The following is a 72089-nucleotide window of genomic DNA, read 5'->3' as shown; positions in this document are numbered from 1 at the left end:
AAGAAGATCTGAATCCCGTACAGATTGGTTTAAAATCAATATTAAGCGATTCTTAATTTAAAATTTTGAATATCTTAGTAAGAAATGTTTTTTTTTAAGTACGTAAAATTTCATGACCTAAATCTATTATAAAAAAGGTTTTACACTATCTTGTAATATAACACTCCAAAATAAGGCACAGATTAAACATTTCCCTTCCTTCATAGAAGTGTATATAATACAATATGTCAATGAAACTTTATATTTCGAAGTGTTGTGAAATAAAAACCAATGTGGTATATGTGGTATATCAACATTACCTTTCATGAGTTATCTCAAGAGTTAATGCCACGATAAAAGAGGCAGTATATAAAATGAGCGCTGCCAGATCTTACCGTGTCTTAACAAACATTCAAGTGACAGAAGAGTGTTACTCGCTGCCGAGATGTCTGCTAAGTTGACCAAGGACTCTGTATTTACCGCAACCTCTGGCATGAGGATGCCTGTCGTGGGCCTCGGTACATACGCCAGGAGCACGGAGGAGAGGGTGAGTACAACGAAATTATTGTCATCTTTACAACAGAGGCGCAGAAAATTGGTTTCTTTTTCGTAAATACATAGGATGTTTATGAAAATATCAAAAATTTTGAAAAAAAAATAGTTGTATAATCGTGTGTATGTGTGTGTGTGATTGTTTTATACCTACAAGATATTAATGATATTTATTGAACGTTTGTATTTAATAGTGTATAAAAATGAATGTGATTGATATTTATTCAGCTTTTACCCAACATTGCAAATCAAATATTTTTATAATATATAATATACTTATCTTATTAATATAATATTTCTTATAACAAATTAAATTTAAAATTTGTTTTAAAATGAAATAAAATTTTACTAAAAAACTGGCAAACGGATAGGTAGATTTGTTAAAGTTTTATATATTCAATTTGTGATTTTATTTGTTTATTACCTTTAAAGTTTACTAACAAAAAGTACTAACTATAATTAGAAAAAAAGTTTGTGAAAAGAAATAATAGATTTACATTTTTAATTAAATTATTAACCTCGTTGTTTTAGCCTAAAACCTATAAATTTGCAACAAATAGTTTAAAAATTATTCAACCGTAATAATAAGGAATCAGAAAAAAAAGATTTAAATGGATAGGCGTAGTTAACGGTATTTTCTCACAATATTTAGATACAAACGTCTAGTATATAAAATACAAAAAACATTTTTTTAAGCAATTGCTCAGTTTAAATTGTACAAAGATCGTAAATTTGTCTTATAAGTTTACGAATACAACTGAATCCTGTAGCAAGTTTTGGAGACAACATGTGAACAGTAACTTTTGAATGAAAAGTAATCAAATACAAACAAGTTGTAGTAGAGATATTGTTGCTCAAAAAAATCCATGATATTTAAAATTTTAGATTTTAACATCCTAGAAACTTTATTGGTAAATTTATCAAGAAAATATAACAGTAAAAGTAAATAAAAAACCATTAATTTAATTAATTATTATTATTAATTTTCTCTGAACGATAAAACGTAGTGATATAGTTAATGTTTTATAGTCGTCAGACGAGGACATTACAAAGGCTGTGGAGTATGCCCTAGAGGCTGGCTACAGACACTTCGACACCGCCTACATGTACAGGAACGAGAAAGCAGTGGGGAATGCGTTCAAGAAGTGGTTGGATAGCGGCAAAATCAAAAGGGAGGAGTTGTTCGTCGTTACTAAGGTGAGAAGATATGTTAGTAGATCTTTAAATAACCTAATATTTCTAACTCCTTTTGTAATAAACGTAATTAATTTAAAAGTCTTTACAAAATTATAATCTTTGACAGGAAAATAGAGTACACGTCATGAATGTGTTATTTCCTATCATTTCGTACGTAATATGCAGTTAGACTGCAAAAAATTCAAAATATTGTCTAACTCATGAAAATATTTACAGTATATTGGTTACAGTTGCCTATGGTGGGGAACAATGAAAAGTTGGTAGAGAGGTACCTGAAGGAATCCCTGGAAGACCTTCAACTAAGCTATGTAGACCTGTACCTGATCCACAAACCCGTGGGTTTCCAGCCTGGAAAGGAACTGTTTCCTACAGACGAAAACGGATACTTGAAACTCGACTATGACACAGATCATATCGCTTTGTGGAAGGTGATTACATGTTATTATTCGTATATTGTGACACCGAAATTAATTCATCAATAACAATAGTTATTGATGAATAATTGTTGTTTTTTACCACCATCGGCTTCGCACGCAATTTAAAAAATTGATGTCTAATATATACAACTTAATAAAAGCGCTTAAAATGTAATATGATGGATTCCTATGAGATTTTCAAACATAAGTAGACATATTTCAGGCACATATTATTGTAGTAATCGTTGTTAAGAGGATAAGAGTTTAATATCTAAGAGCATTTCTGGTTGGAATTAATGATATTACCGTCGCCATAGCGATGTCTGATTTGTTGCCTCAATAAAAAAAGTACAAATACGTAGATATCTTAACGCTAATTTTTTCAAAAATCGTTTACTTCTAACCATTATCATTTAATTTCGGTCTAAAATAATTCCTGTTCCATAGTTGAGTTTGCCTTGTTGTTTTGACAACGAAAAAAATGTACACACTTAAGGAGATATTAATCTTGTCTTTGCTATATGCCTGACACTACTTTTCAAGAACTGTACACTTTTAATTTTATAACGTTTGAGTTAACAAATGTTCTATCCACTTTGTTAAACTTCAGCTGGAAATTTCAACATACGTTTCATGTTATTTAACATTGGATTACGTAACATAATTTTTACAATTTTTTTCAGAATTTCAAATTATTCCAGGTAACTTTTTCAATATTTCTATTCATATACAAGTACCTCAGATTTTATAGTATATTCCACAATAAAATTAGCCCAATTCTCAAGATTAGCGCACAGTAGTAAGTTTAGTAAAGTAACATTATTTTTGAGGTGATTAAGTAAAACGTTTCGTTCAGTCCTAAAACTATTAGACGTTCATTTAGTCTACAAACCCTATTTTTAATTTGTGATCTCAATTATGACTAGGTCTACAATTATGAGAACGATATAGTGAAAGTTCCATGATTTCATATTCATCACCATCAATAATCATCTAGAGAAATATCTCCCCAGCTATTTATAATGTTGTTATTTCGTATTCTTCTTCTTATTTATACAAAGAGTCATGTTATGAAAGATTTAATTTGAGACACATGCATATTTTTATGGGGCTTTGAGTTACTATAAAGATATCATAATGATATACAAAAATTTCTTGTGAGCTGTATGTAATAAACATTATATTCACGTTGTAGCAATGCCATTTTCATTATTTGCCATTTTTAATAGTATTTAGTAAGAAGACATGACTTCGATTTCGAAAAGAAACTGCAAATACAAAAAGTAAAAGTACCGAATGTAAAATACTATAACTGTGAATTAACATTGCAGGCGATGGAGGCCCAAGTGGACGCAGGGAGGGCCAAGTTTATCGGCCTGTCCGACTTCACAATTGTCCAGATGGAGCGGATCCTGAAGATCGCGAGGATTCGCCCCTCTACGGACCAGGTCGAGTGCCATCTCTAATTCCAGCGGAAAGAGCTGCGCGAGTGGGGTAAGAAAAACGGGATCCCAGTCACATCTTTTGCTACACTGGGCTCTGGTGCTGCCGTGCCTCTCTTTGATAAAGGAGGACACATGACTGAGTGAGTATAACGTGAGTTTAAAAACTGATTAGTATATATCTTGTACTTCGCTAAACTGTTTCTAGAGTTATGAACTTGACAGTTGATCTTTTGTAAGATCAGCCGCAATCGAGCTTCATGCTTAAGGTTGTAAATGACATAGTCCTGATGTTGCAAAGAAAAATATTTTCAATGTTGTTGAAATCATGAATTGCTTTATTGTTTTTATACACGGATTTATAAATAATGCCTTGGTGCGAAGTTGTTATTTATTTGTAAATTCAACTTTGCTATTTTCATACATGGAGTCATAAGTTATGAAATCTTACTAAGACATGTATTAATAGTCCTCTTCACCAGAAACACCAACATTAAGTCTATTTCCTGATTCAGATTGGGTGTCACGTAGTGTATGGTCACAAATTAATGTATAATCAGTAAATATGTAGCGCTGAGTTTGGGTTTCAGGATAACGTCGAAGGAGCATTTAAATAACGTAATCACAAGGTGAGATGGGTTGTTATGGCGCCCAACCGTTGTGTAGGTGAGTTTTGGAAGATAACACCGCATAAGGACCTCTGACTATTATATGTCATGTGTTTTTCAATAACAGGGTACTTTTAGAGCTGCTATTTTGATTCTTTTAATACAAAATAATTATGGGTAATCTTGTTCCATGCGAGTAACTGAATATTTCTAAAGCTATATTTTTAACAGTACTTGGCATGAAATCAAACGTGGTTGCTAGAGAATTTGAGTTGAACAAGCTATTTCTTGAAACTTTCGGAAATCAGGAGGACTGGCGAAGAAAATATGATCAGAATAGTTAAAAATTTGTCTAGGTCATAGATGAATTTCTGACGGAACGCATAATTATACTTAATTAAGACTAATATGGTAAATCTCTAAAATTATTTTTCTGGAATCCGTAGCATTCAATGATTTATAGACTTAGTAACTAATACAATCAAAGTTAATACTATTACTAAATTTCCCATAGTGATACTTTAAATATAGAAACGTTTTTTAGTAAAATTCCTCCATATGGTCAAGGTAGATTGTGATAGCATTTTTCCAAAAGTTTGAAAATATCAATATCAAAATTACACTTGCACTGCTAATAACGTTATGAGATTTGTCATGTGTAGGCTCAAATAATTTTTTTGACTAGTGATTAAAAGTGATAATCTCATTTCTTAATAAGAAACTATGTGACAGACAGCAGAAGAAGAACCCCTTGACGGAGGAGGTTGTGATACGCATAGCCCAAGCTCACGGCAAGAGCCCGGGCCAGGTGTTGTTGAGACATATGGTGCAGCTCGGTGTCGCCGTCATACCCAAGAGCTCCCACCCCGACCGCATCAAGCAGAACATTGACGTGAGTCCACAATCTCCATTTAACAAAAAAATGTATAATAAATCAAATGTAATACTTGTACAATCCTTCATTGTATTTTATATCAAATTAATTTATTATACTACAAGATGTATAATGAAAACCCAAATACGCATACAAACAGTTGCCATGGTAATTTAAAAATAATTTTCGTTTTTCAGATTTTCGATTTTGAACTAACGGACAAAGATATGGCTGATTTGGGTGCTTTCGACTTGGGTGAAGGTGGAAGGAAATTTTTCATGTCCAATACGATGAAAGGATACGAGACACATCCTGAGTGCCCCTATGGAAAACCATAACCTGCTTCCAAACAGACAACAGTGAACAAGGATTACTGAGCTAATATTTATTTATTACTTGCAAGACTCAAGTGTGTGAATTTTTATATTTTCTGATATGACATGTCATATATTATTGTCATTTTGTATTAGTAGTGTTGCTGCTATATTACAAATACAATTTGTATATGTATCTATGTTAACATTTACTTTAGTAACCATTACCTAATAAATATTAGGATAAATAAATATTGTAGGTCATATCGTACCATTATCAGTAAACAAATTATCAGGTTTTTATAAGATAGCCCTCCAAGCTGAAATCTAGATCAACAACAATTTGATAGCTAGTTGCATTAAGCAAGGAGAAAAGACAATCAATTTATCACAACACCAATGGGCGCTGCAGTATACAAATTCTGTTTTGTTCGAATTATCTAATCAGACGCTATTTAAAGGTATTTGTTGCAATAGAAATGTACAACGTAAAATTTAGTGAAAACATTTCGTACCAATTGTCGCTTTGATTAACGAACAGTAAACAGTTTTGGACCAAATCCACACGATTTACTCGTATCCTATAGCCCCGGGATACTCGTCACTGACTCGTGTACGTTGTTCAGTCGTTCAGTAGATTTAACATGGCACACGACTTGCCATAGGATCATGAACGTGGTTCAATCAACAATTTATATAACTCGGCACATTATTAGAATTGAAACCTCGAAATACACCTCTTAAACTCATGAATGTGTTACAGTTGAATGTAATCTCGGAACACATGTCACCGATTCGTAGTCACATGCAACATGTTCAGTAGACATGACGTGGTTATAGGCTCAGCGTGGTTTACTTGTTGAATAGATCTTATATGGCCGTCTTCACTGATTCGTGATCGCAAGTATCTCGTCCAGTAGATATAATACTGAGACGCATATTATGACTGAACTATAATTGAAGCATAATTGGACGTAGTTATGCAAAAAGGATCCATCCCACAAATTTTAGCATTATGAGATAGGACTACGATGCTATTCAGCTCAGACGTCTATATTTTTTTGCAAAACAGAACCAAGCCTCATCCGAAGCTGTATTAATAGTAAAAATCATATGAAAATCAACCTTTTTATTTATCACCATTCTATATTTTACAAAAAGGTATCAAGTGTTTTGGTTCCTTCTATCTAATGAGTTTTTATAATTTCCCTATGCAACCAAGTGGCTTGGTTCTTTATTGAAAAATGCCAGTTACTATTTATATCCATGAAACCATATGGCTTGGTTTCTGTTTATGCAAATTAATAAAACGTCTTTTATAAGGATGACCAAGCATCTTGGTTCCTTATAATAGTTCCTCATAAATGCAAAGAGAATGTTTCTGTTGATATTCGTCACAAGGAGTTCGAAAAATTTAAAGACCTTGGCAACTACAATGACCAAAAACATGTACATTAATGCGAAAGTAAAAGAAGTTCCAAAGAAACGTTCCTACTCAATAGTAAAAGAAGAATAAAAAATCTAGGCCGAGAAATTTTCCCCGTATTTATTGTTTAAATAAAACTGTTGTCTGCAGGGAGATGTTTGTCAAGACATTACATATATCATCAAAAAGAGTCAACACAGCCTTATCTAAAATGAAATCTGAAACACTGCTTGATCAACGAGGGAAACAAGGCGGGTGGAACTCGATTCCAGAATGCAAAATAAAAAGATACTAAGGAATGTATAGAAAAAAATTCCCTAAATACACCTCACACTACCGAAGAGGCGAAACCAAATTTTTGTTCTTACCTCCAGAATTGACGATTAACAAAATGTACGATCTTTATGTTAACAATAGTTCAGAAGATCAAATTGTTAGTTTATCCTCATTTAAAAAGATATTCTACAAAAATTACAATTTTAAAATTTAAATCTTTATAAAAGGACACATGCAATAAGTGTGATCGCAGCCAAGATTATAAGTGCCGAAAATGATTGAAGAAGAGAAGAATGTTGCCAAAGGAGAACATGACAAGCACTTACTAATGGCAGAAAGTGCACAAACAAGACTAAAGACAGATATGAAATCTGCTTCTTCTAATGAAAATCTAGAATGCCTAACATTTTGACCTTCAAAAAACACTGCAATTCCTCGCATAGCTACCAACAATTGTGTTTTATAAAAGGCAGCTGTGTGTGTACAACTGCGGGATACATTCAGGGAAGACTGATAAAGAGGTATTGTTATACTTGGGTTGAAGGTGAGGCAGGTAGAGGTTCACAGGAGGTTGGCTCATGTATGTTAAAACATATTAGGGGAAAGGTACCTGTGGGTACAGAGCATTTGATTTTATGGAGTGACTCCTGTGGGGGACAAAACCGGAACATAAAGATAGTGTTGATGCTCAAAGCTGGCCTCCAGGATCATCCAACATTGAAAACAATAACACAGAGATATCTGATCCCTGGTCACAGTTTTCTTCCAAACGACGATGATTTTGGAAAAAATTGAAAGAAATTGAAACGTCTTAAAAAGACAGCAATATTTGTACTGTCCTGAAAATGACTTCCGTATCATGGAAAACTGCAAAAAGAAAAATCCTCTAACAGTTGTCCGAAATGAATAAGGAAGACTTTAAACTCATGCTCAGAAATTGAAAAAAGTATTACTAACAGAAAAAAGGATGTTGAGAAAGGAGACGTCAGTTGGTTAAACACAAGAGAAATAGTTATTAGGAAAGAAAACCCTCTGGCTATATTTATTAGCAATAAGTTTGATGGACCCCATCAGGAACTAAACATTTCGAAAAGAAAGGCGAGGGCGTCAGCTGTCGACGATAGATATGACACAACTTGTACCTTTGTGGCCTAATGGAAAACCCATCGCTGAGGCAAAGTTAAAAGACTTAAAATCTATGTTTCATCTCATCCCAAAGAACCATCATGGATTTTATCACTCACTCACTGCTGAACCTCAAGTCGAGGATGATATAGATGGTTTTTGGAGGTGAACCTGGTTTTGAAATTTTACCGGATGAGTGAGATTGTTTATGGGTGTTTATAATATTACCTGGAAGTTTTAAAGTAGTTATTTTTAATTTTTTGATACTTATATTACTATGCAAAAGTGATAAAATAATTTTAAAAATTCATATTTTTTATTATTGGATTAATATTTTATTTCCTTTCAAATAAAACTAATTTTGAAAAAAAGAACCAAGTTGTCTGGATTATTCCTAAAAATAACTAAAATTAAAATACAAAAAAGAACCAAACAACATGGGCATATTTTGTCTCTAATTAACAGAAAACCCAAAAGGAACCAATCCACATTTCAATCCATATTTTAAAAATTAATTGAAGTTTGTAAATTGTATTGTATCTAATATCTAAATAAAAATATAGTCCTTCATTTAAAATACAGATCATATTATTCACAAAATAAACAGAATAACAACTAGCTGTTAACTTTGACCTCATTTATCTCAGATTAGAGGTAGTGTGGGATGGTTCCATTTTGTATAAACTATGTCCAATTGAAGTGTTTCAAACAAAAATCCAACCCTTAAATTAATTATAACAAATAAATATTTCTTAGTATTGTATTAAGTAATGCTCAGCTATCCAATTGAGAAGTAACAAAACTTATGTTACTATTATCAGTTAGAATTTAATTCAAGAACAATGATACACTTTAGCTTGTGACAGTTGTAAGTGCTTAAGACAAAGTATTCAAGGTTATTTAGGACAACTACACTATTTCATACACAAGTGATTGTTTTATAATTATGTAATATGGACCAACACTTACTAAGTGACAAAATCTTATTACGTGTTCCATGAAAGAAACTAGTTACATCCCACTCAAATGCACTATCCTTGCTATGTTAAACATGTTCATATTATTTTTAAGAGTGTAGCAAATACGAGTGCAAGTAAGGTTCCCTTCGTTAAACAACAACAAATCGGAATTGTTTTATCATTTACAGATTACGATGCAGATATCTTTGATGTCCATTACACTTGACCTTCAACATCAATCACCTCCTTTATCTTCTAACTGTTCAGTTTTATATATATATATATATATATATATATATATATATATATATATATATATATATATATATATATACATATTCATGCGTTCTATATTGTAGTATTATTTATTGATTTTTCAATTGCTGTTTCAACTATTAAAACGTCAGTATCATCACGTAATTGTCTTGTAGAAATACCAACTTTTCAGAAATTCTGAATAAGCATTTCAATTAATTTTCTTTCATTAAATCGATTAGATACAAATTTGTCTTGACTGACAGGAACTTCAATCGATTCATTGGAGTGCACTTCACAATATTTAGAAACGATATGTCACAGTATTCAAATATTCAATGTTACCATCACTTCTAGCGACACTAGCAAGTTTTAATGTTTGTAGAAAACGTCTAAATTCTCAATTATGCTGCTTGAATTTCATTTTTGTATTTTTATGAACATACTGTGAACATCTAAAAGTGCAAAGAGAACTGTTACGAAAGAGCATCATACCTGTACGGCCAAATAACACATAAATAATTGGTTACTTATGGCCAATACAAGTCAGTGAAATGAAACAGTTAAAGACTTAATATTACACTTTGTATGTATCGTGTATCTACTACCGGAAGTGACTGTGAAAGGGTTAAATGTTACATAATTGTGGAATATACCATATGATACCCTTCTCCAAAGTTTAAGAGTAAGACTGGGGCTTTAACAGTGAGCTAGACGTTCGATTTCTCGAGATCGATAAACATTTTGAAATGAAATTTAACAGATATCACTTAAGATGTCGGCTGATCCCCAGAGGGTTTATATACTCGTTCACTTCTGGCTTGTTTAAACCTTCCACTTAAACCAAAACTGGGTACAGCATAAACCGATGAGTCATTTAAATATGGGAAACCTAATGAATGTTCAGGAGTGGCACAACACTAACCACAAATGTCGAGATTCTGGGGCGCAATACCCTTGCAATACCAATTCAAAATGTCTAGTCTATAGGTCTCGTCAATGGCTGTTGGAGTTGGTAGGTTCGTTCCCTAAGAGCGAAAGGTTCTTGATAGCCTAGACATAAGGGTAAGCCACCCCTTCCTACCTTGACTGCTGGTTCAGAGCTGGCTTACCATTCTTACGCGGGAACATGACGAGATTAGTGGCCTAACCGTTTCCTCATGAGTAAGGAGGTGGCTCCTATCCCTACCTTACTCACCTAGTATATCCTGTCACTATGATAGCAGCACAAAGGTCATTATAGAACTAGGCGAAATTTTCAAAGCTTCTTGTCTTAAGAGAGGACAGAAGAGCCGGCTGTACTTTCCGGCTGTAAAAGAGGCAAAACTTTTTTGGTGGAAAGACCGATCTCCTTTTAAGCCTTATTCTGCATGTGCTACTGGACCATGGGACTCTGCGAGGATCTTATCAAACACATTAAGGGGAAGAGTTACACAGTAAAAGATCGATGGTATTTATAAAAAGTGCTACGGTCACAGACTGGATTTGAACGTACGCTATCTCTAAGTATAATCCATAGTACGATGTCTTATACCGCTCGCCCATCGGCACTCCCAAAGTAAACAGTATCACCTTTACCACTACCTTATTTTTAGCTATATTTGCGTTATTTTGTTTTAACAAAGAATATAGAAGATTCTCTTAAACATAAACATACTAAACACCGGTTGGATGTCTATTAATTGTGGTATAAAATGAGAAACCTCCTATATCGTTACGATTAAAATAAGGGCTTAAATGTGCATGAGCGATAACATTGTTCTTGTGGGGGAAAGCTACAGCGACTCTTACAAACGTTTAGTGCTATCAGTTAAAACTGGTATAGGCGTTGGAAAACCTACACAACACACAGTACCGACCTTACAGTAGTAAAAGTCGCAGCTTTCACAGTAATCACAGGGAATCCACCTCAGGACAGTTCCCGCAGCAGCAAGAAGAGATCTAAGGAAGGATCTAAGCAATAAAAGTGGCCCCAGGACGAACATAAGCAATGGTTACCGTTCCGGCTAACATTCCCACCCTAGTCTCATGGTTGGTTATTTCCAAGCTCTTGTTCTTTATACACCATTACTGACTGACAGCATTAACTTAGCTCCACCAATAAATTGTTTAGACAGTCATATGAAATTAAAAACTATATAAGGATCATAAATATGAACTAAAATGGTACTAATAACTTTTACGAAATATATTATTGTTTTGTCTAATATTAATATGTATATAGTATATATAAATAGAACAATCATACAATCTGCTATTATGTTATTCAAGGAATAATTCTGTTTACACAAACGTCAATAATAGTATTTTGAATATTTTTTCCAGTTTTCCAATTGTTAATATCAAGTAATAAAGTTGTCTCATAAGAAAGTTTTTGACGGAAATTATACACATCGCTGTATGAAAACTTTCAGTACTTACGAACAGCACGTGAAATTATTTTTATAATTATTTAAATGTAACTTAAATATAAAAATACATACAAAGTTACCATTACTACGAAAATTATCGTACATAACTAATTATATTGTAATAAAAGTCATCTTTTCTCATTTTCAAATTCAAAATTTGGAATAAGAACAGTTATTTTGATATAAATTGATAATAATTACTAAAAGAGTCGAGTGCCTGCGTAAAAATCATAGAGCATTAATTAATAATATTGTAATCAACGCCTGCTACATTGAAATACTTACTGTATCGCACAATGAACCAGTAGAAGCTTATACTTATTTGAAGGCGCAAAGATTGTCCAGTTGTCTTGTTAAATCATGAACGCAGCCTTTATAAAGATAATTATAAATGTAAAAAATATTTGTAGAATATGTATGGTTATAATGTATAATATAATAAATTAAATCTTTTAGTGTTATTGACGGAAATGAATCACATACACGAAATTTATAAATAGTGATGAGAATGGGATGGGTCATAATCTATTCTGGATATCAGTTCAAATAAAATAAAATCAAAAGATAAGTATAAAAACAATAACTCGCCTACAAGATTTACAAAACGGCGAACTTCAATTATCTATCTTAAAAGTGTTGAGCAATGTGCTAACCTGTATAATATACACGTGGTTTGAGGCTACCACTTATAAATCTAGAATGTGAATCAATCTTCACAAATCTATATTATTAAAAGAATTTCTTGATTTTATGCCAAAATTTCGGTATTTGAATATAATATTCTATACTTGTGTTTTATATCAATTGTGTTTTTACTATGGTGGATCCTTTTGTATATCTGAAATAAATTCGACTATGGGGCTCGGTCCCAAAGTTCCATCGTTAATGTACGTATTCAAAGTGCTCTATTGTCTGCTAGTGACTCCTATACAAAATGACGACAGTTTGAAGGTTCAGTATCAAATGTTTTAAATGCTACCATTTTGTAATGAAGCTCATGAAGTGTGATTTGCGGTGTTAGGTTCTAATAATAAACACCTTCTGAATGTTATGTATATTGACATAGGCTTGCATTTGAAATTTTCTGAACATTCGACACGGACCTCTCTAAAGTAGATGTGTGATAATTTTACACGAAAAATAGTAACGACAGCCATATATAAATGTGCAAAGTTCTTAGATTGCATCTGCTATAGGTGTAAAAAATTGTTTCAGATGTTTTTACAAAGCCTGAATTTTACAATCACTTTACTTTACAATTACTTTAATTAAATAATTAAAGTTATACTTCAGACTGACGTCAAGAGTAACGGAATTGAATTTTCATTTCAAATTTGTATAATCGACAATAAATGACTTGTAGATAAAAAAATCATTTGATCTCATAGGTTAATATAATTGTTATTTGACTTCTTAGACAATATAAAAAAACCATTACAAAATAATAACGTTTTGCAGAGAATTCGTCTAAAAGGTCTTCCGATCATATGTTAGTTTGCTTATTTAAACGCATATGTGTCAGATACGGCCAAATACAAAATAATTTAATCGGAAAAAGTGAGGGCTCTGTGGTGTAATGGTAGCACATTCACCCGGCAAGTGAGAGATCCGGGTTCGAGTCCCGGCGGAGCAAGTACTTTTTGCGATTCAATGTTTATTGAAATTAAATAAAGCTATTGACATTTATACAATTTAAATAATTTAATCGGAAAAAGTGAGGGCTCTGTGGTGTAATGGTAGCACATTCACCCGGCAAGTGAGAGATCCGGGTTCGAGTCCCGGCGGAGCAAGTACTTTTTGCGATTCAATGTTTATTGAAATTATATATATTTATTTATATATACCTAACCCTCAAGTCCGGCAAAGGTGTTTCAAACAGCCACAATTCCTTGGTAGCTTAGATGCCATCCTTTGATTTTTACGACAATAATTAATCTAAAGAGAACTGCGAAGCTCCGAGTCTCCAGGGATCGGAGCCGACATCTTAAGTGCAAGCTCGAGGAGTCATATTGAGGCGATGCAGGTTGCTATTTCCCCGTTGGTAGCTATTAATAGGACAGAACCTTTAACGGGGCACCGATGGCAGAAACGCACCAAGCGAGCAAAAACTTGTCCGACCCGACATCCTTAATCTAGGCTCGCGATTGTTTGCTGCTGGACAAGCCTATGTAGCACTTAGTCGTATAAGATCTTTAGACGGTATTCGGATTGAAGAATTTGATTGCTCTAAGTTAACAGGAAATACCCCATGCAATAGTGAAGCTTTAAATGAAATGATGAGATTGCGGAATGATTCGTAAGAAATGCCACATTTCCACAAGAAACTAATTTTATTGATACTCGAACTAAAAAATGAAAAATAAATAGTAGTTTAAAAAACAAAAAAACACGCTTTTATAGCTAACCAAACTAAAAATAGTATATAATTTTTAATTACAAAGTGTTTATATTATGGAAGTAGAAGGCAAAACAATCATTCATAGTCAATCACTTTAAAATAAAATTATAATAAAATTTAAGTATTTAACAGAATAAATTAATTCATAGTAAAAAGCGTGGGGTGCTTTTTTACTACATTTCATAAGTCTCCTCTCAAAGATAATTACACATAGAATGATTGTAATATTTAATATATTAAGCACCCCACACTTTTTACTATGAATTAATTTATTCTGTTAATAACTTAAATTTTGTTATAATTTTATTTTGAGGTGATTGACTATGAATGATTGTTTTGCCTTCTACTACCATAATATAAACTCTTTGTAATTAAAAATTATTTTCTATTTATCAGTTTGGTTAGCTATAAAAGCGTTTATTTTAGTTTTTTAAACTATTATTTATGTTCTATTATCTGTCCTCAATTTTGTTTTGTACTTTTAATTGTTTTCAAGTAGTTATGGTCAGGTGATCTCAAAATATTTGTTACTCTCTCAGACATTGTTATCAGATCCTCTAAAATTTTGTTCAGTCATATAAGAAGTGTCCGCAGTTGTCACAACGTCTAGAGATAGGTATAAGAAAGAAAAATTCTCCGTAATCGTGTTTATACAGTCATAAAAACTGCTTAATTTTAAACCTTGTAGGACGACACGGGCTTTAACATAATGGTGTTATAAATAATGCAACTATCTGTAAATTAACACACATATTTCACATTGATTCACTAAAGAAAAATTATTATTTAGTAGTGGTTTCTAAATAAATATATTACGTATAAGTTGACATGAAAATATGATAATATTATTTTCTTCACATCTTTTTGAAGAATACGATTAAAATCTTCCTTATTGCATTCTATACCATTGTGTTTCTTTATTCTATGTAAAGACAAATTTAAGCATCATCATAGTTAACTTTTATCTAAAAATGTCCATACAAAATATAAATAACAAGTTTTGATCAAAAAATATTATCGTCGTGAGAAATTAATACAAATGGAGGAATACATTAAGAGGAATCAAGTAGTTAGTATGCAAGGGCCTGCGTGGTGCTTGACTTCCTCCTTTTTGTAGCTAATATATGCAACACATTAACATTAACACTTTCCTACCCATCGCCAGGCTGTTAGTTACGCGAGACTCCTGTGTTCCAAGTGTAGTGGTGTAAGATATGCTATCTGATGATCAAGTTGTTAATATGTACAAGAGGTTGCGTGACTCCCGATTCTTGTAATCACGCCCATACCAACACTTAGCACACCATTTGATCGTTTATTAGTCAATATCAACACAGCAATACATGTGAAATGCGTGGTTGTATTGCAATAAATGGTGTTTTGGGTGTAATTTTAGTAGCGTAAGCAACAAAACAGAAGCCTAACTGGAACAACCGTTTCTAGCGTTGTATAATGGTCAGGCCTAGTATTACAATTCGCGTGATCTAACACATCTGTATTGAATTCTATAGATTACTTGTATTTACTACCATCTGTGAGCTTTAAAATTAAAATAACTCTAGTACTTGATTTGTCCTAAAAGTAACTGTTGAGTAACAGTAATAAAGTTTATATTACCTATGCTATTTCTTTAATTTACTATACAGTATTAAATAGTAACGATAAAAAGCACAGAATGACATCATTTTCTTTATCATACTATACAAAAGGGCGAATTTAGGGCCATTTGTTACATCTTACCCTAATGATAACTATGTGATCACCATATTGAAAACTCACAACAATTAATATTTTAAACATTATTATCGTGTGAAGCCTTCCGATAGCAAAACTATCTTCGTATGAAACTTCACGAAATATTTTAAATATAGTGATTACTAGTAAGTAATATGATAAGATCCATCTTCAACATGATTATTGTGAATATGGTCTAAATTGTAGATAGCCCAACATTTAACTGTAAGATATACAAAAATACTTGAATTTATGTATGTAATATTTATTTATATATGAGATTTTTATTATTATAAAAATCAAAAATAGCTTCATACATTATAACATATGCAACATCAATAGCAGCTATTTTTACTTATATATAACAAACGCATTAGCTTCTGCTATTAGTCACTTATTGAAATGTACTTCCCACATAAGCATACCTTGTGCGTGGGAAGGGTCGCTATTCATTAATTACATTATAATGTTTACATGAATTTATAAGGCTGCTGCAAGATTTAGGAATGAATGATTTTGAAAATGAATGAGCGTAGAACACAATATTTATGACAACTCTAACCAGTACTACCAGCTGTAGACTAAGGTGCCAAGAAGGTCCGGAAATCGGTTGATAAAAGATGAGGTAATTTTTAATATATTAATTAATACTTATTCTATTACGTTTACTGGGATAGTAAAATTAAGTTGTTATTTATAAGTAATTACAACGTAAGATATTTTTTATATTGTTGATCTAGTTCGCTTCTGTGTTTGGATTTTTATTTTTTAATGTATTGTTCTTTTATTTTTTATATAAGATGTGGTTTAAATGCCCTGTCTAGTTTTAGATGAATAGATAAAAAACCTCTCTTTCCCAAAACCCCAAACATGATAATGTCGCGTGTAGAACCATTATTACTTACCTCTAATTTATTTCTAAATTAAGTAGACATCAAGTTTAAACCTGAACAATAAAAATTAATACTTACTGTTGATCTTGTTTTAAAATAGAAGTAAAACCAACTTATCTCGCAAATATTAATAAAATATGGAGTAACCGTCTGTACGATTGAAGTATTAATAAAATATGGAATAACCATCTGTACGATTCAAATATTAATAAAATATGGAGTAACCGTCTGTACGATTGAAGTATTAATAAAATATGGAATAACCATCTGTACGATTCAAATATTAATAAAAAATGGAGTAACCGTCTGCGTCTGTACGATTGAAACATTGGTGAAAATTTTAGTTTGTAATCATAAGATTGATTTTAATATAACGTTGAAGTAAATAATATGGCTTTACTCTTTTCACTCTAAATCAATTTCAACATAATCAAGTTTATGGAAGACGTGGGGCGAAGATTGAATCTTAAATTGTTTAACGAGATGAGCTAAAGAACGTTCATTTCACTGTTATTGAAGTAAGAAAAAAAATTATATTTCCTTATACATACACACATATATATATATATATATATTATAATTTATAATTTGAGGATTACTTATCTTAGATATCATAGTCATTTTGAATTTTTTTAAATGAATGTAATTTTGATCATCATTATTCTTATCATATCATAGTCTTATAATTGGAGATACTTAGTAACAATATAAACCAATAGTAAATACAGCATGCATTGAAATGTTTAAAAATATCGCTATTTATCTGTAATTTCAGAACTTGAATTTAGGAAGAAAATAATGTAACTACCATTGTGCTGTCACTGACTGTGTGAAAAATGTTTTAAAATGAGAAAAGAAACCATGATAAATTAACCATGTGCATGAAAAAATTCTGCTAAATATAAGCAATTGCTTAAATAACCTTAACGGATTTTACAGCATTGTGACATATATTTCAGTATAACTTGTATTGTAATAATTTATACAAGCGGGAAGTGCCGATGCCGAGCGGTCTAAGACGTCGGACTATAAATCTGAGATAGACATAGCACAGATTAAAATATTACGTAGTACTTTTTATCATTACCATTGACCTTCTATTGTATATCGGCTCTGCTCCTTATTCTGTTTAGAAATACTCTCGCACATATTAGAGGTCCATGGATGAGGACGGGCAGAATAAGACTTAAAAAAAACTTAAAATTGGGTCGACCACATCCATAGATGAATATAAATCTGTATTTGCTGTTATTGTCGACATATTTAAAGTAGTGGCTTCCAAATTATTAATTAGTGGTATCTGCAAGAAAAACTTTTAGTGAAATTGAGTAGATTATAAATATCTATATATATGGTATACGTAATATTAAATTAATAATTTGTAAAATATGAATTAATAAATTTAATTGATTGATTCACGAATTACAAAAATGAAAGCGTCGTTCTATAAGAGCATATTATTATAAAACTGTAAAACTTATTACGAATTTCGCTGTATTCCTTATAAGCTTTATGTAATGTAGGCTCCAAGTCGATGTTTCCCAGACACAAAGACGTGGAAGCAAAAGAAACCCTAAAATAAATAATGTTGATAACGCTTCACATTGAAATACATTGTATCACACTTGCTTCACTTGTGTGAACCATTTAAATAACAGAGGCAGAGACTATTAAATAGTATTAAAGTGGTAGAAACATGCAATTTACTATTCAGTGAAAACATTCCGTACCGGTTGTCGCTTTGATTAACGAACGGTAAACAGAGGCGGACTACATCCACACGATGCTCTCGTATCCTATAGCTCCGGGATACTCATCACTGACTCGTGTACGTGGTTCATTCGTTCCATAGATCTGTACAAGTACTGATAAGTCACTTATTACAATTTTATATTATTGTAATGAGTTTATTTAAAAGTTTTTTGGCTCTGCGATTTTATCACTGCCATCATGTTCAAATAAAAATTCCGCTAAGCTATGTAATTAATTACAACTTAAAAGTGTGGTAAATGAAATATTGTGCCAAAATTTTAATCATTATATATCCACTCCAGCATATTATATTTGTATTTTACCTGTTTAAATATAAGTATCACTAGTTTAAATTCCATATGATTGTAAATAGCTTGTTTATAAATGTATTTATTCTGCTTTCTTCTCGTTTCCATTAATGATAGCACTGAGAACAATTTAAAAATGTTTTCCAATGTCCTATCGATGTTACATGTACCATCATAAATTAAGATGTTAGCTTTATAGAAATGAAGCTTTATAAAAAAATTACAAGTGTATATGTTAGTTCGTTTTCGAGATATAGTGCGGACAGAGTGACAGACAGACAGACAGAAATTATTTTTTTTAGGCCATCCAATGATAGGCTTCTCATTTGTTTAGCCGATAAGGTAATAATGATATACCAGTTAATGCATACAAATGTATAATAGACAATATCTAATCAAAATATATAAACCGATCTAAATGGTTTAATTATAACTTTAATTACTAGCCCTTGAGAAGATCTAAATACAGATTGGTTTAAAGTCCCTATTAAGCGATTCTTAATTTAACATTTTGTATATCTTAGTAAGAAATGTTTTTTGTTTAAAAGTAAGTAAAATTGCATTACCTAAATCTGTTATAAAAGGTTTTACACTATCTTATAATATAAAACTCCAAAACAAGGCACAGCTTCCACATTTCCCTTCCTTCCTAGAAGTGTATATAATATAATATGTCGATGAAACTTTATATTTCGAAGTGTTGTGAAATAAAAACCAATGTATTAAATTAGCAATGTTATCTTTCAAGAGTTATCTCAAGATTTAATGCCACGATAAAAGCGGCAGTATATATAGTGAGCGCTGCCAGAGCTTACCGTGTCGTAACAAACGTTCAAGTGACAGAAGAGTGTTACTCGCTGCCGAGATGTCTGCTAAGTTGACCAAGGACTCTGTATTTACCGCAACCTCTGGCATGAGGATGCCAGTCGTGGGCCTCGGGACACTGGCCAGGAGCACGGAGGAGAGGGTGAGTACAACGAAATTATTGTCATCTTTGAACAGAAGTGCAGAAAATTGTTTTCCTAAATATTCATAACTTTCGTAAATAGATAGGATATTTATGAAAATATCAAAAATGTAGAAAAAACATTTCTTGTATAATCGTGCGTGTATATGACTGATTTAGAGCTACAAGATATTAATGAAATTTGTTAAATGTTTGTATGTAATACTCTATAAAATATTAATGTGATTGATAACTATTCACCTTTTACCAAATATTGAAAATCATATATTTTTTAATATAGCACATATCTAATTAATCTTTTAACATAATCTTTCTTATAACAAATTAAATTTAAAATTTGTTTAAAAATGAAATAAAGTTTTACTAAAGAAGTGACGAACGGATAGTTAGACTTGTTAAAGTTTTATATATTCAATTTGTGATTTTATTTTTTTATTACTTTTAAAATTTACTAACGAAAATTACTAACTATAATTAGAAAAAAATGTTTTTGACAAAGAATAGTAGATGTACATTTTTATTTAAACTATTACCCTCGTTGTTTTGGCGTAAACCTTTAAATTTGCAACAAAGAGTTTCAAAAGCATAGAACCGCAATAATGAGGAACCAGAAGAATAAGTTTTAAATGGATATGCATAGTTAACGGTATTCTCTCATATTTATAACATTTAGATACAAACGCCTAGTATAAAAAATACAAAAACATTTGTTTAAGCAATTGCTCAGTTTATATTATACAAAGATCATAAATTCCTCTTATAAATTTACAAATACAACTGAATCCTGAAGCCTACAAGGAGACTACTTGGGACCAGTAACTTTTGAATTAAAAATAATCAAATAAAAACAAGTTTTAGTAGAGATATGGTTGCTCAAAAAAATCTATGATATTTACAATTTTACGTTTTGACATCTTGGAAACTTTAGTGGTAAATTTATCAAGAAAATATTAAAGTAACAAAAAATAAAAAACCAGTTATTAATTTGCTCTGAACGGTAAAAAGTATTGTTATGGTTAATTTTTTACAGTCGTCAGACGAGGACATTACAAAGGCAGTGGAGTATGCCCTAGAGGCTGGCTACAGACACTTCGACACCGCCTACATGTACAGGAACGAGAAAGCAGTGGGGAATGCGTTCAAGAAGTGGTTGGATAGCGGCAAAATCAAAAGGGAGGACTTGTTCGTCGTTACTAAGGTAAGGAAACTAATTAGATCTTCAAATAGTCTAATATGTCTAATTCCTCTGGTAATAACCGTAATTAGTTGTATAGTCTTTACGAAATTGTAATCTTTAACAGGAAAGTAGAGTACATGTCATGGAGGTGTTATTTCATACCATTCCATACGGAATGTGCAGTTAGATTGCAAGAAAATACAAAATATGGTTTAATTAATTCATGAAATTATTTATGATGGTTACAGCTGCCTATGGTGGGGAACAATGAAAAGTTGGTAGAGAGGTACCTGAAGGAGTCCCTGGAAGACCTGCAACTAAGCTATGTAGACCTGTACCTGATCCACAAACCCGTGGGTTTCCAGCCTGGAAAGGAACTGTTTCCTACAGACGAAAACGGATACTTGAAACTCGACTACGACACAGATCATATCGCTTTGTGGAAGGTGATTACATTTCATTATTTGTATATTCTAACGTCGAAATTAATCCTCAATAACAATAAATAAATACCTTTGGCTTCGCACGCAACTTAAAAAATTAAAGTCTATATACAATTTAATAAAAGCGCTTAAAATGTAATATGATGGATTCCTACAAGATTTTCAAACATGAGTAGGCATAACTCAGGTACATATTATTATAGTAATTATTGTTAAAGAGGCTTAGTTTAATATCTACGAGCATTTCTAGTTAGAATTAATTATATTACCGTCGCCATAGCTATGTCTGATTTGTTGCCTCAATCAAAAAAGTACAAATAGGTAGATATCTTAACACTAATTCGTTCAAAAATCGTTTACTTCTAGCCATTGTCATTTAATTTCGATCTAATATAATTCCTGTTCCATAGTTGAGTTTGCCTTGTTGTTTTGATAACGAAAAATATATACACACTTATGCAGATATTAATCTTGACTTCGCTGTATGCATTACACTACTGATCAGGAACTGTATACTTTTTATTTTATAACGTTTGAGTAAACAAATGTTTTATCTACTTTGTTAAACTTCAGCTGAAAATTTCAACAACTGTTTCATGTTAGTTAACATTGGATTACAAAACATAATTTTTACCATTTTTTCCGAATTCCAAATTATTCGAGGTAACTTTTTCAATCTTTCTATTCATATACAAGTACCTCAGATTTGAAAGTATATATCACAAAAGAATTTACCCAATTCTTAAGATTAGCGCATAGTACTAAGTTTAGCAAGTATTTTTGTGTGGTCGTTAAGATTATAAATCATTTTACTTAACATACTCAAAATGCAAATCTTTAAGTGTTCTGGAGGATTAAACGAATGACATATCTCCTAATTTATGAAATTTTATTAATGGTAATATCCTTTAAATGTAATTAACATTAAAAATAGTTATTTAAACTTAAGATGAATTTTTGATCAAATTTTCAGGATCGAATAATATTTTTGTTTCACATATTTTATATTTTAATATAAAATATACAACACATAAAACATATTAATTTAAACCTAAACAAATAAGGGGTTTCGTGAGGTCGGTGAGGGTGGTTTGTCTCATGTTTACATTAGGGATAACCTACTACAAAACATTCGAATTACATTCTTGTTTTTTTTGTTTAATTCCCTGATACTATCTACTGTCAAATTATTTTTGTGTTAATAAAGTAAAACGTTTGGTTCAGTCCTAAAATGATTTAGTCTAAAATACCTATTTTTTATTTGCGTTATAAATTATGACTCGAGCTAAAATTATTATCATCCATGAATCATCGATAGTAGGATAGCAGGACGGTGGCCAATCTCCCCTGCTTTTTATAATGTTGTTATGTCATATTCTTCTTATTTAAAATAAAGAACACGTTATGAAAGATTTAACTTGAGACACAGGCATAGTTTTATGGGGGCTTTGAGTTACTATAGAGATATTATAATGATAAACTGAGACATTTTTTTGGGCTTTATGCAATAAGTATTATATTCAAGCAGTAGCGTTATTATAATGGTATTAAGGAAGCAGAATTGATTTCGATTAAAAAAATGCAGTTTCAAAAACTAAAAATAACAAATATGCAAGACAATAACTGTGAATTAACATTGCAGGCGATGGAGGCCCAAGTTGACGCAGGGAGGGCCAAGTTTATCGGCCTGTCCGACTTCACAATTGCCCAGATGGAGCGGATCCTGAAGATCGCGAGGATTCGCCCCTCTACGGACCAGGTCGAATGCCATCTGTACTTCCAGCGGAAAGAGCTGCGCGAGTGGGGTAAGAAAAACGGGATCCCAGTCACATCTTTTGCAACCCTGGGCTCTGGTGCTGCCGTGTCTATCTTTGACAAAGGAGGAAACATGACTGAGTGAGTATCGTGCGTTTTAAAACTGATTAGTAGAGATTTTGTACTTAGAAAATATGTTTCTAAAGTTATGAAATTGTCAGTTGAGGATCTTTTGAAAGATCAGCCGCAATCGAGCTTCATGCTCAAGGTTAATGTAGACGACATAGTCCTGATGTTGCAAGGAAAAGTTTGCAATGGAAACAGTTGTTTAAATCATGAATTGTTCAAGTATTTTATTTTCATTCACAGAGTCATGAGGCATGAAATCTTACTAAGACACTCATTACTAGTTCCCATTACCAAGAATAACAACAGTGTATTTTCCGATTGAGATTAGGTGCCACCTACCATACTGTTACAAATTAATGTATAATCGGGATGTCTATGAGTCCGTCAAGTATAAAATAGACTTCAGCTATTCTCTTACCCTTGGACCTTACAGGAAATTTCTTTCTACTAATTTATTATGAAATACTGAACTCTTCTAATGTATAAACGTGCCATCTGAGTCCGTCATGTAAAAATAAAATACGTCAGCTGTTGTGTTCGGATTGCACTTATGACTTCTTAAATATATATTTTTCAATATTTTGTGTTGTTGGTTCTTTTAATTTTTAGTTATATTTTAGTATTTTACTGCCCGATAATCGCTTAAAATTTCTACTGAACTCTAAATTGTTATTGTGATGGACATAAAGTACAGAATATATTTATGAATATATTTTTTATTATTTCTAATACTGAAATGGAAAAAAAACTTTACGAAATTTATATCTTTTCAGCAGTCGAATCCGTTTTCCAAAAATTACATTTTCTTCCAACGTATATAGAAACCTTACTTAGTGAACTGTACTTCGCGAAATAGTATTATTGGTCACAGCTATCATCACTAAGTCTTATTTATCTAAGTTCGAGTCCCGGCGGAGCAAGCACTTTTTGCGATTCAATGTTTATTGAAATAAATTAAGTCTTATTTATGTAACATTTCATGAATTCAATTTCGAAAACAGGATTAGTAAATTTACTGAAGCACAGTGAATTTTATGTAATATTTTGCTTTTTTCGTCGGTATAGTGGCTGTAACATAAATTCCTTATAAATTACTGACACATATATCAAGTAACATAATGTATTCCACTCACTTTCTAAATGAAGCGAGTTGCTGTAGTAAATCCTGATTAATATCAGATGGCATTACCACGCAGCTGTAGTAGTACCTTTGGTTGTATTAACTGCACAGGATATTGTGCCTATTCACATGGCATGGTATGCCGAGGCTTGATGGATCATTTCAGTTAGTTCTGAGGTCCGCCGCTAGGGCTGCGCTACGTAACTTGACTGTTTCAATATATGCTACCTGACATTTCACTCCTTCACTCCACCATACATTAGCAATCCGATCGCTCAATTCGTAGCATTGGACGATTTATCTCTTGTGTGACTAATACAATCAAAGGTATTACTGTTGCTAGATTTTCCAGGTGGTGCGATTGGTAACACATTAAGTATAGAATACAAAATAAATATATTTTAACTTGATACCTTTTAGTGTATGTAATAAGTTACTGAAGTATTTTGGAAAAAGACCGCCTTGCGATCAAGGTAAATTGTGATAGGATTCTACCAAAACTTTTGAAAACAACAATAATAAAATTATAATGAAACTACTAATAACGTCATGAGATTTGTCTTGCATAAGCTTAAATAAATTTCTTTACTAGTGGATTAAAAGTTATAATCTCATTTCTTAATAAGAAACTATGTGACAGACAGCAGAAGAAGAACCCCTTGACGGAGGAGGTTGTGATACGCATAGCCCAAGCTCACGGCAAGAGCCCGGGCCAGGTGTTGTTGAGACATATGGTGCAGCTCGGTGTCGCCGTCATACCCAAGAGCTCTCACCCCGACCGCATCAAGCAGAACATTGATGTGAGTATACAATCTAATTAAATCAAATGTAATACTTGTACAATCCTTCATTGTGTTTTAGATCAAATTAATTTATTATACAACAATACGTATAATGAAAACCCAAATACGCATACAAACAGTTGCCATGGTAATTTAAAAATAATTTTCATTTTTCAGATTTTCGATTTTGAACTAACGGACAAAGATATGGCTGATTTGGGTGCTTTCGATTTGGGTGAAGGTGGAAGGAAGTTTTTCGTCTCCAATCTGGTGAAAGGATACGATAAACACCCTGAGTGCCCCTATGGAAAACCATAACCTGCTTCCAAACAGAGTATAACTAACAAGGATTACTGAGTCAATGTTTATTTATAACATGCAACACACGAGTGTGTTAATTTTTATATTTTCTGATATAACATGTCATGTATTATTGTCATTTTGTATTAGTAGTGTTGTTGTTATTACAAATACAATTTGTAAATGTATCTATGTTAACAATTATTTTAGTATCCACCACCACATAAATAACCTTAATATTGTTGGTCATATCGTATCATTACTATCAGTATAGAAAATATCAGTTTTGATAAGATAACGTCCCTCCAAGCTTAATTTATAACAACTAACAATTTAATAGCTAGTTGCACTAAGTGAGGAGATAAGACAAGAAATTTATCATTACACTAATGGGCCCCGCATTTCAATAACAACAATGCATTTCATTTCAATAATGCAAATTCTGTATTTGTGCAAATGTTTTAATCAGAGACAGAGATTATAAAAAAGTATTTAAATTATTATAAATGTACAATTTGGAATTCAGTGAAAACATTCCTTGCCGATTGTCGCTTTGGTTAACGAACGGTAAAGAGAGGCGGACCAAATCCACATGATGTACTCGTACCCTACAGCTCCGGGATACTCGTCACTGACTCGTGTACGTGGTTCAGTCGTTCAGTAGATTTAACATAGCACAGGATTTTTCACAGGCTCGTGAAAGTTGTTTAATCAACTATTATATGTAACTCGGCACATTATTCGAATTGAAACCTAAAAATACACTTCTAAAACCCATGAATGTGTGATAGTTGTTAAGAAGAATGGACACAACACACGAGTTACAGCTTACTATAACTTCGGAACACACTTAACTGATTCGTGTTTAAATGCAACATGTTCAGTTACCTAACGCGGCACGTCATAGGCTTAGCGTTGTTTACTTGATCAGTAGATCAAATATAGCACACGAATTGAAGCTGAACTATAGCCTCGAGAAACCCGTCGTCAATAATCCTGAAACACGACTAAAATTGAAATTATGACTAAACTGTAAATCTATCAGTGGATGCTTCTGATTACAGTCATCTGTAGGTCTCGTCTCTCAACTCAACAGCAAGTCGTTTTTTGTTGGTACCTTCCGGCTTTTGGGATTACAGTTTTATATCCAGAGTTTTTGGCTAGATCTTTTAGTCTCCTTTAATGTCTTGGCTTCAAAAGGGTTGAATCTTCTGGAAGATTTTGATTTTTAAAGCCATCAAAAATTTGAAATCTTCTCTATTATCACTTACACCTCTGTAGCGTTCACAACCAGAACTTCCAACAGGTAAAAATATATACAAAGGCTTAGAAGCTCCAAAGCACCAAAGGAAACCAGTGACTTCAAGGTGCCTACGTTTTGAGGTTCCCCTAGGAATGTTTTAATTTGGCTGCTTTATACCTTCCAATTGAATCTACAAGGGGTGCAGCAAAATTGTGTCACTTAAATGTGGACTAAATGCAACTTTTCAGCTTAGACAACAAAGCTCTCAGAGCGTAGATGATACCATAAACTAGAGCTCTCTGAGAATGGAGTCAATTAAAGACCCGGTTTATAAGAAATTAAGTAATACTAGATGGATGAGAGTTCTAGGGTATGTTTTAGAGAAGTGTGATTACAGATATTAGGTATTATTTAACATGCCTGTGACCCTGGGTGCGCACACAATCAATTAAGACTTCTCTAGGGCAATCACCTCTATGACAGATGAATAACGTAACCAGTGTGAAGGGTCCTGGCAGGAGACCATCATCCATGTACCGTCTTCTTTTTGCTCCCATATGTATCTCTACCTGATTCCGAAGGAATGTCCTCATAGCACTTATCGGATATGAGTGTCTGAACAGTGTAAGACTAAATAATGATGCATATCGGTGGAACCAAGTAAAGACGTAAATTATTTATTATATGGACTTTTCTTTTATTCCAGAACAATGTCATGATCAATATGGGTAAAAATTTTTGGTTCCACCTTTATGCTGTTAAAATAGTATTTATAGCACCATCTCTTTGATTAACAAGCGCGGATCAGAACAACGGGGTCCAATGAATGTTAGGGTTGCAGGAAGTGTGATGACTATTATGTAATTATGAGAATTATGAATGTTAATTTGAGTAAGCTTCTTCAACCAATCAACGTCATTACATGATCTTTCCTGAAATAAAATAGTTTCAACATAGATAATTAAGAAATAAATAAGTTTGCAAAGCTTCAAGGTTTATAAATAAATCACGCCAAAAAACAATTTAATATCTTCAATGGATTTATGTAAAAATATATTGTATAAATTCGATTAGATTTAGATATTTACTGATTTAGTCTAGGCGACAGAATTTATCTGGCTGTTTATCAAGTGGAAAAATAAAAATGGTGATGTACTAGCGATTATGAATATCTAATTAAAACAGTTCCTCCCCCGTCTTGGAGCTGCCAAAATTTGCAAAACATCAAGTATGTGTATGAGTACCACAACTAAAGAGCTAAACATATAGATTCTTGTACTGTGGTAAAAACCCCTTTATAAACTTAGTACCTTGCTATTATCTTGTCTGTGACCCTTGCACTTTTTATCAGTAACATTGACCTTGTACTGTATCGACTCTCCCCCTTATTCTGTTTGATAAGATCCTCGCACAGGCCAGTGGCCCATGAGGACGGGCAGAATAAGGCTTAAAAGGGGAAAAAAAAATCGTTTATCATATTACGATTTCAATAGTAATCTTTTACTAGCCATGTCCACAGCGGGACATAGAAAGAAACATTACAAAATGAGAGAGAGGTTTACTCTGCGTGTGCTGATATTATATTAACAACCAAAGCTGAACGGTTAGAAGATAAAGGAGGTGAGTGGTGTTAAAGGTTAAGTGATTGCTATAACTTTATTGTAAGCGGTAAGTGATAAAACTATTCCAGTTTGTCGTTGTTTAAATAAGGGAACTTTAATGTAGTATTCTAGATACTTAATATTTTTAGACTTATAAAGGGTAGTGTATATGAGTGAGATTGATCTAGCTTTTCATTGAGGGCCTAATAAGTTTTAGTAATAATAACACAGAATTATATTGCTTGACCAAAGGCCTAAATTAATTTCTCTCTTACCTAATCCTTCTCTACTGTCTCTAGTTTCCTCTACCAAAATATATTTTCCGTAAGATGACCTTCTTAAATGACTAATGACGACGTCAACCCTTGTAAAACTTATGCATTGGACAAACCCCACAATCACAGTGATCTTTTTAATAAACATTACATTTTAGTAGTTTTTATTAAATATCTACCATCTTCAAATCTACCATATCAATTGACGTTCAAATGCTATTTCCTTTTTGTCGCACATGTCATCATTTTAATTTGGAAGAAAGGCAGACTTTCCATTATCAGTGTTATGCCTTTCTATGATTTATGACGAAGAAACGTAAAGCTAACAATCGTTTGTGTATTAAATAATGTAAATATCCTAAGTACCCTTGAATACTTAGTCTTAAGCACTTAAAGCTGTCACAAGCTGAAGTGTATCATTGTTCCTGAATTGAATTATAATTATTTGATAGTTGAGAATTATTCAATACAATACTAAGAAATACGTATTTGTTTTAATCCACTTTAGGGTTGTATTTTGTTGTCAAAAACCTCAGTTACGCTACTTGATTTTTGTGTGTGTTTTTATGAACATCGAAAATGCATAGAAAATTATTGTTAGAAAGAGACAAACATCTGATAAACGAATTTTGTGTGTTCAAAATAATTTGTAAACGCATATATGAAACACTTTATTTTTTTATCATTAGTTATAATTTAGAATAACTTGTATAGAAAAAACAAGCAGTTACCCGCGGCTTCGCACGCAATTTCGTATGTATATTCACTTTGGTTCACATGTGAATTATATTTCCGATGCTAATTTTCTGTTTACCTTCTCCCTAAGAGCAAGAAAATGTGTTAAAAAGTGCATATTTATGGTCATTTTAATTTGCTTCGATGTTAGTATTTTTTTTTAAACAATAGTTGGTTTTGCATCTTCCCTGATCAAGAAAATATGTACACATACATAGCTCAGAGAAGCCTAATTTTGTGAAAACACAACTGATTTAGGTTTCTAATAGTCCTTTAACACTGTAAATGTCAGCTAAGACGTCTAACACTGTTTAAAATATTTATGACATTACATTTGTTATGTTTGATTAATGAACAATATTATCAATGAAACAAATAGATTCTGTATTATTTAACATATCTATCAACGCAATGAAAGTAATATAGTTGGGTAGAAAATAAAACAAAACAATTTATAAAATTAAAGAATTATTTTAGAATACACAATATAAACCTGAAAAGTTAACTTGGACATATTTGTTGATTATTTAACCGGTAAAAATAAAACCTTATGCGTAAGGCGTTACCGTTTACTGGTTGAAAGACCAATCGCAGCTTCACCATACATTACGGTAAACGCTAACTCTACACGACTGTAACGTAGTTGCCTTATATATGGTCAGACGAGAAGGGGCATGTTGACATCGGTTCATGGTCGGCGCTTTGATTAATTTTGAAAAAGATGCTACCCGAATGATACCCGAGAACAAGCTATTTAACAACATTATTTAACAATCGCTTTACTAACATTTGACAAATAGATTTCGATCCGCCACTGTAAATGTCACTTAAATGTAAATCATACTTACAGTTTTTCAAACAATTAAACGAAGAATCACAACTACTCACAGTCTTTCTATATTAAATTTAGTCTTAGACAAAATGAAGGATAATTAAAACTAATTACGTTTATGTATGATATATATGTTACATGATATAAGGAGACAGAATCCCTTATGTTTTAGGAATACAAATTGATCGTGAGCTATCTTGGAACAATTATATTATGATATTCGTAATTTGGAAAAGTATTTCGTATTTGATATATTATAAAAGGCCTTAAAAGGCCATCGCAAGGCAGCTCATGGATCACTGGCCTTTGTGGGAATTTGATCAAAAATATTAAGGGATGAGTTCGTCATCGGCACTCCCAAACTTGATGGTAGAACTTTTACAACTACCTTATTTTTAGCCATAGCTGACGTCTTAGACCGCTCGTCCATCGACACTCCCCACTTTCATAACATATTATAATACAAATTATACAGAAATATGTGTCACAATGCTGTAAATGCATTTAAGGTTATTTCAACATTTATTTTGTCGACGGATTTTTTTTATGCACATGGCTTAGTTCATTATGGTTCTTTTCTTATCTTAAAACATTTTAACATAGGTAGTAACAGCGCAATGATAGTTATATTGTTTTCTTTTTAAATTCAAGTTCTGAAATAACAGAGCAATAGCGATATTTTTAAACATTTCAATGCATGCTGTAATTAATATTGGTTAGTACTGTTACCAGGTATGTTCTATTATAAAACTTTTAATGATGATGATCAAAATTAAATATAATTTCAAAAACTCAATACAACTGTGATGACTAAGATTATTAATCCTCGAAATATTAATTCTAATATTTATAAGGAAATATTATTTTCATTTTTTTCTTACTTCAATCTGTGAAATGAACGTTCTTGAGCTCATCTCGTTAAACAAGTTAAGATTCAATCTTCGCCCCACGTCTTCCATAAACTTGATTATGTCGACATTGATTTAGAGTGAAAAGAGTGAACCCTTATTATTTACTTCAACGTTATATTAAAACCATTCTTATGATTACAAACTACAATTACCACCAATATTTCACTCGTACAGACGGTTACTCCATATTTAATTAATGACTTTAATTCTGTTTAAAAAATATTAATTAATTATTTTAATTGTTAAGTTTTAAACTTGATGTTTACTTAATTTAAAACTAAATTATAGATGTGTGCTACTGTTTTATATACGCGACATTAAATATGTGAGGGGTTTGGGGAAAGAGAGGTTTTGTATCTATTTATCCAAACCTATATAGTCAGGGCATTTAAACCATATCTCATATAAAAGATTAATAAATTACAAAATTAAAATCGAAACACATAAATATACTATATCAAGAACATAGATTATGTTTTGATACTTATAAATAACAACTTGATTGTACTTTCCTGATAAGCAAACATAATAGAATAAGTATTAATTAATAGATGAGAAATTACCTCATATATTATCAACCGATTTCCGGAACTTCTTGGCACCTTAGTCTACAGCTGGTAGTACGGGTTAGAGTTGCCATAAATATTATGTTCTACACTCATTAGTTTTAAAAATCATTCATTCCTAATACTTTTTAAATGCTTGCAGCAGCCTTATGAATTCATGTAAACATTATAATGTAATTAATGAATAGCGACCCTTCCCACGCACAAGGTATGCTTATGTGGGAAGTACATTTCAGTAAATAACTAATAGCGGAAGCTAATACATTTGTTACATATAAGTACAAAATATGTGCTATCAATGTTAAATATGTTATAATGTATGAAACTGTTTTTTATTTGATTAATAATAAAAATCTCATATACAAATAAAATATTACATACATACATTCAAGTATTTTTCTATATCTTACAGTTAAATGTTGGGCTATCTACAATTTAGACCATATTCACAATAATCATGTTGAAGATGGATCTTATCATATTACTTACTTGTAATCACTATATTTAAAATAATTCGTGAAGTGTCATACGAAGATAGTCTTGCTATCGGAAGGCTTCACACAATAACAAAGTTTAAAATATTGGTTGTGAATTTTCAATATGGTGATCACGTTGTTATCATTAGGGTAAGATGTAACAAATGGCCCTAAATTCGCCTTTTTGTAAAGTATGATAAAGAAAATGATGTCATTCTGTGCTTTTTGTCATTACTATTTAACACTGTATAATAAATGAAAGAAATAGCATATGTAATATAAACTTTATTCCTATTACTCAAAAGTTATTTTTAGGACAAATCAATTACTAGAAGCTCACAGAGGGTAGTAAATACAAGTAATCTATAGATTTCAATAAAGTTGTGTGTTAGATCACGCGAATAGTAGTACTAGGCTTGGCCCTAATACCACGTTGCAAACGGTTGTTCCAGTTAGGCTTCTGTTTTGTGGCTTACGCTGCTAAAATCACACATATAATTCCATTAATTTCAATACAATCCCGCATTTCACATTTATTGCTGTGTTGATATTGACTAATAAATGAACAAATGGTGTGCTAAGTGTTGGTATGAACGTGATTACAAGGAGCGGGAGTCACGCAACCTCTTGTACATATTAACAACTTGATCATCAGATAGCATATCTTACACCACAACACTTGGAACACAGGAGTCTCGCGTAACTAACAGCCTGGCGATGGGTAGGAAACTGTTAATGTTAATGTTGTACCGTTGGACGATAACACATGGGAGTGGTGACTTCTGAGGTCGTAGTACTAAATACTCGAATTGCAAAGTTTACTCATAAGTTCAATTTAATTTATTAAAACTTACAAGCACCACTTTTAGATGGTAAATGAAAATGTATGTAATGCCACGTTGCTGCCATTTAGAATATAAGAACTAAAAATGTATATCTTCTAGGTGGGCCTAAAATATCCAATGTTCTTTGAAATTATGCCTACGATGTTTTACTTTATAAGACATTAAGATTTTACTTCCCTTCGCAATGTGTAGACTCACAACCCGGGTGTCGGCGTCTTGGCACGAGACAATGGCACTGTAGTCTAAGAAGGGTTATGTCTAGTCGGTGGTTACTAGACGATGAGTAGAAGTTAATAAACTGGTAGCCCAAATACAAATAATACTCAAATAATATGTGCCCTGTGAGCCGTGAGACACGTGGGGACACGTAAACTCGCCTAAAACAAATTCGCGACGGTATTAGCCATTTAATGATACAAATTACTATTTATAACAACGTGCTAGGACGACGCCACCACTTTTATCTATTTCGATCAATCAAATAAAAGATCTTCAAGGGTACGTTACTTTACTATTTACAACTTTACTTTACGTTACATTCGTTTTTATATGTTAGGCATCAAAGGGCTAATTTAATAATACGAAAAGATAAATTTTACTTACGGACAAAGCGCGCGAGGTCTGCTCGGTCACATAGTTGGGCTGCTACAAAGGGTTAGAAGAAGATATTCATACGCGTGCCAATTAGGTAGTTACTACGCCCAATAATTTAGTTCCGGAACATTGGATAAAAATAATATTAAATTATACTGGCTGACTAGGTTGCGAAATTTACATTATATAAAATTTAATTAACCAATTAACGGTACAATGTGTTGCATATATTAACTACAAAAAGGAGGACGCACGCACCACTCAAGCCCTTGCATATTAACTACTTGATTCTACTTAATGTATTCCCCCAACTGTATTTCTCATGACGATAATATTTTTGATCAAAACTTGTTATTTATATTTTGTATGGAAATTTTTAGATAAAAGTTAACTATGATGATGCTTCAATTTGTCTTTACATAGAATAAAGAAACACTGTGGTATATGCTATAAGTAAGATTTTAATCGTATTCTTCAAAAAGATGTGAAGAAAATAATATTATCATATTTTCATATCAACTGATACGTTATATATTTATTTATAAACCACTACTACAGTAATAAATAATTTTTCTTTAGTGAATCAATGAGAAATATGTGTGTTAATTTAAAGATAGTTGCATTATTTATAACACCATTATGTTAAAGCCCGTATCGTCCTACAAGGTTTAAAATTAAGCAGTCTTTAAGACTTTATAAACACGATTACGGAGTATTTTTCTTTCTTATACCTACCTCTAGACGTTTTGACACCTGCGGACACTTTTTATATGACTGACCAAAATTCTAGAGGATCTTATAACAATGTCTGAGAGAGTAACAAATATTTTAAGATCACCTGACCATAAATACTTGAAAACAAAGTACAAAAAATGATAGGGACAGATAACAGAACATAAACAAGTAATCATATTACAAAGAGATAAGCGAGCTAGGAGTAAGCCACACCAGGTGTCACGTAACAGGCTTCGCTGAGGTCGCATGTGAAATATCAAGTCTATAGCACATTTTATTTTCGAGATGTACTGCAATTGTATACAAATTAAAAATCGAACGTCTAATTTGGTACAATATTCCCGCACGTGCAAGATAAAACTGTGTATTTGGCCTAAGATAACACAAAACTCAAGAACACCTTCAAGAGATTGTATCTGTCTTCATCGGCTTATCTTGGTCCTGTTAATCCTCGATAACAGCGGATAGAAATGCTTACCGGCCTCGATGTCATTTCCTATATTTTTAACCTTGCTATTATTGTACAAGGAACCTTATTTATCAGCTTTCTTACCAGACAAACACACTGCATTAATGATATAATGATACTTTGTTCATTTTCAATTTTAACCAACGTAATACATTTGTTATTTGTAATTCTTTGGTACTTTTGTGAATATGATTCGGTTGTGTAATTTTAGACGAATTTTCTGCAAAACATTATTATTTTGTAATGATTCTTGTTTATACTGTCTAAGAAGTAAAATAACAATTATACTAACCTCTGAGATCAAATGATTTTTTTATCTACAAGGCATTTATTGTTGATTATACAAAATTTAAATGGAAATTCAATTCCGTTACCCTCGATGTCAGTCAGGAATATATCTTTAATTACTTAATTATTTAATTGTAAAATTCAGGGTTTGTAAAAACAGCTGAAAACATTTTTTTACACCAATAGCAGATGAAATATGAGAACTTTGCACAGTAATATATGGCTGTCTTAACTATTTTTCGTGTAAAATTATCACATACCTACTTTAGACATGTGCCTACCTACTTTAAACATTCCAGATGCCTGTGTGGAATGTTTTGAAAATTTAAAATGCAAGCCTATGTCAATATACATAACATTCAGAAGGTGTTTATTATTAGAACCTAACACCGCAAATCACACTTCATGAGCTTCGTTACAAAATGGTAGCATTTAAAACATTTGATACTGAACCTTCAAAACGGTCGTCATTTTGTATAAGAGTCACTAGCAGACAATAGAGCACTTTGAATACGTACATTAGCGATGGAACTTTGGGACCGAGCCCCATAGTCGAATTTATTTCAGATATACAAAATCATCTACCATAGTAAGAATTATAATTGATATAAAACACAAGTATAACATATTAGATTCAAATACCGAAATTTTGGCATAAATTCAAGAAATTCTTTTAATAATATAGATTCGTAAAGATTGATTCACATTCTAGATTTATAAGCGGTAGCCTTAAACCACGTGTATATTATTATACAGGTTAGCACATTGATCAACACTTTTAAGATAGATAATTGATGTTCGCCGTTTTCTCAATCTTGTTAAATAGATGTATCAAGCAGGTGAGTTATTGTCTGTATACTTATCTTTTGATTTTATTTTATTTGAACTGATATCCAGAAGAGATTAAGCCCCATCCCATTCTCATCACTATTTATAAATCTAGTGTATGTGATTAATTTCCGTTAATAACACTAAAAGATTTAATTTATTATATTATACATTATAACCATACATATTCATACAAACATTATTTACATTTATAATTATCTTTATAAAGGCGTTCAAGTTTTAACAAGACAACTAGACAATCTTTGCGCCTTCAAATAAGTATAAGCTTCTACTGGTTCATTGTGAGATACAGTAAGTATTTCAATGTAGCAGGCGTTGATTACAATTCTTAATGTTCTATGATTTTTACGCAGGCACTCGACTATTTTAGTAATTATCATCAATTTAAATAAAAATAATTATTCTTATTCCCAATTTTGAGTTTTAACATTAGGAAAGATGAATTTTATTACAATATAATTATTTATGTACGATAATTTTCATAGTAATGGTAACTTTGTATGTATTTTTATATTTAAGTTACATTTAAATAATTGTAAAAATAATTTCACGTGCTGTACGAAAGTGCTGAAAGTTTTCATACAGCGATGTGTATAATTTCCCTCAAAAATTTACTTAAGAGACAACTTTATTACTTGATATTAAAAATTGTAATTGGAAGAATTGGAAAAATATTCAAAATACTATTATTGACGTTTGTGTAAACAGAATTATTCCTTGAATAACATAATAGCAAATTGTATGATTGTTCTATTTATATACTATACACATATTAATATTAGACAAAACAATAATATATTTCGTAAACATTATTAGTAGAATTTAATTATTATTTATGATTTATATATTGTTTTAAGTTTCAAATTACTGTGTAAACGATTTATATGTAGAACTCATAAGTTAATGCTGCCAGTCAGTAATGGTGTATAAAGAACAAGAGCTTGGAAATAACCAACCATTAGACCAGGGTGGGAATGTTAGCCGGAACGGTAACCATTGCTTATGTTCGTCCTGGGGCCACTTTTATTGCTTAGATCCTTCCTTAGATCTCTTCTTGCTGCTGCGGGAACTGTCCTGAGGTGAATTCTCTGTGATTACTGTGAAAGCTGCGACATTTACTACTGTAAGGTTGGTACTGTGGGTTGTGTGGGTTTTCCAACGCCTATACCATCTTTAACTGATAGCACTAAACGTTTGTAAGAGTCGCTGTAGCTTTCCCCCACAAGAACAATGCTAATTCTCATGCACTTTTAAGCCCATTAATCGTAGTGATATGGGAGGTTTCTCATTTTATCATATGGTATATTCCATAATTATGTAATATTTGACCCTTTCATAGTCACTTCCGGTAGTAGATAAACGATACATACAAATTGTCATATTAAGTTTTTTAACTTTTTAAATCATTTCACTGACTTGTATTGGCCCTAAATATTTCACTGACTTGTATTGGCCCTAAGTAACCAAATATTTATGTGTTATTTGTCCGTATGATGTTTATCTCTTTCGTAACAATTCTCTTTGCACTTTTAGATGTTCATAGTATGTTCATAAAAATACAAAAATTATAGTCAAGTAGCAAAATTAAAGTGTTTCAAACAAAAATCCAACCCTCAAAATAATTATAACAAATACATATTTCTTAGTATTGTATTAAGTCATTCTCAGCTATCAAATTGAGAAGAAAAACAACTTATGTAACTATTATCAGTTAGAATTCAATTCAAGAACAATGATACACTTCAGCTTGTGACAGTTGTAAGTGCTTAAGATAAAGTATTCAAAGGTACTTAGGACAATTACACTATTTCATACAAAAGTGATTGTTAGTTTTACGTTTGTTCGTCATAAATCATTTCAAAGTAGAACTGAACAGTCTGCCTTTATTCCAATTTAAAATTACTGCACTTGTGACAAGAAGGAAATAGCATTTGGACGACAATTGATATGGTATATTTGAAAACTATTATATGTAATCAAAAGTAATGTAAAGTATTACAAACTCAAATTTAACTACAAACAATAATTAAATACGAAATCAAAATTAATCAAAATTCACCTTATTACATATAAAACTCAAAAATTATAAAGTGAACTAAAGTCAGTCAGTGATACAGTGTTGCAGGGATGATTGTTGAAGAGGAGGAGAGCAGAGATATTATTGAAAGGTGAAGAGGAGAGAGGGATCTGGAAGAAGTGAAGCAAGATTATTATTATAAAGAAACTGGTTACATTTATTCAGCAGTATTTGAAAGGTTACTTTATTAAATTCTTATCACTGAAGTACAAAGAAGCAGAAGACAGACATTGGGTGAGAAAATTCCTTTTAAGTTTACTAGTGATTCATTGGAAGAACATAAAACCCAGGAACATTCGATTTGCTAATAATTCAAAATTAATATAATTAAAAAATTTAACAACAATTATTTTTCAAAATTACAACATCTTTTATAAAATAAAATACCCAATATTTTCTATTTCATTAAGCCAGCACGACCACCCTGCCCTAAAAAATTAAGAATTGTATTTAAAAATTTACCATTATTGTATCCTCCATCTTGTTTCAAAATTCAAACTTGTATGTCAATTAATTTATCATCATTAAATTTCACATTTATATCATACTGAGTTATTTGTTATTTCTAACTATAATCAGAATACAAATAAGTTTAACCATTTATTTTAAAGTGTATAATAGTAATAGTATATTACAAAGTATTCAAGGGTACTTAGGACAATTACCCTATTTCATACACAAGTGATTGTTAGTTTTACGTTTGTTCTTCATAAATCATTTCAAAGTAGAACTGAACAGTCTCTGCCTTATTCCAATTTAAAAATTACTGCACTTGTGACAAGAAGGAAATAGCATTTGGACGACAATTGATATGGTATATTTGAAGACTATTATATGTAATCAAAAGTAATGTAAAGTACTACAAAATGTAATGTTTATCAACAAGATCAATGTAATTGTGGGCTTTTCCAATGCATAGGTTTGATAAGTATTGACGTCGTTATTGGCCAGTAAAGAAGGATATGTTACGGAAAACATATTTTGGTAGAGGAAACCACAGACAGTAGAGAAGGATCAGATAAGTGCAAAACTTGTAGGCTCTTGGTTAAGCCATACAATTCTGTAATGTGGATCAAAACTTAGTAACTAACAAAATCTTATTACACGTTCTATAAAAAGAACTAGTTATATCCCACTCAAATGCACTATCCTTGCTATGTTAAAAATGTTCATATTAGTTTTAAGAACGTAACAAACACAAGCAAGGTTCCCTTCGTTAAACAAAAGAAATGGAATAGGTTTATCATTAACCGATTACGATGCAGTTATAACTGTCTATTACACCTGAACTTCAACATCAATCACCTCCTTTATCTTCTAACTGTTCAGCTTAGGTGTTAGTATAATATATGTGTGAACAGAGGAAACAGATTGCTTCATTTTGTAGTGTTTTCTCTAAATTTCACGCTGTGGAAATGACCAGACACTAATTACTAAAGAAATCGCCATATGATAGAAGAAAATATTAAGCTACTAAGTTAATAATGGATTTTCACCACAGTATATAAATCTATATGTCGAGCTCTTAAGTTGTGGTACACATACTCATGCTTGACGTTTTGTCAAATTTGGCGGCTCCTAGAGGGTCGAGAAACTGTCTTAAACTAGATATTTTTAGTCGCTAATAGATCACCATTTTTATTCTTCCATCTTTCCAACAACTAAATGATATCTGATGCCCAAAATAATCAATATTTATCCAAATCTTAACGTAATAAAACAATATGTTTTACACGATTCCATTGAGGATAATAAATCGTTTATTACTGTGATTTGTTCATAAACCTTAAAACTTTGCAGAATTACTTATTCGTTTCTTAATTAGCTATTTTGAAACAATTGTATTCCAGATCAAAATCAATTAATGCCATTGACTGGTTGAGGAAGGTTTCTCAAATTAATACTCACATAATAGTCATCACACTTACTGCAACCCTAACATCGTCATTGGACACCCTTCTATTCACCGCTTGTTAATAAAAAAGTTGGTACTAAAATATTTTGATAGCATACTGGGGGAACGAAAAATGATTATTCGTATGTATCATGAGGTTCTTCCGGAATAAATAATGTCCATATAGTAAATAAATTACATCTTCAATTGCTTCCACCTCCATACATCATTATTTAGAAAAGTCTTACACAGTTCAGACACTCAAATCCGATAAATGCTGTGAAGAAATTCCTTTGGAATCAGGTAAAGGTACGTTTGGGGTGGAGAGGGTGGCAAAGATCAGTAATTAGAAATAAAACTGTAATCCCTAAAGCCAGAAGATACCAGCAGAAAAGAAGTTCCTGTTGAGTTGAGAATATAAGGGTCCTATAGCTCACAGCAGTCAAAAGCGTACACTGACAGGTTTATAGTTCAGTCATAATATGCGTCTCAGTATTATATCTATTGGATGAGAAGCTTGCGATCACGAATCAGTGAAGACGGCCATATAAGATCTACTGAACAAGTAAACCACGCTGAGCCTATAACCGCATCATGTCTACTGAACATGTTGCATGTGAGTACGAATCGGTGACATGTGTTCCGAGATTACATTCAACAGTAACACATTCATGAGTTTTAGTGTTGTATTTCGTGGTTTCAATTCTAATAATGTGCCGAGTTATATAAATTGTTGATTGAACCACGTTCATGATCCTATGTGACAAGTCGTGTGCTATGTTAAATCTACTGAACGACTGAACCACGTTCACGAGTCAGTGACGAGTATCCCGGAGCTATAGGATACGAGTGCGTCGTGTGGATTTGGTCCGAAACTGTTTACTGTTAATCAAATCCACAATCGGTACGGAATGTTTTCACTGAATTCCAAATTGTACATTTCTATCGCAACAAATACTTTTAAATAGCCTCTGTCTTTGAGTAAATAATTCGCAAAAAAAGAATTTATATTACAATTCATTGAAATGTTATATTGCAGCGCCCATTGGTGTTGTAATAAATTGATTGTCTTATCTCCTCGCTTAATGCAACTAGCTATCAAATCGTTAGTTGATCTAGATTTCAGCTTGGAGGGACGCTATCTTATAAAAACCTGATAATTTTTATACTGATAATAATAACACGATATGACCAACAATTATTAGGTTATTTATTAGGTAGTGGTTATTAAAATAAATGTTAACATAGTAATACATATACAAATTGTATTTGTAATATAGCAGCAACACTACTAATACAAAATGACAATAATACATGACATGTTATATCGGAAAATATAAAAATTCACACACTTGTATCTTGCATGTTACAAATAAATATTGACTCAGTAATCCTTGTTAGTTATTCTCTGTTTGGAAGCAGGTTATGGTTTTCCATAGGGGCACTCAGGGTGTTTATCGTATCCTTTCACCATATTGGAGACGAAAAATTTCCTTCCACCTTCACCCAAGTCGAAAGCACCCAAATCAGCCATATCTTTGTCCGTTAGTTCAAAATCGAAAATCTGAAAAATGAAAATTATTTTTTAATTACCATGGCAACTGTTTGTATGAATATTTGGGTTTTCATCATGCATATTGTAGTATAATAAAGTACAGTAATTTGATTTAAATTTAATGAAATATAATGATACAATTATTAAACTTGATTTATTATACATTTATTTTTTTGTTAAATTGAGATTGTGGACTCACGTCAATGTTCTGCTTGATGCGGTCGGGGTGGGAGCTCTTGGGTATGACGGCGACACCGAGCTGCACCATATGTCTCAACAACACCTGGCCCGGGCTCTTGCCGTGAGCTTGGGCTATGCGTATCACAACCTCCTCCGTCATGGGGTTCTTCTTCTGCTGTCTGTCACATAGTTTCTTATTAAGAAATGAGATTATCACTTTTAATCTACTAGTAAAGAAATTATGCAAGACAAATCTCATGACGTTATTAGTAGTTTCATTGTAATTTTATTATTGTTATTTTCAAAATTTTGGTAGAATGCTATCACAATCTACCTTGATCACAAGGCGGTCTTTTTCCAAAACACTTCAGTTACTTATTACAAGCACTAAAAGGAATCAAGTTAAAATATTATATTTATTTTGTTTTCTATACCTAAGGTATTAGTAATACTTTACTTCTCGTACCACCTGAGAAATTTAGCAGCAGTACTACCTTTGATTTTATTAGTTACATAAGAAATAAATCATCCAATGCTATGATTTGAGTGAGCAGACTGCTACCTGTATCTACCGTATGGGAGTGAAATGTCAGATAGCAAATATTGCAACAATCAAAGCTACGTAGCGCAGCCCTAGCGTCGAACCTCAAAACTAACTGAAGTAATCTATCATGCCTCATCATACCATGTCCATGTAAATGGATAATACAATCTCATGTACAGTTAATACAGTCAAAGGTACTACTACAATTGCGTGGTAATTCCAACTGATATTCATTATTAACTACAGAAACTGATTCATTTAGAAAGTGTGTGGATTGCATAATATTATTTGACATGATATGAATATTTTAAAACGAAATTATATTACAGCCTCTACACTGAGAGAACAAGCAAAATATTACATAAAATCAGTAAATTCACTAATCATGTTTTAAAAACTGAAGTTATGAAATGTGTCATATAAAAATTGGTGATAACTGTGACTAATAATTATTTTGCGCGAAGCTGTAGTTGACTAAGTAAGGTTTGTAAATACGGTGGAAGGAAATGTAGTTTTAATACAAAACTTGTTCGAAAAACTTATTCGATTGCTAAATTTGTTAAAACATTGCTTTCCATTTTAGTTTTAGAAATAATAATGATTATATTTACATATATCTGATAATTCTGTACTTTATGTCAATAAAAATAACAAATTATGACTTGAGTAAACATTTTCAGAGATTATCGGACAGTAAAATACTAAAACAGTATTAAATATTGAAACTACCCAGAACACAAACTGTGGAGGAAAATTCATTTAAGAAGGCTCACAATACCTGAAGTAAATATTACACTTTACAGATGATAGGATTATGCATTTAATGAGTTGTGTATTTCATATCAAATAGAAGAAACATACTAAATTTTCTGTAAGGTCCAAGGATAATGATAATTCGGAACAATCCTTCACGCACTGAAAATTCTGAATACGAATTTGTGACAAAATGTATTGTAACTAGCGAGTTATTTCATTTAACGATGAAGATAAAGAATGAGTCCATCAAATCAAATCCTCCAACGCGATCGCAATTTTGTAATCTATTGAAACTACTCAAATTGTTGATAATGATTGTAAACCAGCATGATCAGGAACTCAACTCTAGTAAGTACGCAGTTAAGACTATGTAGAATGTCTTCCATACTAGCCTTAAAGTAATTATATTGAGTCAAGCATTAAAGTATGCTGGCTATCAGATGAAATCACTATTCTTTGGTTGATCGATGTAACGCCTAGTCAATCCGCAGGTAAGATAGCACAGATTTCAGAGTGGACCCTGTGCAGTGATCTCTCTGAGTTACGCTGAAAGCCGTTCTAGAAAATTAACTGTAGGGACTTACTATAATGGTATTTTTTAACAACTATGCCTTACATCAGAAATGTACATGTAACCTAGCCAAATTTTTATATATTCTGACCTTTTTCCTTTCCCACGCTGGACATCCTGACTTGGGAAAGTTTCATTAATTTATGACCAAATGCTATCTGAAACCGAACCTCAATCGGAAAATAAATTCAATGTTCTTATTCTTGGTGACGGGAACTACTAAAGAATGTCTTAGTAAGATTTCATACCTACCTTATGACTCCGTGTATGAAAATAACAAAATTGAAGAATTCATGATTTCAATAACTTTTTCTATTGCACATTCTTTCTTGCAACATCAGGACTATGTCGTCTACATTAACCTTGACCATAAAGCTCGATTGCGGCTGATCTTACAAAAGATCATCAACTGTCAAGTTCATAACTCTAGAAACAGTTTGCGAAGTACAAGATCTCTACTAATCAGTTTTAAAACGCACGATACTCACTCAGTCATGTTTCCTCCTTTGTCAAAAATAGACACGGCAGCACCAGAGCCCAGGGTTGCAAAAGATGTGACTGGGATCCCGTTTTTCTTACCCCACTCGCGCAGCTCTTTCCGCTGGAAGTAGAGATGGCACTCGACCTGGTCCGTAGAGGGGCGAATCCTCGCGACCTTCAGGATCCGCTCCATCTGGGCAATTGTGAAGTCGGACAGGCCGATAAACTTGGCCCTCCCTGCGTCCACTTGGGCCTCCATCGCCTGCAATATTAATTAACAGTTATTGTCTTGTATATCCATTATTTTTAAATGGTCAAATCGAAATCATTACTGCTACTAAATACCATTAAAATTGTTGATAATGAAAATAGCTTTACAACTACATGAATGTGATACTTATACATACAGCCCAAAAGCCATACAGCCTCAGTATGTCATTATAATGTCTTTATAGTAACTCAAAGCCACCATAAAACTATGCCTGCCTCTCAAGTTAAATCTTGCATAGTGTAATTGTTTATTTTAAATAACAAATAAAATATGGCATAAGGACTTTATAAATAGCAGGAGAGATATTGCTGTCAATGATTCATTAATGGTGGTGAATATGGAATCGTGAAACTAGCATTATTTCGTTCTAATAATTGTAGGCTTAGTCATAATTTAGAACGCAAATTAAAAAAGGGGTTTTTGAATAAATGAACATCTAATCATTTTAGGACTGAACCAAACGTTTTATTTAATTACCACAAAAATGTTACAGTAATTAGTATAAGGGAATGAAACAAAAAACAAGAATATAAGTTGCATGTTTTTATAGCAGGCTATCTCTAATGTAAATGTGAGACAAACTACCCCCTCACCCCCTTGCAAGACCCCTTATATCGATAGGTTTTACATTATTATGTTTTATATATTTTACATTAAAGTATGAATGTGTGGAACAAAAATATTATGGGATCCTGGTAATTTGATGAGAAGTTCATTAACGTCAAATATTAAGCTTAAATAACTGTTCTTAATTCCGTTCATGGTTTTTATAGTATATTACCATTACTAAAATTCCATAAACAATGGACATACAACACATTCGTTTAATCCTTCAGAAAACTTAAAGATGTGCATTTCAAGTACATTAAGTAATATGATTGATAATCGTATCTACTACATAACAACAATCACTAAACGTGTTACTATGCGCTAATCTCGAGAATTGGGCTAATTTCTTTTAGTAAAATTATAATTAAAATCCGAGGTGATTGCATATGAAGAAAAAGGATTTGAAAACTTTCCTTGAATAATTTCTAATCCTGAAAAATGGTAATACTTGTGTTTCAAAATCCAATGTTATCTCACATTAAACAGCTGTTGAAATTTTCAGCTGAAGTTTAGCAAAGTGATTGAAACATTTGTTTACTCAAAGGCCATAATAAGCTTCTCAGTCTTATGTATGTATATTTTCTTCGTCGGGATAACAAAGCAAACTAGACTTTTTCACTGGGAATATGTTAGACCGAAAGTAGATTAAAGGACCTGGAAATAGAGGCTTTTTGACCGAAGTATGTGTCCGAGAGCTACATCGAATATTGTTTTTTCATCGGGGTAATAAGCACCAACGAATACAGCTATGACCGCAAGTAAATTTAAATGACCAGAAGTAGACACCTTTCAACCGAAGTAGGGTTCTCAGTCCTAAGTGTGTATATATTTTTTGTTTTCAAAACAACAAGGCAAGCTCAAACTGAACTATGGGGCTGAAAATATCTTAGACCGGAAGTGCATGACAATGGCAAGTAAACTATGTTTGCCGAATTAGGTTTAAGAGTTCTATGTATTTGTACTTGTTTATCAAAGCAAAAAGGCAGTCTCAGCAATGGCGGCAGAAATACAATTAACTGCAACCCGATATGTACATACACGTTCAAAATATAATATAAGAGTATCTCTGATCCTATTTAACCATAATTACTAAAATTATATGTACTTGATGTTTACCTTCATTTGTTTGAAAAATACCATAAGGCCCCATCATATTACATCATAAGCGTTTTTATTATTAATTAATAAGGACTTCAATTTCGAAAATTTCTTGCAAAGCCGTGGGTAACGGATAGTGTTTATTTATTATTATATTATTGTTTAGTTAATATCAGGGTTACATAATACAAATAATGGCATATGATTACCTTCCACAAAGCAATGTGATCTGTGTCTAAGTCAAGCTTCAGGTATCCGTTTTCGTCCGTAGGAAACAGTTCCTTTCCAGGCTGGAAACCCACTGGTTTGTGGATCAGGTACAGGTCTACATAGCTTAGTTGCAGGTCTTGCAGAGACTCCTTCAGGTACCTCTCTACCAACTTTTCATTGTTTCCCACCATAGGCAGCTGTAATAAAACATAAATAATTTCTTGAATAAAACCATATGTTTTTATTTTCTTGCAATCTAACTACATATTTAGCAAGAAATGATATGAAATAGAACTCTTATGACGACATGTACTCTAATTTTATGTGAAAGTTGTTAATTTCGTAAAGGCTGATAAAAGTAATTACGGTTATCAAAAGACGAATTAGAAATATTAGTTTATTTGAAGATCTCAACCTCCTAATTTATTTCCTCACCTTAGTAACGACGAACAACTCCTCCCTTTTGATTCTGCCGCTATCCAACCACTTCTTTAGTGCATTCCCCACTGCTTTCTCGTTCCTGTACATGTAGGCGGTGTCGAAGTGTCTGTAGCCAGCCTCTAGGGCATACTCCACTGCCTTTGTAATGTCCTCGTCTGACGACTGTAAAACATTAACCATAACAATACCTTTTTATTATTAAAAGCAAATTAAACACTGGTTTTTATTCACTGTTACTATAATATTTTCTTGATAGTTTTTTTCTAAATTTTATAGGATGTCTAAATATAAAGTTTTTAATACAATAGACTTATTTCTGAGCAACCATATCTTTACTAAAACTCTCTTTTATTTGAATATTTTTCATTCAAAACTTACTAGCCATAAGTAGTTTTCTAAACGTGCTATAGAATTTAGTTGTATTTGTAAATTTAAAACAATTTTTGGAAATTTATGAACTTTTTATTATGTAAACTGAGTAATTGCTAAAAAAAAGATATTTTTTTTATTTTGTATATATTTTGTATATTTTGTATCTTAATGTTATAAATACAAGATAATAACGTTAACTTTACCTATTCATTCAAACTTTAGTCTTCTGGTTCCTTATTATTATAATTCTTTAACTTTTATTGTCTTTGTTGCCAATTTAAGAGTCTAGGCTAAAAAACAAGGGTACTGATTTAATTAAAAATGTACATCTACCATTTCTTGTCTAAATCGTGTTTTTCTAATCATAATTTAGTACTTTTAAAAGTAATAGACAAATAAAATTACGAATTGAATCAATCAAACTTCAATAAGTTCAACTTTCCTTTTGTCAGCACTGTAGTATAACTTAATTTTTATTTTTAACTCATTTCAGATTTAATTTGTTATAAACAAGATTATGTTAATATATTGATGTGATATATGTCATAAAACCAATTTTCTGCACTTCTGTTCAAAGATGACAGTAAAGTTGTTGTACTCACCCTCTCCTCCGTGCTCCTGGCCAGTGTCCCGAGGCCCACGACAGGCATCCTCATGCCAGAGGTTGCGGTAAATACAGAGTCCTTGGTCAACTTAGCAGACATCTCGGCAGCGAGTAACACTCTTCTGTCACTTGAACGTTTGTTACGACAAGGCAAGCTCTGGCAGCGCTCACGATATATACTGCCACTCTTATCGCGGCCTTTACTCTTATAGATAACTCATGTAAGATAACGTTGCTAATTTACCTCAATGATTTTTCTTTCACAACACTTCGAAATTAAAGGTATCATTAAACATAGGTTTCATAGACACATCAAAGACGTAAGGGAAATATGTGAGTTTGTCCATATTTTTAGAAGTATTAATATTATAAGATAGTATAAAACCTGAATTAGGTAATATAATTTTTACAACCAGTTTTAGGTAATACAATTTTACTTACTTTTTCAACCGAAAACATTTTTCCTTAGAGATACAACATTTTAAAATAAGACACGCTTAAATAGGGATTTCAAACCAATCTGAACTAGTTTCAGATCTTTTCTTAGTTACTAATTAAAGTTATAATTTTACCGTCAGGTTCGTTTTCTATATTCTGACCGGATACTGCCTATTGAATATCCCTTATACATTTTTATACATTAACTGGTAAATCATTATTACGTTGTTGGCTAAGTAAATGAGAAGCCTATCACTCGATGAGCTCAAAAATTAATTTCTGTCTAACTGTCTGTCTCTCTGTCGAAAGTGAACTGAGACATAGACTTGTAATTATTCATGAATCTTTATTCCTACATAGGTAACATCATAATTAATTATTGGTATACGTAACAATATAGAATTTAGCTGATTATTGGCAAATATGCTCACTGTTATCATTGCTATCCGTGATGGAAACAAGAAGATAGCAGAATAAATATTATAAATAAATAAACAAACATTTATAAAAAAGATCAGTACAATAATATGAATTTTAACTAGTGATACTCATATTCAAAGAGTTAAAATAAAACATAATAGGATGGAGTGGAAATATAATAATACAAATTGTATAATAATAAGTTATATTTGACTTAGCGCAATTTCACGTTATACTTCACTCGATAATTTAGCGGAACTTTTATTTAAACATGATGGCAACAATAAAATCGCACGGTTAATAAACTATTACATAAACACATTAAAATAATATGAAATTTTAACATGTGACATCAGAACTTGAAATGATCTATGTAATTGAAACTTTCCGAGCAATGTCAGCGAAGACTCTTACGCTACACAGTAGACTCCTACCTTTTATGTGGTAAATTCGTTGGATAATTAATTGTTGTATTTGGTAACTACATATACTATCGGTCTCAACCAAACATGTAATGAACATATACTGTACAAAAAGTTTATAGTAACGGCACTGTATAATTTATATTACTTTCACCCAAAGCGACACTTGCGTGATCTGTCCACAGCACTTAATTTATATCCCTACATTAGCACCTTGCTTGTAAAACAACCTCCTTTCATATCGCATCGTCTATTTACATATCACAAACATACTTCTGTCATAAAAACAGAGGGTTATTAACATTTTTACCGTCATAAGTCTTAATGACTTCATGCAAATAGATGAAAATTGTCACATTCATCAATCAAGTTTTAATTATACAAGCTGCTATTTTTTCGTTTTGTTTACTTCAAGGTTCGTAGCTCCCACTATTCCACAATATGTGTCCTGTTACGCTGATTGGTTAAGTATTTTTATTTATTTATTCTCAGTGGTTAAGGTATATTTTTCTATTGGTCAATGTTTATTACAAACAGAGAAGGAGCTATCAACCTCTGGTGTAATTAAATCCTAAATTAAGGCCTCCTGATATGTAAAAAATAACCCATGATATCATGACATTTTGAATGTCTTACCTATGTACTCCGAATCGTCTTTTTCAACTCAAAAGTCAAAGTCTAAGCTTAAGGCTGCTAATCTAATAGTTCTATTGCGTACACTATCAACTAATGATTTAATAGTACACTTCTTTGACAGAACTATAACTGATAATTTATGTAATTATTAATTGTATTGCTCTTTTAATAGAAAAATAATATTCATTCATAAAAACAAACACATGTTCATTGCACTGAAAACTGTAATAAGATCAATCTTGACATATATTAGTACGTATTTATTAACTGGAAAAGTATTAAGATCGTCAAAGTAATTAATCACAAATACATTTTTTAGCCAATTTGTAGTTTTGCATTTTCTTAATGTATCGTTAACGTTTCACGTACAATGTTCTCATGTTCTGTTTTAAAATTTTGAAAAATATATTTCTTTGAGGATTTAAATTTAACGATAAATAACAAAAAATTATTGCATTGTTTCAACTTAATATGAGAAAATATAGAAATTTTTAAATCTACAAAATAAAATAGTAGTTGACGTTCTTAGTTATTTTTCCTATAATTGTGTTTTTCAACATCGAACTCTTACATTCTTTTTTATTAGTTAGAAAATGCTTAAATATTTTGACACTATTGACATATATTGCTAATATCCTCAAGTAACTATATTGTAACTGATTATTTGTAATACATAAATGGTGTAACGTATTTTAATGCATGATAATGTATTACTTAATTGGTAAACACGATGTTGTATCTCATGTTACTTTATGTCCTATTGCTCTGAAGATATTAATTATAGTTTAAAATCGATTAACTTTTCGTCTATTTTTATTTCTGTCACGAAATACGAATGTTTCTCCTTGTATTGCCGAATTAAAATGTGTTGAGTTAAAACTCAATAACAAGTACTCGTATTAAACGGATGTGACTAAAATAAATATAACTTCATAACATGACATAAGATATCTGATATCTTATCACACCGCACAATTGTATGCATTGGAGATAATGGTATGAAAGTACGGGAGTATACTGACTGATTATATTAGAAATTAATTTAAAACTCTGGAGTAAATCTAATAAATTGGATCATTATTCTGTAAATTAATAAAAACATAGCTCATGACTATAAAAAGGTTTTTTAAAACATGTATATGATCCGATTGATCAAATCTGTGTCAGGTTCAGCTTTTACATATGGAGATGGGCATTCTAACTCAAGAGACTGATTACTAAATACTAATATAGTTTCCCCATAACCAAGTAACGCATGGTTACTAAGTACTAATATAGTTTCCCCATAACCAAGTCACGCATGGTTACTAAGTACTAATATAGTTTCCCCATAACCAAGTCACGCATGGTTACTAAGTACTAATATAGTTTCCCCATAAGCAAGTAACGCATGGTTACTAAGTACTAATATAGTTTCCCCATAACCAAGTAACGCATGGTTACTAAGTACTAATATAGTTTCCCCATAACCAAGTAACGCATGGTTACTAAGTACTAATATAGTTTCCCCATAACCAAGTAACGCATGGTTACTAAGTACTAATATAGTTTCCCCATAACCAAGTAACGCATGGTTACTAAGTACTAATATAGTTTCCCCATAACCAAGTAACGCATGGTTACTAAGTACTAATATAGTTTCCCCATAACCAAGTAACGCATGGTTACTAAGTACTAATATAGTTTCCCCATAACCAAGTCACGCATGGTTACTAAATACTAATATAGTTTCCCCATAACCAAGTCACGCAATGAATTAGCACGTTCGTTTTTAATAGCGTCATTTGTCAAGTTTCTTAAGAGAGTGGACATAACTGTGTATTAACCTAAAGCTTTTACAAGAACTAATCATGCTCTTAATTAAGTGTGTAAATTTTACATACATTTAGAGTTTTAAGCAAAAACATTCTATCCCCGATTTTTTCTTTTATTAATGAAGGATAAACAGAGGACTAACAACCCGGATAAATACAAACCTCCACCTCCCTACGATGCTGATGTTTTTTACATTGTTGGAAATAAATTGACTCGATTACATGGTAGTTAACCACGTTTTTCCTTCAGGTTGTATCTAAATCCGGAAATTATAGAAAGAGTTTTTTTCTATTGGAGCAGAGAAACAACAGCAGCTGATAATAAAAATAAAGTCTTACCTTTGCTTATAGTACTAACTGGTATAAATAAGCAAAGCACCTACCAACCAATCCAGCAAAATAACGTCATTGTACGTTTATGTTACACAGACGCGCTGAATGACAAGACACATGGACTTACCTCCGGCCTATTGACCTGAGAATCAATAGGTACGCTTTCTTAATATCCTGTACGTGTAAAGTGGTTTACTGTGTACTTTAGCGAACTTGATATAAGTGTAAAGATATCAATAGGTATACTGTACACAATGGTCGCTTGGAGATATCCTGATTTCTGCACTCTATCCAGATTTTCTTATACACCCCCAGGATACGTAAGGTCTTGAATTGGGGGAACATTGGAAATCCTTATTTAAATAATTTTACATTTCTAACTTTAAAGATGTTATTAGGAGATCTCATGATTTCTAGACACTTGAACGTTGAAATCTCTAGAACCTTTCTATCATCTATCACCAAGGGAAGACAAACTGACAGATATATGGATTATTTGTTCTCAAATCAATAACGCTGTTCTTTGGGCCAAGAGAAAACCATGTGCCAAGTTTGAAGTTTAGAGGACCTTTCTATCATCGCACCGAGGGAAGGCAGACAAACAGACAGACTGACGGAAGGACTGCTCCCTGACCTTTTGACCCCGAAATAAACAACATTTTCTTTGAACAAAGAGGAATACATTTAGCAAGTGTCTAGTCTTCAGGACCTGTATACTTAGTTATCGCAGAAATGGACGGTCAGACTGGTGACCAACGATACCTGCCCGTAAGGCCCTGTTGGGTTCTTAATAATCCGTTATCCAGGGAGTTATCCGTCAGTGAGGAGGAATAAGTTATAAATTAAAATATAACTTTAAATAAGTTTGTTTACTATACACAAGCCAGTCTTCTAAGCGATAAAACTTATTTCTCTGAGAGTATGATAAGTTAAATAATAGCCTATTCAACTCGTATATAAACCCAATATAGCATGCGACGTCACTTATCTTATTATTATATTATCTTTTTCATTAACACAATGGACATTTAAAATTGTATTGATGATATTTCAATCATCAACCACGACCTCAGAAACACGTATTATTATTTACACTACGATTTATTGTATGTACCCCTTGTAATAAGTAGGTTTGACTATCCCTATCAATGCACTAGTACAGAATACTGTCAGTAGATAATATATATTCAGTCTATAACTTGCGACAATAATGGTTATTACTGATTGCCACCATTCGGAAGTAGCGTCAATTCAATACCGATTTCTTCAATAATACGTTTTAAACATGTTTAGACATGTCTAAACATTCCATGCGAATTTCTCCTTTGATTAACGAACGGTAAATTGACGCGGACATTGTACTGTATAATGTACCCTCAGGCCGTCTGTAGCGGGAACTTCGTAACCAGTCGATATTTATTGTGTGCTGATTAAACATAACAACCAATCATTTTGTAAATTGTAGAAAATTAGTAAAGAGAAAATATTTACACCTTAGTATATCATCAACGTTAAAGATGTTATTCTGTACATATCTAAGACCAACGCTGCAGTATTGATCAGGTGTCTGGTCTACTCATCAGAAGAAACTGATCCAAGAACTGATAGTGTTCAGAACCGCTCTCTACGTCAGGTGGGACTGAGACTGGGCTGTACCTATTGGGAGGCTCCTCTCTGTCTAATGTGTTGGCCTGATGTCTCTTAAATATAGAAGACGGATTAAAGATGTTCTTTCCCTCTTCCGTATAGTGAACTATCTCATTGACTATCTTTTTGTGAACTTTCAGCAACGAGATCCAGAGCGTTATTCCTTAGATCCTCACATTCCACCAACCAAGAGATGAACAGCACTCTGGTGAGGATTCTACGGCTGCGTAACACTGTGTCTGAGAACGTGAACTTTTTGAACGATACTCTTGAACAATTCATAACAGGACTAATGATTCTTTTGCGTCAATAATTTCTTAAACATACACGGATTGTTGTTTGTTCTGTATTTTGCTTGTATGAAGGTTAAATCTATTAGTACCTTGGTTACTATCTACAATCTATTTTTCTATTGGTTACTCGACGTAAAATAGATCCATCTATTGTATACTTTACTACTATAATTCAGAATAATATAAGTTGTGTGCGTGGTATTAGTGTGAGTGTGTTGCAAGTTTGCATCTATTTTTTTATTATCTGTATTTCACCATTTATTTATTATCTGGTTTAGAGTTGTAAAGGATAAGTTCAATATTACTGCTCTATTTTATTAGGTTTATACCAGACTTTTCAATTACTTTATAATATAATCAGTCGGTATAATCCATTCCTTCATAAACACTATTTCCAATGCATACAATTGTAGTGTGATTAGTACTAATTCGTAATTTATTGCAATGTATTTATTATTAATTATTTATTCTAATATTTTTATTTTTATTTTAAATTTTTTACCTAATTGTGGCAACAGTTTTTCTGTTCAATTGTAGCATTAACCTTATATGTCGTCTTATATGGCTACATCAATGTTAATTGATATTAATTCTGTAATTATCAACCTAAATATGTATATATATACATTAAATTGTATATATATATATATATATATATATATATATATATATACATACACACACACACACATATATATATATATATATATATATATATATATATATATATACATTAAATTGTATAAATGGCAATAGCCTTATTTAATTTCAAAAAACATTGAATCACAAAAAGTACTTGCTCCGCCGGGAGTCGAACCCGGATCTCTCACTTGCTGGGTGAATGTGCTATGCTATCATTACACCCACAGAGCGCTTACTTTTTTCCGATTCAATTATTTTGTATTTGGCCGTATCTGTCACATATGCGTTTAAATAAACAAACTAACATATGATCGGAAGACCAAATACCTGTCAAACGACTTTTATTTACATTAAATTGTATACATAATGGCAATAGCCTTATTTAATTTCAATAAACATTGAATCACAAAAAGTACTTACTTCGCCGGGAGTCGAACCCGGATCTCTCACTTGCCGGGTGAATGTGCTATGCTATCATTACACCACAGAGCGCTTACTTTTTCCGATTCAATTATTTTGTATTTGGCCGTATCTGTCACATATGCGTTTAAATGAGCAATATTGTTTTGTGTGTGTGTATATATATATATAATATATATATATAGTAAATTATACCTGTATATTCTTGTATATTATATGTATATTCTTGTTGCTCTTTTTTTTCTATACATAGTTATGACACGTTATTCTTGATATAAAATGGATTGTCCCTTGGTAAATAGATTATAAAAAAATAGTCGTTTTAAAGTATCGTATTAAGTAATTGTTACCTACAGTATCAACTAGAAGCGAAAATTGTGCAACTATTATCAGTTATAACTCAATCCAAGGAAAATTATACACTTTAGCTTGTGACATTTTTAAGTGCTTAGAACAAAGTATTCAAGGGTACTTAGGAAATTTAAGACACAAGAGATTGTTAGCTTTAAAGTCATAAATCATAAGAAGACATTACTGATAATTTAAAGGTCTGCATTTCTTACCCATTTAAAATCTACGAGTGTTATAAGAAAGAAATGGCATTAAGACGTCAAATGGTATGATAGTTTTTCAAGACAGTGATTGGGAGTTTGTCTAATACATAGGTTTGTTAAAGAATGACGTCATCATTGGCTTTAAAAACATGATGGTACGTTGTTACGGAAAACATATTTGGTGTAGGAAACCACAGACACAGTAAAGAAGGATCAGGGAAGTGCGAAGACTTTAGCTCTTTGGTTAAGCCACATAACTCTGTAATCTGGACCAAAAATACTAAGTCATAAAAACTTATTACACGTACTATAAAAATGTTAGTTAGTTCCTTCTCAGTGTACATTTTCATAAGTATTGCAAGTATCTAAAATATTTAAGGAAGTTCTCTTGGTTAACAAAGACAATTTTGAATAGTTTTATCATTTACCGATACAGTTATAGCTATCTCTATCATTTAACCTACATCAATTACCATCAACTTCTAACTGTTCAACTTTGGTTATTAATTTCCACCACGGAATATACAATTCCTCTCTTTTGCGGTGTTTTCTGTCAATTTCCCGTTATGAATGTGGTTGTAAGAAAAAAATAAAGGAATCACAATACGATAGAAGAGGATATTTTCATTGCTCGAAATGACAGTTTAATGGTAATTTATTATTTTTCTTAAATTAAAGTTCTAAAATAACAGATCAATAGCTATGTTTCCAAACATTTACAAAGCTTTAATTAAGATTGGTGTGTATTTCTGCCAAGTATCTTCTGTTATAAAGGTTTTAATAATGATGATCAAAAGTAGGCCTACATTTAATTTCAAAAACTCAAAACAACTGTCATGACTAAGATAATTAATCCTCAAATTATTTATTCTAATATTTATAAGGATGTATTATTATACTTTTTCTTACTTAAATAATTGTAAAATGAACGTTCTGGAGTTCATCTCGTTAAACAAGTTAAGATTCAATCATCGCCCCACGTCTTCCATAAACTTGATTATGTCGACATTGATTTAGAGTGAAAAGAGTGAACCCTTATTGTTTACTTCAACGTTATATTAAAACTATTTTTGTTATTTCAATTAGCACAAATGTTTCACTCTTGAAGATAGATACTCGATATTTAATGGAAATTTTGGAGATAAATTGAGTTTACTTCTATTTATAAAACAATTACAAGATTAAGTATTAGTTTTTATTGTCTTCAACACGTTTTGAACTTGATATATATTTCATCTAGAACTAAATTAGAGAAAGCACTAATTGTTTTATAGGTGGAAATTATTATTAAACATTTTATCGATAAATAAATATTACATATATAAATTCAAGTATCTTTGGATGTTTTACAGTTAAAAATTGGACAATCAACAAACGAGACCCCATTCACATTATTCATGTTAAAGATGAATCTTATGACGTTAGTTTCTAATAATCATTATTTTAAAAATATTTTGTTAAGTGCGTGACAAAAATAACCTTGCTATCAAAAGACCTAACACAATTAAAAGTTTAAAATATTGCTTTTTGTGAGTTTTCAATATGGTGATCACATTCATCAATGAAGTTCATTATTAATATTATTCAAAAATAACTTATTGCCATTGTCGTCATTACGGTGAATTTTAAGACAGGGCCTCATTGCCCTCAATTTGCCCATTTGTACAGTATGATAACAAAATAATGTCATCTTGTGACTTTTTGTCATTACTATTCAATGCTATATAGTAAATGAAAGTAATGGTAGATGTAAAATGAACTTTATTATTAGTACTCAAAAAATTACTTTAAGAAAATTAAATATTTTAAATGACTTACTCAGTTTTACTCCTATCCCTTTCTTGTAATCCATTTCACTTTCCAATTAGTAGTGCATCCTCTGAAATCTGGCACTATAACAAACATACTGCAACCTGCCTCCTAGCATCTGCGGTTTGCGTCCGTCTGGTGAGATCCACCGCTTTCATTTCCAACGTCGGATACTAAGACGTTGGAAAAAACTCTTTCATTTTTCGACGTCACACCTACACTAAAAAAGAGCTTAGTCATGTTTACCTGAAAGCCACCCAGTGAGGTCTAAATTAAGAGGTGTTTTCTCATCAATTGCATTGCGATGTTTCATTTGCGATGCCAATGCTGGTGACTGTTGTACACTCTGAAGAGTTAATCGTGGCCCCTGGAGTGTTTTACAGATCCTCGCCGAACAAATCGGCCGTTGTGGGTGACAGGACTTAAATTTGGTGGGTAAGGTGATATCGATGGTTTGAAAATTAGGTAATGTGGGAAACGATGAATTAATTAACGTTAATGAATTATTCAATAACATCCAACATTTAGGGATAAGAATGTGGATGAAAAGCGAGAAAAAAATAAATATGTTCAATATGTATTAGCAGAACATACTTAGGTACTGATGAACACTTAGTATTTCAATGTTAATATATTTATAGTTAATCCTAGACTAGAGACGCCAAATATTTACTTTTTTTACAAAACAATATTTCGATCAGAACTCGAATTGCAAACCAATATTTCATATTTTAGAATTTTATAAAATTCTTACTCAATGAAAACGATAACTTCATCAATAGTCTAAGAAATGCACGATGCATATTCGTATTGAACGGCATACTCAAAATGAATAAATCAATTGTGCCAACAATATTGTTGTAAATGAATGACAAATTGGACGTTATTATTTGTGGTAGGACATAGAAATAGACGAGGTGAAAAGTCAATCATTAAAGAATAATAATTTACTTTTGCCACGATCAATATTGAATTAGCTAAAAGGATAAATTTAGATAATTTGTCTTTTAGCACCTCTGCATAACGCTCATATAAATATTTCTATAGTAAAGTAACATAATAAAATATGTAATGTAATGTATTCATAGCGTTTCTCAAAACCCGAGTAATTGAAATTGATTGATAAAATATTCAAATATAATTTATAGATTCCTGTTGCCAAAACAAACCCTGTTTTGTATCAACGCTTGGTGACTGGAATGGCAAGCGTCAGTGTGAATGTTAGTAACCAGTGAATAGTTACGAGATGGAATATAAAATGTCACCTTTGTCTAAAGAAGTGCTTATTTTTAGTCAAATATTTGGTGGTTTCCCTTTGACATCCCTGGGAAACAAGAAACTTAAATTTTCACTTCCGGTTTTCTGGTGGGGCCTACTCTTAACTGCACTTCATACACTGACAACGGAGATAGGACTGTACACAGACTACAGGAAGAAACTTGCTGGTGTGCCTTTACGAATGTTTGATAACATTTCAATCATCGTTGTAGTTCTGGACTTAGTCTCTCTTAACTTGGTGTCTGTTGTTATATTCATCAGCTGTTCCAGGAAACACGAACAGTTTATCAATATCCTTGATATCCTGGAGAAGGTGGATCAAAAACTTCAGAAAAACGTACCGGAAGTGAACGCCAAAGCGAAAGTGTTGCTTGTCTCGATCGTCATCACAATTTTAATTACGGGTATTGGTGTGTTGGATTTCCAAAGATCTGTGTACGTAGGCAATAAAGATTACATTTCGTCAATTTGCTACATTCCCCCGCTGATCATGCTTTTTTCTCAAGCATCTTTGTTCCTCCACTTCACTCAAGTCACTCAGAGTATCGCCACGAGGTTTGGTATTATCAAAGCCAGGGTCAAAGAGGAAGTGTTAAGAAACAGACGGGAACGACCAATGAACACTCATTATATCAGGATCGCTAATGTCCCCCACAACAACAAAGGGCTCTACACCATCCACGAGGTTGAGTCACTCATGAGCGCCTTCTGGATGCTATGCGACGCTGTTCATCAGGCTAACAGCTTCTACGGAGACCAGCTGCTGAGTGTCTTCTTTACCTCGCTTGTCCATATCACGATCAGTATTTACTACTTAATCGGCAGCGTAATACTAAGACAGTCAACCGCTATCACTGTGTTAGGAGGGTTGGCTCTCGCCCACATTGCTCATCTGGTTCTGTTGGTGCGGCCGAGCACACTGGTGGCTGAACTGGCCGACGGCATGGCACCTATGATTTGCAAGTTGATCAACACGAGTTTGGACCCAATTCTGGTGGAACGCCTTGAAGAGTTTTTGTTGCAGTTAGGGAAACGTAAATCAAGATTTTCTGCACTTGGATTTTTCCAACTTCAAAACTCCGCCGTAATCAAGATGGCTGGTGCAGTGACCACCTATTTGGTGGTATTAGTCCAGTTTCAATTAGAAATAGTTCCACCTGAATTCTTTACATCAGTTACCTAAACGTGTATGTTACAGTGGAACACTAGTAGTTGACATGTAAATCAGTTTATGATAAATAAATAAATATCTAAGTTAATAAGCAATCTATTGTTGCGAGTTTTTAAATTATGTAATTTATTCGAATCAACTATTTTCGATTTAATTTTTACTTTTGTTTGTTGTTGTTTCGGTTGCATTTTAGAAAAAAATATAAAATGTGATTTGAGGTTTCCTCCACTTCCGTTTAAGATTATCGTTAAAAAAAATAATAACAAGTAATTTTAATGTGTTAATTTATTTTACACAGTGTCATTGGTGAACGCTTACTTCATTATGAAGCATATGTGCAGTCGAACTAAACTTTCAATAAATCAGTTATTTTTTTGTATTATTTTACCATTTAAAGTATAACAATGAATTGTTTTGGATTTTTTTGGATTTTTCGATAACAGTGAACAAAATGTTACTCTTGTCACATTCTTGTACTATCAGTACTTTTTTAGATATTTCACGTCAAACACTATTTTCATGTACTATTTTAAGAAACCCCCCATTTTTAAATTTTATTTTGCAAACTGTGCCAAACTTTCTTAATGATAGACCCTGTCAACATAAAGAGTTTTCCAATGTTTTGTTTATACTTGTTTTTTGTTTATTACTTTTTAAAATAGGATATTTTAAATACAAAAATGCTGACAGACAAATTATAAACATGTATTTCATAGACTATCCCAAGAAACAACATCTTTTGAGTTTTGTTACACTTTTTATATTGTAAAGATACCTTCTGCCAGTCTCTTGAATTGAAAGAAATAGAAACCGATTAATTATTTAGTTTGTGGTATTTTTAATACTTCAAAGTTGTAGTGCCCAATTGTAAATATTTACATATTATTTAGGGATTTAACAGACACAAAGAATTCTTAAAACCCATCAATGGATATAATTCCGAGTTTAAATACCCGGTTCCCATTTTAACTCAGCAGATAAAACATTGTGAATAATGGAATTAATAACGAATAAGTATTGACTTTTCAAAAACATTAAAAATCACATAAAGTTATGTGTTACTTCGTAATCATTTAAAAACCTTCATATCTTCATATTACTTAATGCATAAGAATTTTATACGAATTACAAAAAAACCTTGTAAAAAACATCTTAGTGTGTTGTAAGCTTCACATAAGTATGTTATACTAAAGTTGCAAAACTGTCTCTGTACATTTTACAACGATGCTCAGGGACGGTTTTCACATCACATCCTGCAGGAAATTCGTCTGGAATCTTAACTCGAACTTCATGAGCCTTAACTCTATGTTAGCACTAGGTTCCCTGAAGCCTATTTGTACAAAATTCCACCGATTTAACTTATTTTATTTTATTGATTACAATCATTTCCAAATGCTCTATGTCTGCAATGAACCGGCATCTGGAGATCTGACGTATAAAGTAGAGCTTATATTTGGTGAATGTATTACAAATGTGCGGTAGCAATAAACATTAACTGCAATTAACATTACTGAATAACAGCACTAACAGTATTAGCGAAAAATTATAACATCAAAGATAATTATAGTTATCTAAAACCTATAAAAGGCCAATCTCTGTACAAATTATTCCGTGAGGTCCAAACATGTACCGCAGATGTAACAACGTATAGGGGACATTGAAGGAATAATATGAGCCCAATATCGAGGTCAAATACTTTTAGACGATTTTCAAGCTGTTTTGTTGATTGGAGGTAATTTTAGCGATAATCTTCCTTATAGGTGACAACACAGACTAAATCGATTGTCGAATTCAGATGAAGGCTACTGTTTGTTATAAAACCATTTGCGGATTTGTAGTTTGTGTTATTTTTATATTATCATAATCACTGGAAAACACAGGGTTAATTATTAAAGAAGTTTAGTTTAGACGTAACTATCGCAATATGTATATAATTATGTAAACAGCCGATATACTAAGCAAGTATAATAGACAGCTTTAAAAGAATTTTAAAATAAAATTAAAAAGTATCATAATCTTTTCATCATTGTCGGGAAAATGCACCCACAAACGGTTGTTTCAGTTTTGCTGGTAAAATTACACACAAATCACCATTGATAACAATAATATCGCGCATTTCACATGTATTGCTGTGTAGATAATGACTACATATAAATGAATGGTGTGCTAAGTGCTGTGTGCTAAGTGTTGGTATGGACGTGATTACAAGAATCGGGAGTCATGCAACCTCTTATACATATTAACAACTTGATCATCAGATAACTTATCTTACACCACAACACTTGGGACACAGGAGTCTCGCTTAACTAACAGCCTGGCGATGGGTAGGAAAGTGTTAATGTTAATGTGTTGCATATACTAGCTACAAAAAGGAGGAAGTCACGCACCACACAGGCCCTTGCATATTAACTACTTGATTCATTTTCATGTTTTTCTCCAAATGTAATTCTTATGTTAATAATATTTTTATAATAACTTGCATTTATGCTTTTTGTGGAAATGTTTCAAAGAAACTTAACAATTCTAATGCTTAAATTTGTCTTTGCAAACAATAAAGAAACAAAATGGTATATGCTTTAAGTAAGATTTACATAGCATTCTTCAAAAGGATATGAATGAAAAAATAATACGTATCGACTGATGTATTATATGTTTTTTTATATATACAACATCCCTCTAGCGTTTGTATTCACCTGGGGACTCCTGTAAATTCAAGAGGATCTGATAACAAATGTCTGAGAGAGTAAGAAATATTATGAGCTCACCTGACCATGACTACTTGGAAACAATTCAAAGTATAAAAAATGATTGGGGGCAGATAACAGGACATAACCAAAAATTTTTATTAATTTTATTAATAGTTTTTTCCTGTTTTCTACATTGATGGTATTTAGTTTGATAAATAATGTTAACTATAAAAGAACTGACTATTCGTATACTAATAAAACCTTGTAGTTCAGTTGTAATTATTAGTGTTCTTTTTTTTTATTAAGTGCATGTTTTAGAGTTAGTGAAGTTGACACACAACATGGTGGTTGTGATTCCTGACATAGGTGTGTCACAACATTCTGGTATTATTTGTTTATATTAACCTAGTATGTGATTATGTGTCAGGTTAGAGTTATTTACGTGAAGAAGAGATCAGATTGTAGGTCTCGAAACGTAGTGTTACTGATTTTTTTTGCATCCTTGGACGATGGCAAATATCCGGAAAAATCTTGTTTTCTTCACAATCCTTCCATCGTCAGTAACAAACTTCAAATAAAGGTGTTACGTATTTCAACCGCTACTCACCAGACGCCTGCAAACTTGGTGATACTCCCTAGCGTACGACCTGTATAGTAAGTAGTACCATATTTTAGAAGGCTTTAAAGCTACAATAAAACAATTTTGAAAGGCCCCAATATCAAATGTTGACGTTATGCTTCCTTCCGTTGTAATCATTAAATGTCCTCATTACTCATAATATGGTCATTATATGTATCGAATCTGTAAATTGACCAGCCTTATACAGTAAAATGTTTATGGTACTAAACATTACTTTTGGGAATATCTTATTTATGTCACATATATTAATTAGTGAAAAAATGTTAAATATTTTTACAAAACAATAATTTATTAATAATGTTTTTGGGGAAACTGATATAATTAGGGATATAATTTCTTGGCTATATCTTGGCTGGAATTGTTGAAACCAGACAAAAGATTTTCTTGAAACTTTGAGGATTAAGTACGTTGAAGCGGCCACGAAATAATCCGTTCCGGTTTCAATAATACATGAATGAACTTAGGTAGAAGTACTGGACTACTTATATATTTGTCAATAAGGGTGGTATCTATTGGCCCGTAGTTAGTAGTATTTCTTCGGTTACCTTTCTCATGTATTGGAATCATAAACCCCTTCTTATTTTACATATTTTTTTTAAGTTTATAAGTCACATTATGGCAATCCCGTTTAAGAGTTTAAATCGCCATATTTGGCAGTTGGAGTCAAGTAAATTTACTAATTTAACCTAATGCCATTAATCAAATTGCACGTTGTATATGAAAAAGCTGTTATTTTTGTCCTCATATTTTGTATCTGAAATTACTTATTTTGTATAAATAAATTTATAAAATAGGTGTTTACTGCATTCAATAAAAAGATGTTTGCATTAATGTGTGAATTGTGAATAAAAGTTAGCAAATGTGTTTAAAATCTTAAAACATTATTAGATAATTATCAACATCCGTTTCCTTTGAAAATTCTGTTGCTACTTTAGCTATAGTCTAATCAGATATTTTATCTTATACAGGGTTTACTGCATCACAGTAAATTAGTCCTAGTGGAGGTTACAATATTAATTTCTTCTTGAGATGAAGAAGTTTCTTACATTTTTTTTTTCAAGACGCTGTTGCGCAGGGGGACAGCAATAAAAGTTCCCTTCGTTTATAAGTTTGCTGCTCTCACTACTTAAGAAGTATTTGATAACAACTTCTCGAGTAGCAATATCAATTTAGACCGGGGCAAGGTTGTTACTCCAGTTTAAAATAATTTCTACATAAACTTTGATATCGCTTCTTAACTTCCAGCTCTATCTCATCTATCTTACCGACGAATCCTTATCTGGAGAGAGATTAAATTTTCTGAAAATAGTAATCAGGACTTCAAATCAAGCAGTACGGATGTACTATGTTTTGTAACTGCTATGCTAAAAAGGTTTTTATTTATCTCAGTAGATTCACTTGAAATTAAACATTCTTTATTTACCTATAAATTTAGAAAAACCGTGATTCTACCTTACATCTACCTACATCAACTCACTTACTGACTCGTCTACCTCTAATAAGTCATAAAGAAAGGGCTATGTGAATGTCGAGTTTAGCTCCAGTTCACCTTCCAAAGCGGCGTCTGGAATCTGACGCTGTGTCTGACTTAATTCCTAGAATCTGGAGCTCAAAATGGTAAAAAAAAAGTAAAAAATGCCTTATTTTACCAGATAAAGTTAGGGCTAAGAAGAGCTTTCTAACACTTAACCTAACAAAATGTTCATTGCATCGCTCGACATCAGAGACACCAAACAAAACACTACAAAACATAATGTAATCTATGTGAGTTCCCTTTGAGTGTATCCGATGTTTTTTGATCCCTTCAGAAAAACATGAGTCCATATTCCAGGAGTCAGGTCCGTGACAGCGTCAAACTCCAGTCGTTACACTAACAGGAAGGTGAACTGGATGTAAACTCAACATTCACATTGAATCAACTATTACCACCATATCTACGTTACGTATAGAAAATACTATAGTTTTGTTGTTTGCATTAAAAGCTACTCTACTAAAACAAATTAGAAAACACGTCATAGTAACTGAAATTTATAAAACTTACAACGATAAAAGTAACACAACACGATAATTTATAATGGTCAAAAGCTGTTACATGACCAAAAGACGTGCAGTCTCGGAGCTGCGTGTGCACACTGTTACTAATACGGAAGTGCCCACGTGACTTCCTTAATATATACTATAAACTGTAAATTAATGACAAGAACAGACAGATCACGTGCACGCGTCCGGATCAGGAACGTTCTCACGCGTGCGGTTTAAAGCCATGCTGGCAGTTGCAACGTTACAGTTATCTTTACAGTGATAAAAGGTTGCATTAGGATGTTTTCACTGGTTAAACAGGAATCTTATCGTTAGTAGTCGTTAAGACAATGTATGTTAATGTTAGCATCTGTTTTGGATTTCAATAAACTTATAGACAAAATGTGTTGACCATTCCTAGCGACTTGTTCTGTCTGTGAACCCGGTTACGATGTTACTGTCGGATTTATGGAAAAATGATACTTAGCTGGATACTCGGAAATTCTATCCAAATTCATTTTACTCTTATTTTGAACACAATACACCTTGGAAATGCCTTTCCCAAGATACAAATTTTGGACATGAGTGTGGCCTATATTTTGTCCTTTGTCATACAAATTGTCATACACAGAGTGAAGATTTCTGAAATGAAGGAAACAATACACATTATCCAGACTGTCATTCCATTCTTACCCTAAATAATATTTTAGAAATAATAAGTTGTCACAAGAAATATGTAATTTTATTACCGTTAAAGATTTTAAAATAGGTGGACGTGAATTTAGATTGACTATACTGCAGTATAATTTGTAACAAGCCTTTAGCTTAGATGTCACGAGATTAAAATAATTTTCCTTGTAATTTATAAGATATGTAGTGATTATTTCGCTTATGCCCGAATTGTACTTAGTATCTAAGAGCTAAATCATATTCATCATTGATAAAATAGAACAGGACTATCTGCCAAGTTGAATACCTCGTTCCAACCTTGTCCTCTAGGAGCTCGTGGTGTTTTTGTAAGCTCTAACTTCTAGAAGTTTTCTGGATACGTTAGCCTCTCCCTCTGACCTCTAGAAGCTCTTAGTATTTTAAGAACCAAATTTTGTAAACTTTTACCTCTAGAAGTGTTATGGAAATATTAGCCTCTCCCTCTGATCTCTAGGAGCTCTTGATGTTTTAAGCACTTAGTTTTTATAAGCTCTAACTTCTAGAAGTTTTCTGGATATATGGTAGCCTCTCCCTCTAAGAGCTCCATAAATCTGGAAGCTCTTACCTTCGGAAATTCGCGGTCTCTTGGAGTTTCCCATTTTAACAAATCATTAACACCTGGGAGCTCGTAGTCTGGACACGTATCACATTACAAAACAGCTTCAAAAATAAAATTACGATATCACTGGCCGAATATGTACCGTGATATCCTCCAATATACAAAAACTTGTGCAGAATGTCAACTACGTAGGCCAAAAAGAACAAAAATTACGACCTACTACAACCTATTGCACCCTCCATAAAACCCTTTGACAGAATAACAATAGACTTTGTAGGTAATATTACACAAAGTAATGGTTACAAATATATCCTAGTTGCAACCGATGCCTGCACTAGAATGGCATTTGCAACCCCTTGTAGAAATGCAGATGCGAACACGGTAGCGCAAAAATTATTAAATCTATTCTGCACATTTGTATTTCCTAGAATTATTAATCATGACAGAGGAACACACTTTATGAATTCTGTAATTTCACAGTTACTAAATGCACTCGGGATTGAACAAAGGCCAGGCGCTGCTTATATGTCACAAGTACAAGGTGCGGTTGAAAAATACAACCACACGCTAATAAAGGCAATATCTCATTACGTTGTGGAAAAACCCCAAACTTGGTCAAAATATGTACAAATAGTTACATTTGCCTACAACACGTCAGTAAACATTTCAACAGGCTACACACCGCACTACCTCATGTTTGGTTACGAAGCTAACTTACTATCTGATTGTATATATTTACAGGTTAATCCCGAAAAAATGGTGTTGGAAAATAGAGAAATTTTAGAACAAATACGCAAAGATATGCCGAAAATCATGAAAAAAGCCCAGGAAGCGCAAAAGAAATACTTTGACCGTGACAAAACTCATTTGGATTTAAACCCCGGCGATGAAGTCTTGGTCCATTTCCCGAAAGACCACACAAGAAATATAGTAAATTTCAAACACCATTTAGAGGTCCTTTCGTTGTCAAGAAAAAAATTAACGAAGTGACATATGTAGTAGAAATTTACCATAGGGGAAGGTTAACAGAACAACCAATACATGTTGCTAGAATGAAATTATTCTATAAGAGAATATAAATCAAATATGAAGGGACTTGAGCAATAATAAAATATTCAAGAATAAAATATACAATATTTCTCATGAACATCACTGTGCACTCACTGCCTTGTAGTAATATTTGAAGAGAGTGAAAAGTATCTTCGCAATACTTTCATAATATATGAGGGTAAAAAGCTAATACATAGTCACGCAAGAATCGCTTTAAAGAATAGGTATTATACTCCAGGAGTTGAGAGACCGGTTATCTTGATTACGGTTTGAATGATTCATTATAACGTTATATAACCTTGAGAGTCACTGAAGTAAGTCTAACAGAAATAAAAATGTATATTAAAATCTCGATGTTGTGTCGGAAAACGATAGAGAATAAAGACATAAAAGATTTACAAAACTAAAACGCCTGACTTTGTATTTTAATTTGAAGTTTAGTGTAATTTAGTGATTAAGTGATAGGTTAGACGTACCAAAGATATTGGTATAGGTAATCCTAAAACACAGGACACTAACACAGCACACACGACACAACACGAGACTCTCTCTGTAACCCAAGGTAACCGTACTTAGACTGGCTAGTAAGACTTGACCGTGACTCTGGTATGTCTCCCAGGCAGATAAGTTTTCTGCTAACTCAACTAACTTCCCACGCTATACTACACCGACTGTGTTGTGACTATGACTAGGGGGCATTGCCTTGTACCAGCGGTCTGGGTCGCCAAGGGCCCTGGTGGTTCAGACAGCTTAGTATGCAAGTAATGTTTCCAACGTACTCGTTTACTACAATAACAAAGCGTACTCTAACTTGACACAACCTACATATTATACTTACCTGAGCGATACGTGTATATATAGCCTAGTAATAAAGAATATAAAATATGATAAAGTGTACTACATATATAATATTTATTTAAGTTAGTAGATAACAGTGTTAACATAATATACCCTACAAGGACTCAATTTTCCTGAGATGCATCTCAAAGAAAGAGACATAGATGTTCTATATTATATAATCCTAGGATAAACAAATACTTCAATATATGGCATGTAAATGACTTAAATGACATGTTTAAATATTACATATCTAATATACCATTGAAGGAAAGTAACACATATCTAAATAGCATGTATTAGCACGGCAATATTGCTCATAAACAAACTATACAGCCTTCATTTGGCAACATATATTATGATCATAATAATGACTAGGGACAATAAGCACAATGAAGGGACATTATATATTCCTCAGAAACAAAAGTGCGTAGTATCGTTTTGTAATATAATAAATTAACATAATATCGAACCTTATTTAAGAACACTAGAGATTAAGATGCTTAGTAAACATTATTACATAAAGCTTGGGAAATACGACACACCATCGAGAGGTCATTAAAAGATTTCTGTAAATACAAACCTTAGGCATAAATATGTATTAATTATAAAATATTAACCTAAAATGTATATGTAACCTGTAGATATTAAGTTTTAGAATTATGACACCAGAAAAACCAACTACAACCTGAGAAACCAGTCTACAAGACACCAATCTACAAGACACCAGTCTAAAGCATATTAACCGTCCCGACCACCCACGAGACAGATGAAGTCCTTACAGCACTTCCTACTACTACTACTGACAGAACTTGCCATGCCTCTTCTGACCACCTTTGCAAGCACATCAACCCACAACACAGGAGAACCCAATAAGCCTCTAGTACAAATCTTCACAGGAGCGTACTTTACTCCAATGCCTCAGACACTAACTACCTTATACCAGTTCCATCCCTATGTTGTACAAAATTACTTTCAACACACAGCAAAATTTACCTAAAAACGAACCCTCTCTAAATTTCTGCCCTATCAACCTCCCAAACCTATTGCAAGATACAGAACAACCTTTCCACATTACAAACCCTCATACATCAACAAATGGTAGCAGAACACCTCCCATTCATCCAAAGACAGCAACCAGATAGAAACAGAAGATCGCTCACGTTCGTCGGAGATTTCTTCGAATGGTGTTGTGACATTGCGACAGAACACCAAATACATGACTTGGCAGACAACAAGGAAGATGTCTACACAGCATTTCTCAACACAACAACACTACCTACTCTCCGAGCTACCTGCGCATTCACCTACTTCGTTTACAATCCACAAAGACAACACCACTTCCAGCTAAATCACGACGACAAAAACATAGTAAACAACACGGAACTCATTTTGTACATTTTATTAGCCTGGACTTCTATAATAACACTACTTCTTTTTATAGCCCTCTACTTCATCCACATTAACAACATCAAAATAAAATTTCTGAATCCTACAGTACATGAACGTGACTACCCAATGGATAACCTCAATTAGACAATAAGTACGATTCGTAGGTAGAATCGTCATTAAGCCAGGGGAATGTAAGACATATGTAGTAAAATAAAATTCATAGAATCGATGTACAGATAGTTGCTGGTAAGGAAGTTTTGTATTACAATTCGAGACAAACATTCTCCGGAAGCTCAACAAGCTCCCTGAAAGTGTCAAACATTCCGCCAATCAACATCAATTCAAAACTTTTGGTGTCCAAAGCGTTTTATTCTGTCGATGAATTCATGGTCAGCCGCTGGGATGTCTAAATTTAACTTGGATCTGAAGTCAGTTTTGAATGTGTTTGAGTGAATGCATGAATTGTAAGTATGAATGTGTTTTGAACGTCTAAGCCTGTGGTTTATCTTACTTACTTCTGACTTTTGCAATACAATGTCCATTGTCAAAATGCAATAAAGAGATTGATTTGATTTGATTTGATTTGATGTAAGTGGATACGCACATACGCCCAGACGCCGATGGTGAACAAACAGGAAATGCTTGCTTAAGCAGCGGAAATGCTTATATATAAAAAAAACCGTGCGACGATGTAAGGGGCAGCCATGCTGATATGAAAAATTGGTACTCACCAATTACGATGGAGAGATTTGGCATAGGCGTGGCCATTGGAGAGCTGGCGGGAGAACAACATCAAAAACTGAAGAACAAGGAAGAGAGGGAGAGGTGAAGGACGGGAAGTCGAAAAGCGAGGTTCGGGAGTGCTAGTGTTGGTGTTCGTGTGCGGAAAAATATCTCTAGGCGTAATAAGTGTGAAGTGGAATAAAATGTAAGTAATTTTAAGAGCTTAGTATATTTTAGGGTTCATTAATCATTTTCAATTCCATATCTATTTAAATGTTCACAATTTCGAAAATGTAAATTCATGTATATGTTTAGCTATTTAAAAGAAAGTTTCTCACGTTAGTCCATGAACTCATAATTATTGCAACACTACAAAATTACTAGTAAATGTTATAATGAATTAAATTTAAAATAAATTGTAATGAGTAATTTAATATTAAATATGTCTTCAAAGTATTAAGGTATTAAAATTTGTGCTTATATATCGGTTGACCCAATCAATTGTTAATTAAAATTTTTAATCAATTTGATGAGATGTTGTCACAAAATAAAATATGTGTTGGTTCATTTGAGGGTATTGTACTGCCAATCTAACGTATTATTAAATCCTCTCACAGCAGCCCTTGCTCATAATATGTCACAACCTTAATCTTAAACTAAACCAAACTTAAAAACCTTACAACATTGATTTAGAGCGAAAAGAGTGAACCCTTATTGTTTACTTCAAAGCTATATAAAAACATTTTTTTTTATTGGAACAAATGTTTTACTCGTATAGATAGATACTCGATATTTAAGGGAAAATAACCTTGCTATCAAAAGACCTAACACAGTAAAAAGGTTAAAATATTGGTTTTTGTGAGTTTTCAATATGGTGATCACATCCATCAACGAAGTTCATTATTAATATTATTCAAAAATGATGTATTGACATTGTTTTTATTACGGTGAACTGTAAGACAGGGCCTTAACTGGGCCTTAACTGGAAAATGAAGGGCCTCATTGCCCTTAATTTTCCCTTGTGTATAGTATGATAACAAAATAATTTTAATTTAAGATTTTTTGTCATTACTATTCAATGCTATATAGTAAATGAAAGTAATGGTAGATGTAAAATGAACTTTATTATTAATACTCAAAACATTACTTTAAGAAAATGAAATATTTTAAATGACTTACTCAGTTTTACTCCTATCCCTCTCTTGTAATCCATTTCACTTTCCAATTAGTGCATCCTCCGAAATCTGGCACTATAACAGACATACTGCAACCTGCCTCCTAGCATCTGCGGTTTGCGTCCGTCTGGTGAGATCCACCGCTTTCATTTCCAACGTCGGATACTAAGACGTTGGAAAAAACTCTTTCATTTTTCGACGTCACACCTACACTAATAAAGAGCTTAGTCATGTTTACCTGAAAGCCACCCAGTGAGGTCTAAATTAAGAGGTGTTTTCTCATCAATTGCATTGCGATGTTTCATTTGCGATGCCAATTCTGGTGACTGTTGTACACTCTGAAGAGTTAATCGTGGCCCCTGGAGTGTTTTACAGATCCTCGCCGAACAAATCGGCCGTTGTGGGTGACAGGACTTAAATTTGGTGGGTAAGGTGATATCGATGGTTTGAAAATTAGGTAATGTGGGAAACGATGAATTAATTAACGTTAATGAATTATTCAATAACATCCAACATTTAGGGATAAGAATGTGGATGAAAAGCGAGAAAAAATAAATATGTTCAATATGTATTAGCAGAACATACTTAGGTACTGATGAACACTTAGTATTTCAATGTTAATATATTTATAGTTAATCCTAGACTAGAGACGCCAAATATTTACTTTTTTTACAAAACAATATTTCGATCAGAACTCGAATGCAAACCAATATTTCATATTTTTGAACTTTATAAAATTCTTACTCAAT

General features: G+C 32.4%; 3 protein-coding genes and 1 pseudogene across 3 annotated transcripts; 3 read left to right on the top strand and 1 right to left on the bottom strand.

Annotated features, from left to right (window-relative positions):
* Positions 1-387: 387 nt before the first annotated feature.
* Positions 388-5579, top strand: LOC124363444 (annotated as a pseudogene).
* A 14146-nt stretch (positions 5580-19725) lies between these two features.
* On the top strand, positions 19726-25780 carry LOC124362075 (1,5-anhydro-D-fructose reductase-like). The gene is made up of 6 exons (XM_046816246.1): positions 19726-19886; positions 20917-21084; positions 21312-21509; positions 23149-23402; positions 25151-25310; positions 25470-25780. The coding sequence occupies exons 1-6, from the start codon at positions 19785-19787 to the stop codon at positions 25608-25610; spliced, it is 1023 nt and encodes a 340-aa protein (XP_046672202.1). The 5' UTR covers positions 19726-19784; the 3' UTR covers positions 25611-25780.
* Positions 25781-41233: 15453 nt separating this feature from the next.
* On the bottom strand, positions 41234-47839 carry LOC124362074 (1,5-anhydro-D-fructose reductase-like). The gene is made up of 6 exons (XM_046816245.1): positions 47672-47839; positions 46692-46859; positions 46256-46453; positions 44077-44330; positions 41737-41896; positions 41234-41546 (listed from the first exon to the last, which is right to left on the bottom strand). Exons 1-6 carry the CDS (start codon positions 47771-47773, stop codon positions 41406-41408), a joined length of 1023 nt encoding a protein of 340 aa, XP_046672201.1. The 5' UTR covers positions 47774-47839; the 3' UTR covers positions 41234-41405.
* A 10721-nt stretch (positions 47840-58560) lies between these two features.
* On the top strand, positions 58561-59562 carry LOC124363443 (gustatory receptor for sugar taste 43a-like). Its single transcript, XM_046818693.1, has one exon. It carries the CDS (start codon positions 58561-58563, stop codon positions 59560-59562), a length of 1002 nt encoding a protein of 333 aa, XP_046674649.1.
* The last annotated feature ends 12527 nt before the right edge of the window (positions 59563-72089 follow it).

Source organism: Homalodisca vitripennis, chromosome 5, assembly GCF_021130785.1.
Source record: "Homalodisca vitripennis isolate AUS2020 chromosome 5, UT_GWSS_2.1, whole genome shotgun sequence".
Taxonomy (NCBI): domain Eukaryota; kingdom Metazoa; phylum Arthropoda; class Insecta; order Hemiptera; family Cicadellidae; genus Homalodisca; species Homalodisca vitripennis.
The sequence above is the reverse complement of the archived record's forward strand: the minus strand, read 5'-3'. Positions and strand labels throughout refer to the sequence as shown.

Bases quoted from the DNA above. Each gene is read 5' to 3' on its own strand.
- LOC124362074 (XM_046816245.1), bottom strand. From the start codon at position 47,773: ATGTCTGCTAAGTTGACCAAGGACTCTGTATTTACCGCAACCTCTGGC. The intron at 46,454-46,691 runs GTGAGGAAATAA...GTTTTATTACAG, and splicing joins AGTTGTTCGTCGTTACTAAG to CTGCCTATGGTGGGAAACAA. The intron at 44,331-46,255 runs GTAATCATATGC...TTAATATTGCAG, and splicing joins ATCACATTGCTTTGTGGAAG to GCGATGGAGGCCCAAGTGGA.
- LOC124362075 (XM_046816246.1), top strand. From the start codon at position 19,785: ATGTCTGCTAAGTTGACCAAGGACTCTGTATTTACCGCAACCTCTGGC. The intron at 23,403-25,150 runs GTGAGTATCGTG...ACTATGTGACAG, and splicing joins AAAGGAGGAAACATGACTGA to ACAGCAGAAGAAGAACCCCT. The intron at 25,311-25,469 runs GTGAGTATACAA...TTCATTTTTCAG, and splicing joins GCATCAAGCAGAACATTGAT to ATTTTCGATTTTGAACTAAC.
- LOC124363443 (XM_046818693.1), top strand. From the start codon at position 58,561: ATGTTTGATAACATTTCAATCATCGTTGTAGTTCTGGACTTAGTCTCT.